Genomic DNA, 72,089 nt, shown 5'->3' with positions numbered 1-72,089 from the left:
AGAACTAGTCTCCCTCCTAATAAAGATCGTCAACCTATTCCTATGGATGTGACTTTACCTTCTCTTAAGGAGAGCAACAATATTCCTCCTAAGGTTAGACCTATACCTCAAACTCATGATGGACTTGGTCTCCTTCCTACACCTAATATTCCTCCTTTCTATTGCACAGTTTCACCTCCTTCCTCTTCTCGAGAGAAGAGGCCTTCTTCTCCTATTTTTCAACCAAAAAGACCTCAACCTAAACATTTAACTATCAAGGAGAAAATCATTCCTTCTTGTTCAAATGTTCTTCCTCCTTCTCAATATTCCACTAAGACTTGACAAAATCGTTGTGCGAGAGAACACTGATGAAGACACCTTGTTCGAGCTTGTGAAGCTATCCCTCAAAATACACAATCTCCTCAGACTCTGACATTTGACATGATTCCTTTTTCTCCGAAGCAAGATGTTGAGGCTACATCCCAAATCATAAGTTGCACAAAATTGTTGGCCATTTGGTGGAATTGATTATGTGTTGCATTGATGTTTTGTCATTGATATCAACACTAGTTGTTTAAATGCTTTATCGACACCCTTCTGGTCTCGATAGGTTATGTAGTTTCTGGTTAACTTGGATGCGGCATGATCCGATAGGCTCTAGTATAGTTTGGTGATGGAATTGGCTTGTTCATGATACTTATACTCATATTTGGTCAGTTGGTTTTGGTCTGGTGATTGGATGCTATCTTGCTTGCTTAGAAGATTGGTTTCTAGTTTCGGCGAGGGTTTTACTAGTAGAGATTTTGATGCAGATCTTTGATGAAGTGCATAAGTGGTGTTGGTAAATCTTTTGATGGATTTTTAGGACGTTGTTGGTGATCATGTTCAAGACTTGGAGAATGGAGATCATTGCTGAAGCGTGTGGACCTACACTTGGTCCCGGTTGATCTAGGTTATGGACCAACTTTAATGTAACATGTGGATAGGACCTATTGATGTATTTTTGGGATGTCTTACATGTTGGTATTACTTGTTTGGTCTAAGGGAAACATGGTTTGTAATTACGTAATTGGTTTATTGTCTGGTGGCTGACCTAATTGTTTATGGTCGAGGATTTGTATATATAGATGTAAGATCTCATTGTAGATCATCATGGTTAATGTAAGAGGTCATGGTCAAGGAATGTAATGTGCAAATAAATGTAATATCATTCAGACAGAGGATTTGGTCGATCATTGGAGATCGAATTGGGTTTATGTAAGAGGATTGAGTCCTCTGGTATTGAGCTTAACCGAAATTGTACTCTGGCATAGGAGATGCTATCTTTTGTAGCTCAACACTTCTCCGGATTGTTGTCTGGAATTTTATGTATTTAGTGAGGCTCCTTTTGTGATGAGAAGTGCACTCTAGGTTGTTTTCCTTCCTACAAGTGTAGGACCCTTCATTGTAATTCACATACTTACTACAAAAGTATTATCTAACTTTGGGTAGGCTTCCCACTGTGGTTTTTCCCTTTATCATGTTTTCCATGTACAAATCTTGGTGTTATGTGGATGGCTTTTACTCAGTTATTATTGTTTATGCTTAATTGATTAACTGTTATTCTGATATTATTATTTTGAGTTCTGGTATCAAAGTTTTAATTGTTGAATGTTGCTGGAATCTAAGACAACAAATTCACCCCCCCCCCCTCAGTTGTCTTTTGGCTATCTCAACTGTTTAACAAAAACATGTAATGGTTTTACTCCTATTCATATTCTTTCTCCTCTTTCTCTAAACTTTGATGAAGAAATTGGTGAAATTATTATTCATAATGGCAATACACTCCTAATGCTTCTAATAGTGAATATGAATATGTTGATGTGGACAGGCATTTATCAGATGAGTTTTCACAAATCCTAATCCTAGCTCCTAGAATCGAACAAACTAACTTACAACATGAGCATAGTCCTTGTTTGGATCTTGTGATATCTCCATCTATTGTGCTCAATGTCACTCCTCTGGCATGTTGCTCACCTTCCCAAAATAGTGATCGACAAGATCAAGAGGTGGATTTCGTGCTAGATTAGCAATATTAGCACTGTAGATCTTCTCTCTCTCTCCTTTCTTGCTCTTTTGTGACCTTTCTTCTATGTGTATCCCTGTTCTTCTACTGTTCCCTTAATGTCTACTTGGGGATGATGCAAAGCATTGAGATCTTTTCTTGGTCTCTTTCATGTTGACTCAAAAGACACCCTCTCTTCCCTTTCTTCTAAGGTGGTTTCCTTCTTTGGGGATTGATGATTATTATATGTACATACGTACATGATATAAATGAGTTATCATACAACATACTGACCCCAAGGAAAGCAACACTACCTCATGTTTTGTGTTCATTATCCTTGGGTTTATTCCTTGGTTCGGGGTAAATCCTTGTGATAATGTGCTCTCTCCTTCTCTCTATCTTGGGTGCATCCTACCTTAAGCAATATCTCCCAATAAGGCATGTGTGATCACTTTAATGTGGGGGAATACACTCCACTCATATTTTCCTTCTTTGATACTTAGAATTACTTAGCGAACTTTGTTTTTCTTTGTAATCTTTGGTATCCTATCTTTCATGACTCATAGTGAAGGGAACTTTGGTACTTGTAATCATAGTTCTCCCCTTCTCGATCTTCCCTTTTACTTTTTCAATCGAAGTCATAAGATCCTAAGTCCATTGGGGGCTTGGTGCATCTTGCCACCTTGACGTGGTAAATGTATTTCAATCTTATTTCCTTGTACTTTACCAATAGTATTGGTGTACACTCATACTCCTGCTAAAGTGGGGGCTAAATGTAGTGTCATAAAATTGAGACCCTAGCAATTTTAAATTTCATTAGGGTCCTCACACATGCAAGATCAAATCCTCTAGCCTGATTGGAGACCAGAGATTTTTTCTGCCCTTAGAAACAACTTCTTCCTTGGCCTCTACATCACCCCGCCTACACTTTGCCCTAGAGAAAGGGGTAGCATAGGGGCATGGCACCATGTACCCCCTTGGACAAGGGCATGGCACCCTTTTCCTCCCAGGACAAGGGCATGGTTCCCCTATCCCTGGCCTATTTTGGGATAGGACCCTTCCTAGGGTTGCATTGTTGGTTGTGCATTAGGCAAGAAACCTCCCCCGATATTGGCTTGTGATGATAATCAAATCCACTAACATGTATTTAAGGGGGCATTCATCCTCTCATTTTCATAATTTCATAAAGTGGAATTTTGATAAGGTCACGTTGCATAAGAGATGAAGCATTCAAGAGCATTCTCAAGTCTCCCTTCAAGGCTAGGTGTTCCATTCAAGTCAAGGATTCAACCATTGAAGAGGAGATGGATTCCAACATTCAAGTCCATACAATAATTTCTATCTACATTTCTATCACAACCTCCCTTGAGGTGATTTACAATTCAATATTTTGATGAATACTAAGAGGGGGGGTGAATTAGTATACCAAAAAATACTATACTGAAACACTTTAATAGTCTAGCAGTAAACCGGTAAAATAGTTTAGCAAACAAACCAGTTAACACACATGCAAACCAAATAGAAAATAATGCATTCACCCATAGAAGAACAATCACCATAACATAAGATATTTTGATGTGGAAATGCAAATGGGAAAAACCATGGTGAGATGAAACTCACAAGTAACTATATGCAGAATAGTAACTAGACCAGTTAAGGTCAGAACGGTTAAGGTCATACGATGTTCTTAACCAGAATAGATCCTGTTAGGAATCTCAATCTCTATTAGGAGATAAGTCCAATTAAAGACTACCTTGTGAGAGGATTTCAGATCCACAGATGTGAACCACCTTGTTAGAGGATTTACAAAGGCTTTTCTGGGCCTACCCGGTTAAGGGTTTCTAACTTGTCAAAGATGTGAGTAATCAAAAAGTGAATGATCTAGCAAATGGCATAGTCTACTTGATTAGATCCATTGTAGCTCATAACTAATGCATTTTAGCATTACTCGAGTCTTTAGTAACTCCTTACTCTATTACAACTCATAGACTTGATCTTCTTAGTTAAGATCTCACATTCTAGAGGTTTTCTTTCAACCACTACAAAACGTAACAACTATACTCACATCCTCTCTCTCTCTCAAAACCCTATACATAATGTCCTTAAAAGGAATCTGATTTCATGTCGGTCCAATAGGATTTCATTACAAGTTCCTAGGTTCATTGTATCTAGACACATTTGATATCATGACACAAAAACACCATCAAAGTGTCGGTGGATGGTAACTCATCACAAAAATATACTGGTTGGTAACTCATCATAGAGTATTACCAGTTTGTCCAACTTTCCGGTTACCGATTGGTGACTCAGAGTAATACAGGTTTAACGGATTACTGGTTTACAAAATTGAAGACTGGGAAAAAGATAACTGCCACTTCTAGCTCCTTTGCTCCACTCTTCTTGAAATCCTTAAACCACTTGATCTCTCTATGCTGCTTGGGTCTTTATACCGCTTGAGATTGGTAAACACTTTCTGCATAACAATAGTAGTCTAAAGACTACAACATGATACCGGTTTGGAACAATTACTGGTTGAGCATAATTCATACATTCTCAAAGTGATCTCATAGCAAGTGTGTGTCCATCAATGACAATCACAACATAATCATCAAAATGCCAGCAATCTCCCCCTTTGGCATTGATGGCAACACTTAGGAAAAATTTTGACATCTAAGTGTTTTACACCAAAATTATGCCATAATTAAAATTACTTCCCCTAAGCATATACACTATCCCTTTTGTAGAAAATACAATGTATACTACTTCCTTACTGAGATAAACATGCAAGTATACATAGCATGCATCAAAATTTAAGTACAGATACTACTCCCCCTTTGCCAACAATGACAAAGTATAGCTGAGTAACCCCTGTTCTATTAACATTAACAAAATAAGAGTTTATGACAATAGAGAGTGAAATTTGTCAAAAATGGATTTAAAGTCCTACATAAATGTCTTCATGGATAAAGACCATGATTCAAGAAATGAGGTAGCAATCTCATTCTCCATTTGCATCTGATAAACCTACTCCTCCATGGCATCCATCGTACTCATCTCTTGAGTAACCATTAGGGCATCTATATTGAGGTAGCATTTCTGGAGAATTTGCAGTCTTGGTTGTAGGACCAGTTGAAGTTCCTGCAAATTACGCGTCCAGTTTCTTATCTCTGCCTCTAGTCTTGCAGACTGAAATTGAAACCAGTGAGCAGTTTGTCCATATGTGGAGAAGGAATCATATGGCATCTTGAAGGTGCTAATAAATGATAGCATATCAGATTGTAGTTTGTCCTTCTGAGTGAGCACTTCATCATGGAATAAATGAGGTTGACAAATCTTGCTAAGTAGTAGATTGCCCCCATCCATTGGATCTCTGATGTCCTTTTGTGCCTTATAAAGTTATGACCAAAGCTCATTCAACTTCTTCACCAAGGCAATGTTCAGAGCCTTTTCATGCTCCTTTTTGGCATTTGTTTCTGCAACTTCTTCCAGGCTTTGGACCTGATCTTCCACAACTGTACATAAAATCTCTAATTGGGAAAGTGAGGAATCAGTACTGGGGAGGCTTGTATCGGGTATCAAATTGGTGAGTGTTTCCACTGCAGTTTGGATAACATCTTCCTCTTTTTTCCTGCTTAGAGCATCCAATCTCTCTTGAGCAAGCTTAATGCTCTGTAGTAGCTCCGATTCGTTTGCAGACTGGAGGTCAATAGGACTGGTAATGTCAGCTGGTTTGGCTTGACTATCGGTTTCCTTTGGAGTCTCCATCTGAGTGCTCTGTGCTGCTTCTTCTTTCTCTTTGGCTTTCTTCTTGTCTTCTTTTTCCTTCTTTTTCTCCTCTTCTTTCTACTTCTCTTCATCTTCATCCTTTTTCTTCTCCTCTTCCTTTCTCTTCTCCTCATCCTTTTTCTTCTCCTCTTCCTTTCTCTTCTCCTCTTCCTTTCTCTTCTCCTCTTCATTTTCCATTTCCTTCTTCTTCTTCTCATCCTCTTGTTTCTTATTCTCCTCTTCTTTTCCCTTTTCTTCCTCTTTCTTTTTCTTCTCATCCTCTTTCTTCTTTTCCTATTCTACCTATTTTGTCTTTTCTATCTCCTGTTTCTTCTTCTCTCCCTCTGCCTATTTTCTCTTGTCTTCCTCCTATTTCTTCTTCTCTTCCTTTGTTTCTATTGGTGCATCTAGAGTAACATTGTCACCATTTAAGGCATCAACATCAATTAGTTCCATTTGAGTGATAACCAGTTCTCCTTCACTGTTGTATACTTCATCCAGTTTAGTGATTTCCAGTTATTGCTCTGCTTTCCTGTTGGCTTCAGCCACTTCATGTAGTCTTAAAGCTGATTGAGCAAGGGAGTGGGTATCTTTGAGCACTTCCAGAACTTTTACTTCCAATAATAGGAGTCTTCTTCTTCTCATGAAGAAGAGGCCCTTGTATCTCTCCACCACTTCATATAGTTCTATTTTAGGCACATCAGGAAAGTATTGTGCAAATACTTCCTCTCTTATTTCTTGTTCCTTTTCTATGGCAATGTGTCACTTGTTGTCTAAAGAATTATACAAAGAATCAGGCATCTCAGATTTAATTTCTGATGGCCACTAGTCATTCATACATAAATAATTGATAACTTCTTGTTCAACTTCTTTCTTTTCATCATCATTAAAATCATCAAAGCACTCTTTCAAATCACCAAGTACTTTTCTTCTAATATTCTTAATTGTTCTTTGACAATGTGTCAAAGGTTTGTAAGAGGAAATATCAATATTTATTAGTACAGATGTTGCCAGTTCACTCTTTGTCTTTTTCCTCGTTTGCCTACTCTTCTTAGGTTGTTCTTCAAAGACAATGTCCTCTGTGTCTGGTGTATTGATTTTTGTCTTCAACTTCCTCTCAAAGAATTTGGCGAGTGCCACTTCTGCTTTCTTCTTTGCTGGTGACTGCTTGGTCACTTTGGGACTTGCTGTGGTAGCCGGTGCCAATGCTGAAGGTACTACCTTTCCCTTCTTTACTGAGGGTTCTTGAACCATTGTAACCCTTTCCAAATAGGTATCGGTTCTCTTTTCCTTTGGATCAAGGGGTGAGGCAATTAGGGTAGAGGCATACCCATCTAACATGTCATACATTACCTCATATCCCATTGGTTCCACTTCTTCCTGTCTAGGCTCAACCGCCTCCATTAGGCACTCATCAACTTTGATGGTGAAGCAGATGTCCGCCTCATACTTTTTGACAATATCACCAGATATTCTTGCTCTTTGGTTTATTTTGCATCTGAACTCATCAAAATATTTGTTCAACACTTCCGGATAACCAGTTCCTACCGCTTGTAGGCTTTCCTTGATTTTCTTTGTCACCAGTTGGTTAGCAGACCACTGAATATCACCTACTCCTAGAAAATAGCCTTGGAAGTAGAAGAACAACCCAACCAATAGTTGTCCAAACTTAAATTTCAGGGCATTGTCCTATTTGATCGACTTGAGGTTCAACAGAAGTTGTCTTTGCATACCAGTTCACAGATCAAATGATGCATCTTCCTTGATCATCCTGTAGGTAGCATTTACCGCTGCAACAGAGACAGAGTTGATTCTGCTGGCATGGAACGTCCGGTATCCTATCACCATACACGCATATTTGACCAGATCGTCCTTGATGGAATTGATAGTCATTCCCTATGAATCGCTCATAGAACTAGTGAGCTTAGTCATTTCTATCTTGCTAATCTTTCTTAGGGCTAGCACTTCACCGATGTTGCAAAAATCGGTGATGGCATGAATCGCTTCTGGTGTGATATCATGCATCTACTCTAAGTACATCTTATCATTGTGTACTCTGCTCAGAATAATTCAAATGTGATCATCTGAAAATTCTTCAAGAAAATAGGCTACATTGTGAACTTTCTTCTTTTCCATAATATTGAATTCTAGTTTAATCTTCTTATCCTTTCCACAAAATAGACTCAATTGGGAATGGATCATTAGAGATCCTAGGTCTTCAATCTTGCAGTTAATGAAATCTGAAATGCCTTCTTCCACTATGACACCAACGGGTATTTGAGATAGGGCATTTTATTTTTCTTTCCGTTGAATGAAGTCTACAGAATCAACGGGTGCAGTAGAGCTAGCATGTGATGCTGAAGCCATGATAAATAGAGAATTTTGAAAAATACCTTCATAGATCAAAATTTAGGGCTTCACAATTTGAACTTCACTACACACTCCTTTGGCTACTGAAATACCGCTTTGTGTTCTACACTTCAACAAATGTTTGCTTCAGATTCTTCTTCAGGATTTTGATAAATTCCTTGAATCGCAACGTAAATCACTTTTCTTCGCTCTGCACTTGAAAACTTCTTTGCTTGAAAAAATGATAGTGAGAAATGATTTGAAAATTCCTTTTAAATAGATTCTTCACCTACCATAATAAATGCTCCACTATTAGGGCGTAAACCCTAATTTTTCCTTATATCATTTTTAGTCTTCTGCCAATCTAACAGGTATCTCATACTGGTTAAGGTCTTTTACTAGTGTCAACCGGGGGTTTGAGATATTTGACTGTTTGCTCCCCCTAAGCTTTTCTGATGCTTAGTTTGCTGGTTCAACAACTTCCACACTGTGTGCAGAAACTGGTTCTTCTTGAATCACTTGTTCTGGCTTCTTCTTCCATGTTTTCTTCATATCTGCTTGAACAATTTCAACATCAAATTTTCCTTCTAGAGTGATTGGTATATCATCTGATATACTCTTTCTTGCTCTCCAGAATCTTGTTGTATGACCCAGTTTGTTGTAGTAATAGCAAACCATTCCAGGTGCTCTCCAAGGTTCATTATTCATGTTTCCATTCTTCCTTCTGCATGTTGCAGCAATGTGACCATGACCTTGAAAAATCACATAGATTGCTCTCCATCTGATTGCTACTTGATAGCCATCGCTACTTGATTGATGAATATAGGTATTAAACCAATTTGGGTTCTGGTTCCCAAATGGTTCAAGAAAAACTCCTTGATTCCTTTGAGGATACCTTCCGGTATTGTGCATGACAGACCTGCATTCAAATGCTCTATACCCAAACTTGTTGCATGCATAACAATTACCATTGAATCTATTGGATCTAGGCTTATCATTTAGAAAATAAGGAAAATTATTGTAAGCCTTACTTCTACATACATTAGCAGTGTGTCCTTCCTTGAGATAGTTAAAGGAAACAGGTTTGAACTTTTTCTTACCTTTATCCTTTGATGTCGGTTGTTTCTTTGATTCTCCACTTTTTGTTCTAGAGGTCTCACCTTCCTCATATTCAGAGAAACCAAGTCCATTGGTATTCTTTACCGGTTTAGTTGATTCAAGCTTTTGCTCTAGCTTGACAAAGCTCTTATTGAATTTGGCAAGTATTTCCTTTGACTCAGTGAGTTCTTTGGAAATGGCAGCATTGGATTCCTTCAAGGTTGCATTCTTAGAGATAGCCATGGTTAGTTCACCTTGAACTTCTTCTTTTTCCATTTTTCTTCCATGAAGACGAGCGGTAAGTGGACTAATCTCTTTCTTCAGCTTGGAGATCTCATGATCTTTGTCTTTTACCAGATCTTCAGCTTTCCTTTGGTTCTCAAGCTCTTGACACATTCTGATAGTTAGGCCTTCAAGTTCCCTTCTTAGGTTGGTATTGGACTCATTTAGTTTTTCAACTTCTTGAATTAGGGCTTCCATGTCCGCTTCATCAGAAGAACTATTTTCAGTTAGCTTCATCAGTTTTTCAGTATGCTCTCTTCTTTTTGCCTGAGAGGCAATATATTTGACCATTAGTTCATCATAGGCTTGCTCAGACTGAGTGAGCCGATGAGTAAGTTCCCTTACAGTGTATTCCCCCATATCTCTTTCCAAGTGGTTAGACTTATAGAAAGGTTGGATCTGATACCAATTGATGAATATTAAGAGGGAGGGGGTGAATTAGTATACCAAATAATACTATACATAAACACTTTATAGTCTAGCAGTAAACTAGTAAAACAGTTTAGAAAACAAACTGGTTAACACACATGCAAACAAAATAGCAAATAATACATTCACCCACAGAAGCACAATCACCATAATGCAAGAGATTTTGACATGGAAACCCAAATGGGAAAAACCACGGTGAGATGAAACTCACAAGTAACTATCTGCAGAATAGTAATCAGACCAGTTAAGGTCATACAATGTCTTTACCAGAATAGATCCTGTTAGGAATCTCAATCTCTATTAGGAGATAAGTCTGATTAAAGACTACCATGTGAGATGATTTCAGATCTACGGATGTGAACCACCTTTTTAGAGGATTTACAAAGGCTTTTCTGGGCCTACCCGATTAAGGGTTTCTAACTTGTCAAAGATGTGAGTAATCAAAAAGTGAATGATCTAGCAAATGGTACAATCTACTTGATTAGATCCATTTTAGCTCATAGCTAATGCATTCTAGCATTACTTTAGTCTTTAGTAACTCCTTACTCTATTACAACTCACATACTTGATCTTCTCAGTTAAGATCGCACATTCAAGAGGTTTTCTTTCAACCACTACAAAACCTAACAACTATACTCGCATCCTCTCTCTCTCTCAAAACCCTAGACATGATGTCCTTACAAGGAATCTGATTTCATGTCGGTCCAATAGGATTTCATTACAAGTTCCTAGGTTCATTGTATCTAGACACATTTGATAATACAACACAAAAACACTATCAAAGTGTTGGTAGATGGTAACTCATCATAAAAATATACCCATTGGTAACTCATCACAGAGTATTACCAGTTTGTCCAACTCTTCGATTACCGGTTGGTGACTCAGAGTAATACCAGTTTAACAGATTACCAGTTTACAAAAATTGAAGACTAGGAAAAAGATAATTGCCGCTTCTGGCTCCTTTGCTCCACTCCGCTTGAGATCCTTAAACTGCTTGATCTCTCTATGCCACTTGGGTCTTTATATTGCTTGATATCGGTAAACACTTTCTGCATAACAACAGTAGTCTAAAGACTACAACATGATACCAGTTTGGAACAATTACCAGTTGAGCATAATTCATACATTCTCAAAGTGATCTCATAGCAAGTGTGTGTCCATCAATGACAATCACAACATAATCATCAAAATGCCAACATCTTTAATTTACATCTATTTGCAAGTACTTTCTTTCATTACTTGGTTAATTCCAAAACTAGGTTTTGACCTAAAGGCAAACCCCCAATCCCAACCCATTTTTCTCTCTTTTCTATGTGTAGGTTGTAGGTGCGCAACTGTACTTTCAAATTTGGGCTCCATTTGTAGAGGCAAAAAAATCCTTTTCATTTCACGAATTTTTAGGAGGACCGTGTATGTTCCTGACACAATCTAGGCAACTTTTCCTCAAATTCGTAGGGTGACTTCATCTCGACATATTACTACCAGATCCAAGTGCACAACTTCATCCCATATTTTGATCTTAAGTTATAATCAGTTCTTTGTAACTTTCGCACTACATAATTCAATCATTTCCTTTACATTTCAAATAAGGAAGAGGGGATCAACTAATCATTCCCATTTCATTCAAAATTCAATCTTCATCCTTGAAGGTTGGATCTAGTGAATTCACCTCTCCTCTTCCAAATTTAACATGGTGAAAAGTGTTTGAAGGGTAATCAATAGTGAAACTCTCATCTCTCTCCAAGGGAAAGGGTAGTTTTCCCCTTGATCTATTATTCACCATTTTTCCCACATTACAAATACATGCCCTAGTTTTCCCTGATAGGGAATGTAATTTTTCCCCTTGAGAGATTGGTTGAAAAATTAAAAAAAAGGTTTGGACAATATTTTGATAGGAAGGGATGTATAGGCTAGGAAGGAATGGCAGGGAAAAAGTTAAATTGGCAAAAGATGGAACCAAGATTAGGCCACAGGGGTTACACAGGTTTGTGACAAGCTAACACAACCAATTATGGTTATAACGCCTATATATAGGAGATTGGGGATCATTTTTCTCATTTGCATCTATCATCTTGTGAGATTTAACCTAAAGAAGAGCATATCAATAATAAAGATTGTTGCAATTCCAGTTTGAGATAACCAATTTGAGTAGGTGTGGGGGTACAATAGACTAGAGGACTATGAGAAACCAATATCTTGTTGTCCTAATTTTTTATTTATTGCATCATTAATAGGGATAGAAGTTAGGTTTACGAAAACACGTTAAGATTGATTCTACATTTTTGTTGGCTAATGCTACATTTTTGGTGCAATAATGTGTTTGTGTTAGTTGATTGATTCTTTTTTGCTTGTTTTTGTATTTTTGCATGCTAAAACCCTTTTTTTGTTATGATGATGCATTTTTTCAATTAAACTATGTATATTCAATTTAATATTGCATTTTCTCTCTACATTGCATCTATGAAAACTAATGAAGCATTTGTATGAATAAACTATGTTTTATCTAGGTATAGCTAAATTTTTTATTTAAAAAGAACATTTGATAGGGATGAATGAATGATTGATGAAGTTGAGTGGTTAACCAAGTTTGATAAACTAATTGGAGTTTTTCTAACATAGTGATTGATGTGACTTTAGGCTAGTTTACCATTGGTGATATCATGGGAGTGATTTCCTCCCACTCAACATATGTAACTAGATTTGATTGAGGGAGATAATGGCATATGGCATGCAATTTCTATGCTTGATATTAGAGCTAATCTAGGTTCTTGTGTACATTGGCTGAGAGGTATAACTCATTCCATCCCTTGACTAGGGAGATGTTGATGAATTTAGAGGATGTGGGGTAGATTTTACAAATTCTGATAATAGTGGAGTTGGTAACCTGTAATAGAGATGGTGATGTCGATATTCTACATTAGGAATTTGAATATAATGACTTGGACTATAGAGGAGGTATAGTTGAGGGAGATGGTATAATCTTACAATATGATTCCATCAATTTTGGTAGGATTATCGAGGGATATATTTGTACAGACAAACAATCACATGATTTTTGGTTGGATGGAGCTGAGCACTAGAGGAGATGATCATTGACAAGACCTAATTTCTCTAGGGTCCTTGTATGCTAGGAGATGCAACTAGGACCATGTATTTTATCTTTAGTGATGGGTAGGTGACATTATACTAGAGGCACCTATATGAGGTGGTGGTTCCACTCAGTCAAAGGGTGAGGAGCTATAATTAAATTTCCTATGGGATTTTGCAAAGATAAAGGACAAATATGGGAGGAGTCATGGGACCTCCATTACTAGTAGTCCTAGTAGGATGAGTAGGATGAGCACCAACCCTACCACCAAGGACAAGAAGAGTGGGACAATCAAGAGATCAACAATCTCGAAGACCTATCAGTTTGGGGGGTGGGAGAACATCATAGCTCTTTGAGGATACCTATGGATGACTTTTGTTGATATAGACAACTAAGGTGATTTTTGGGCTCCTAGTAGCCATTATGATAATATGACTTCATTGTATTATGACACATTATTTTTTGATTATATATGAGATGACCCGATTCTTGGCAATGACTATATGCATGTGTTTACCTTCCTATGTGATGCTTTATGGATGTTTCTATGCTTGTGATCCTATGTGATGTTGTATGAGATGCATTCATGAGTATAATCTTATGATGAGATGTATGGATGCATTTTATGATCTATATGATTTTTCTATATGATGCTTATGATATATGATTCCTAGATGTATGCATGTTCTATCGTGACGTACTTATGATCTATGATGACCTATATAGATGCATATATGCATGGATTTATGATGCTTTTATTATGATATATGTATGAGATTATTATGAGCTAAAATGTTGTGGATGTATTATGTGATACAATATGATATGTTTATATGATATGCTTATCTAACATTTGGTTTTTGTAGGATGGATTGTTAGATACAAAAGATGTACTAATAGTTCTAGTTATGTCATCATAATTAGTCAATTAGTGCATGACTAATAGGATGAAGGAGGGGAGGGGAGATTATTTATTGTCCATAGAATAAATGGCATAGATATATAGATTATGGGGATGACTATCTCTTGTGCAAATATAAGTTTTATATCATCACTAAGCTTTTTATAGCAAGTGGATGTGATCATCTATATATGAGTTAGACTTATATGGTTCACATACCATTTGTGAGGAACAAAAGATACTTATAGACAAGGAATGTAACCTTTCACACTAGACTCATAGGTTGTCGATGATCACAGACAATCATGTTTTAGGACAAGCCATATTGTTAATAAAGAACAATACACAAGAAGAAATTGATTGAGTATGCCCCATCTCAACCACTCTAGTCATTAGACATCCTTGAGTAGAATAAGAAGCATGCCAAGAAAGATCAAATCAAAAGAAAAACAAAGACCTAAACAAAACAACCTGAAGAGGGAAAAATAGATTTGAAAGGTAAACTGATCAAAACATAATGAAATAAACATGCAGAATGCTAAAATATCAAAAAAAAACCATTTCACCTTGCTATTTTACCTTCTCCTTCGGATTGAGCTTGATGAAGTGAAGGCGCCCCTTGATAATGCTCCACTTGATGTGCTCCTTTGATTGTTGGATGTGGATGGCTCTCCAATATTGTGCACAAATGATAAGGATGAATGATAAGGATGAGATGATCAAGTTGCCAAGATGATTTCCTGGGCTCAAAAGGGCAGCATAAGCTTACTGAATTTCAAGATGTTTTTGAATGAAGGGATGGAACCCTATTTTATAGGAAGAGGAGAGGAAAATGGATGGCTAAGATGAATTCGAGATGAAGGGATAAGATTTATTTGTGAGGTCACACAAGATCCAAGAGAGGGTGTGGAGACCAAGAAATATGCCTTAAAGGCATTTCGTATCTCCACACTCTACAAGATGCATTGGAGGAATTAAAAATTCTCCAAAAATGGATATTATGGGGATTAGAAGAATAAAAAGGAATTAAAAATTCCTTGGGAGAGGGAAATGCCTAGAGGAATGTGAGATTTCGAAAATCTTACATTCATCTAGAAAAAGAGCATTTAAAGCTAGTGGCTGGATGAAAGGACAAAGAGTTGACTTTGTGGCTAATCATGATGATTAGCCATTAACGACTCATTAGGAGGGGAATTAGAGGAAATGTTAGGTGGGATTTATATTTGTAGGAGAATTTGACTAAAAGAATAATGTTAAGTGAGTTTAGGGAGTTTCTAGAAGAATTTATTAGGTTAATGATGAATTAAGAAGATGATTTGTAGGAATCATGTAGGTTAACTAATTAATTGAAATTAATTAGCTAAGAGGAAGATTTGTGAGGATTTGATTTTTTAGAAGAATAAAGAAAGGGATTGATTTATTAAATAAATCAATCATATGCTATAGTGACAATATTAATTATATTTAATTAATATTGAGAAGAATTTTAATTAACATAATTAATTAATTAATTATGTGAGGAATTAAAAAATAATTAAAATAATTATTTTTAAGTGTCTACATTTTGCCCCTCTTTGAAGCAAGGTGTGATGACACATTGATTCAAAGAATAATCTTGTTTTGATGTTGATATTGGTTTGATAGGATGCCCTAGCTCTTGATTTATAGATTATGATATAGTGATGCCCCCTCGGGAGATCAATTGAGGTATTTGATCTTTGGAGTTTTGTGAAATTGATATCCTGATAGATTTGATTTGATTCAATTGATAAGATATAGATTCAGTCTGGTTTCAAGAAGAATTCATCCTGTATAAGACAAAGATGATCAAAGTGTCTGGTTTCAGGAAGGATTCATCCTGTATAAGACATGATTGATCACAATGTCTGGTTTCAGAAAGGATTCATCCTATATAAGACATGATAAGAGCGTCTGGTTTCAGGAAGGATTCATCCTGTATAAGACATGATCAATCATAACGTCTGGTTTTAGGAAGGATTCATCCTATATAAGACATGATCGATCACAACGAATGTCTGGTTTCAGGAAGGATTCATCCTGTATAAGACATGATCAGAGCGTCTGGTTTCAGGAAGGATTCATCCTGTATAAGACATGATCAGCTCGTCTAGTTTCAGGAAGGATTCATCCTGTATAAGACATGATCAGATCACAACGTCTAGTTTCAGGAAGGATTCATCCTGTATAAGACATGATCATATCACAATGTCTAGTTTTAGGAAGGATACATCCTGTAGAAGACATGATCGATCACAACGTCTAGTTTTAGGAAGGATTCATCCTGTATAAGACATGATCAGATCACAACATCTGGTTTCAGGAAGGATTCATCCTATATAAGACATGATTAGAATCAGAATTGATTATGTGAGGAAAAAAAAAAAAAAAAATAGAGGAAGAAAAATTAGGGTGGAAGGGATAAATGAGGAAGATATATGAAGTAGTTCTGAGGTATTTGGAAAGAAGAATAAGAGATGCGAGACCGCAGAGGAAAATGGGGGCAATTGAGAACTCCCTGGGATTATTGAGTTTAGGATTTGATGGAATGATGGTGAGATTTTGTGTACAACAAATGTGGAGAGTCAACCTAGTTTGATGTTGCCCTGAGTGACTTGCACCACTGCTTATAGAAATCAGGATGCCATGAGAAACCCAGGGCATGGACTGACTCTGTAGACAAATGGGAATTTCTTGCACACAACAATGCAAGTGTTAAGAAACACTAATACAAAGTTGTGGGTTTGTGCAAGGAAACCCTCAAACACACCGATACCTCTTGTATACGAGAAGGTAAGTGTTGATAAACACTAGTACCAGGTTGCTGGTTTATACAAGAAGGATCCAAAACATGCCATACTATGAAATATGCCCCAGCATGCACCTATCATAACATACCTGGATATGGAAGAACCTAGGTAGTCATAAATGGTGGCTTTTGTAGGGAAAAAGATGCAAGCCTATATGAAAAAAAAAATCAAACAAAATCTAACAAGTCTCTTCCTTGCGACCAAATGATACCTCTTGCCAAGAGTATAACTAGGATGGACTTGGGATTGTTTCTCAAGACTTCTTGAAGCTTATACAGAGGCATGAAAGCTCAGTTTCATTGGGACATTTCTTGTTCATGACTTAGGCGAAGACTCATCATTATACGTATGTTTTATTGGGAGGCGGAAAAGAAGGAATGTTGTGCATGGGTGGGCTAGATGGTAGATGATTTGTAGTATCGACGTGATAGACAGTGGATCCAGTTATTTACCTTGGCACCCGCACAAAGGTTTTCACCAAGATACTTGCCCATAGAGCCACGAATTGTTTTTCTTTCTTTTTTTTGATTTTTTTAAAAAAAAATTTTGTATCATAAGGTGCCTGTTTGCTAGGTTTGCACCGAAGTGACAATTTTTTCAGGATCTTTTGTTTTTTCATTTTTTAATTTTTTTTGACAATTTAAGACTTTCTGAGGACTAAGCATAAAACCTTTTGAGGTGCATGATATTCATCGGATCATCCAAAGGATCGCCTTCAGGAGTAGCCAACTGATAAGCTCCTGATCCATATTTCGTTGTGATTACATATGGTCCAAGCTAGTTAGGCTTGAACTTGCCTTTCTTTTCTCGTTCTTGTAGATTTTTCTGATTCTCCATGAGGACAAGATCACCAACTTGGAATTCTCAAGTTCTGACTTTTTTATGATAACTCATGCGCAGACGGTTTTGATATACCCGGAGATGATTCAAGGCCTTGAGGTGCCTTTCATCTAACAATTCTAGCTCTTGTAAGCGGGCAATTCTGTATTCTTCCTCTGGTAGGATGTTTTGCAGCGATACCCTTAGAGAAGGGATCTCGATCTCAAGGGGAAGGATAGCTTCAGAACCAAATACTAGGGAATAAGGAGTGGCACCTATGGGGGTGCGGATGGAGGTGCGGTAGGCCCACAATGCAGGATGGATTTGGAGGTGCCAATCACTGCCCGCTTCATTGACTGTCTTTTTGAGGATTTTTATTAGGGTTTTATTAGAAGCCTTAGCTTGGCCATTTCCTTGGGGATAATATGGAGTGGAGAAGCGGTGTTGGATGTTGAATTTTTGGTAGAGTTCTTTGACATCCTGGTTTTTAAATTGTTTACCATTATCTGTGATGATAACTTTTGGGATGCCATATCGGCAGATTAGGTAGTTCAAGATGAATTTGGATATTTGCTTGTCGGTGGTGAAAGTAAGAGGGATAGCCTCTACCCACTTGGTGAAGTATTCGGTGGCGCTGATAATGAATTTATGTCCGTTGGAAGATGAAGGGTGGATTTTCCCAATGAGATCGAACCCCCACTGTGAGAAGGGCCATGGTGTAATGAATGGCTGCAATTCTTGTGACGGTGCATGAATCTTGTCACCATGTTGCTGGCAAGGGATGCATTTCTTCACATAGTTGTATGCATCTTCTTCCATTTTAGGCCAATAGTATCCTTTTCTCAAAAGTTTTTTAGCCAATGTGAGTCCACTTGAGTGTGCCCCACAGATGCCCTCATGTACTTCGCGTAATGCCCATTCAGCTTCTTGTTTATCTAAACACCTTAGGAGGGAACCATCAAAATGCCTTCTGAACAAGGTGTCTGCAAGGATGGTGTAACGGGCACATCGGCGGATGAAAGTTTGTTGTTGGGTTTTGGTGAGATGTGGGGGAATGGTGTTGTCTTTGAGGAAAGTGAAGGTTTCTTGGTACCAAGGGGACTCTGGACCAATGAGAACACACACCATTTCAGATTCTGGTAGGTTGTATGCCGGTATAAACAATTGCTCGACCAAGAACTCACACTTCTGACTATGTGTTGGCATTTGAAGGAGGGAGCCAATGGTGGCCATTGCATCTGCAGCCCTATTGTTTGTTCGTGGGATTTGATCAAACTTGATTGCCATGAAATGTTGCTTAAGATCTTCAACCATGGTATGGTAGGGAAGGAGTTTATCATCTTTTGTCTGGTATTCATCATTGACTTGTTTTATGATGAGCTGGGAATTGCCATAGACTTGTAATTCCTTTATTTTCCAATGGATAGCCAAGCGTAAACCTGTGATGAGGGCCTCGTATTCTGCTATGTTATTAGTACATGCAAAGGCTATCTTGTATGATTTGGGGATGCCATCTCCTTGAGGTGTGACCAATAATATTCCTACCCCCGATCCATTTTGAGTGTAGGAGCCATCAAAATACAATTTCCATTTGGAGGATGTGGTAACAGTCATAATGAACTCATCTGGTAATTCTATGAGAAGAGGATGATCGCCTGGAAGTGGAGCTTCAGCCAGTTGATCTGCAATGACTTGTCCCTTGATTATCTTTCTATCCACATATTCAATGTCAAACTCTCTTAAGAGCATGACCCATTTAGCCGTTCTGCCAATGAGAGCAGCTTTTGACAGGAGATATTTAAGTGGATCAATTTTAGCAATTAATTTTGTCTTGTTGTTTAGCATATAGTGTCGTAGTTTCTATGTGCTGAATACTAATGCCAAACATGCTCTTTCAATGGGGGTGTAGTTGAGTTCATATCCTACTAGCGTCCGACTAATGTAGTAAATGACGTGTTCCTTCCCTTGATCATCTGTTTGCGCCAGCAATGCCCCCAATGCCACTATAGTAGCACATATGTACAAAATGAGGGGTTTTCCAGGGGTAGGTGGCATCAAAATTGGAGGTGATGCTAGATATTCTTTTAATTTTTCAAAGGCCTTTTGACAGAGGCAATCCCATTTGAATTTTGTGTCTTTACATAACAAATGTGCAAATGGATGGCACTTGTTGGCTAGCTCTGAAATGAAACGCCTGACAGACTGGAGTTTTCCCTGGAGACTGCGTAGTTGTTTGAGAGTTTTTGGCGGAGGCATTTCCATAATAGCTTTTACTTTTGCGGGATCAACCTCAATGCCTCTGTGGGAAACAATGAATCCTAGTAGTTTTCCCGATGTGACACCAAACACACACTTTTTAGGATTTAGGCACAGCTTGTATTTTTCCAATCTTTCGAAGATCTATTTTAGAATAGGGATGTGCTCTTGTCTTGTCTTGGATTTGCCTAGCAGATCATCCACATAGTCCTCCATAATTTTGTGCAATAGGTCATGAAAAATTGTTGTCATTGCCCATTGATATGTAGCTCCACCATTTTTAAGGCCAAAAGGCATGACCTGGTAACAGAAAGTACCCCATGGTGTTGTGAATGCGGTTTTATGCTGATCCTCATCTGCTATCCTGATTTGGTTGTATCCAAAAAACCCATCCATTAGTGATAGCATTTTATGTCCTGTTGTAAGATCCACAATCATATCTATGTTTGGGAGCGGGAAATCATCTTTAGGACAAGCTATATTTAGATCTCAGAAATCTGTGCAAATGCGGATGCCCCTAGCAGGTTTGCCGACAGGCACAATGTTGGAGACCCATTCAACATAGTCTATGGGTTTGATAAATTCTACGTCTAACAACTTTTGAAGTTCTGCCTTGACCCAGAGAGCAATATGCGGGTGCATTTTGCGGAGTTTTTGTTTTACAGGTTTTGCATCTGGGCGGACGGCGAGATTGTGAACCACCAAGGCAGGATCCAACCCTAGCATATCAGAATAGGACCATGCAAAATTGATTTTAACCTCTATAAGGAAGTTGATGAAGTCTTTTTTCGTGATTTCGATGAGGGATTTGGCAATGAGCACATTTTTTGGAATGACTTCAGTGCCCATGTTGATGCTGTCTATTTCTTCTATCAACAAATTTGATTTGTCCTATGGAAGGTAACCAATGGTAGGGAGGTCAAATCCCTCATCATCAAGTGCCTTTTCTAGGTTTTCACTTTCAGATATGCCCTTTGTTTTTATTTCTTGTTCATCCAAAGGCGCCTCAGGGAGGTTTTCACCTAGGAAATCATATCTTTTTCTTTTATTATCTTTTTTGTGGATAAGGGCATTGACTTGACTACCAAAGTATCCCTTTTCATGTAGTTGAATACCCTCAATTCTATTATCGTCTTCCATATTTTGTGTTGTTAGGAGAGCAATGAGAGAATTATCGTTGACGCAGATATCTAAATTGGGTTTGTCTCATTGGCCCCAGTCAATGAGTTCAGGATGGACAAGATGTAGCTCATGTGAAGTGGGAGGGGTTACAGGGGTGATGGTATTGATGTAAGCATCGAAGAAGGTATCTTTCTTGTATTCATAAGGCATTTCATGGAATTCCTCTTCGTCAGCGCTTTCAATATCCAAAGGATTAGAAGGGGCACCAGTGATAGTAATCTTAGGCACCGGGGTGTACCCCAAGCCTCTGTTGTATCTGTAGGAGATAGGATTTATGGGTGCTTTTCTTCCTTTCTCCTCTGGTCCCAGACTGTGTCCTTTGTAACCCATTTTTTCAACTATGGCAAATGCTTTTGGATACATTTCTTTGGATATTCTTGTTGGATCATCGTCCTCTTCCCGATACAGCCATGAAGAGATATCTGCTTCGAGGTTCTCGTTATCAAGTGGGCCCCATTGTTGGAAGGTGGTGCTTTGGCATTGCATGACTGGTTTTGGGTCCTTTTTTAGCTATTTTGGTTTGCCAAATGACTTAGGAGAGAGAGGGAGGTTTCCTATTAATAAGACATCCTCCAATTTGTATTCTCCACAGCCATTATCCAAGATCTTGATTTGATTATTTGGTTGGGATGATGTGGAGGCAACATTTGATGTGTCAGATGGAAGCATTGGCGAAGGTCTATTTAGTGGGAAATGATACGGATGCTTCCCCTCTAATAGTTTACAATATTGAACAGGTTGGGGAACACCTTTGATAGTGATCACTCTTCCATTATAGGGGAATTTGATGCATTGGTGATAGGTGGATGGTACGGCCTGCAAGGAATGAATCCATGGCCTCCCGAGGAGAATGTTTTAGGGGAGATCAAGATCTAGTACTTGGCAAGGGGTTTCAATTGTAATGGGGCCCACTTGAAGAGGTAAGGTGATCATGCCCTTTGAAATTCTTTTTGCATCATCATATGCCTTTATTGTGATCCTTCCTGATGTGTCTATCAAATCCTCAGAAAGTCCCAATTGTTTTATCAATTTGTATGTACACAGATTAAGCTCGGATCCACCGTCTATCAAGATACGTTTGACCTTGTGCTTGTGGATGAGAGCTTCGATGTGCAAAGGTTTGTTATGGTCCTCATCTACGAGAGCATCTTTGGAGTTAAATACAATGGGTTGCTGGGCAACAAGGTTTCCAATGAGGGTTTGAAATTGGGTGGCACTGATGTTATCAGGAATGCGTGATTGGAGAAGGGCTTGTTCCAAAATTTCTTTATGGATTGGAGAAGTCTTGAGAAGTTCCAAAATGGAGATCTGCATGGGTGTCTTCCCAAGTTGATCAAGGAGGTCATATCGGCGGGTGGAAGACATGGGTGGAGGGTTTGGTGGGGGAGGAACTCCTTGGATGGTGACTCTTCCTCGGCATGTAGTTGCATTACAGTCATTCTGGAAATGGGAGGTGGAAGGTGTGGCACCTTGAATGACTATTCTAGCCGGGTTTGGTCTGCTTTGGGAAGAAGGAGGATTAACTCCTTGGATGGTTATGACATTGACATGATTGTCTACAGGTTCAATGTGACTTACTAAAAAATCAAAACCAGTTATGTGATTAGCATAGTCATAATCCATTACGTTAGATGATGAGCCTTTTCCTTTATCATGCTTTGGGAAGGGTTCTTGGTACATTTTGAGTTTGTCATTGTTATTACCAGGTTTTGTATTTGCTACCTCAATCTCACCTCTATCAATGAGATCTTGTATGTAGATCTTTAGTTTCATACACTTTCGTGTATCATGTCCCTTGATACGATGGTATTCACAATACTCATTTTCATTATACCATCTTGGTTTAGGTTGATTGGGATCAAACAGGAGGGTGATTGGAAAAACCACTATACTTGCTTGGACAAGTTTTTGAAACACCACTTCAATAGACTCAGCAAGAGGAGTGAAATCTCTTGGAGTCCTGTTATTCGATCAGGGTGGTCATCCTTGGATTGAGACATTATTGTGAGGTTTTTGAGATTGATTTGAATTATTTTGATTGTTGAATTGATGAATATTGGTGGTGGATTTTGGGGGAGTGGCCACGGTTTGGACTTGCTTCACATCAGTTACACCATCATTGACCATGTTTTTATTTTTAGCCCAGAATTTTGGCTTGTCGTTATGATAAGAGGAAGAACTTTGTGATGACTTCTGGTAATGTTTCAAGGTTCCTTCCTCCAACAAGACATGTTTGAGGGTGAGGCCCTTATCGGTCAATTTTTGGAAGGATTTGATACATTGAGATATTAAAGGTCTTGAAAGTTCAGGCACCAAGTTCTTTTGAAATAGTTCAATTTGATGTTGTTCTGGCATGTCCCACTGGAATTTTTTGATAAGATGTCACCATCTTTGTAGGAAATTGGTGAAGGTTTCTCCAGGCCTTTGTTTTGTATTACATAGGTCCATCATAGAAACATCATTACCCATGTTGTATGCATAGTGGGCCACAAATTTTTCTGCCAAGTTTGGAAAAGAGACAATGGAACCTTGTGGTAAAGATGAGAACCATGCCAGGGCGTCTCCCATGAGACTCTTGGGAAAGAGTCTACGAAGATAAAGGTCACTATAGGAGACTTCTTGGCATAAGATGTGGAATTCATGGACATGGTCGTGGGGGTCTCCTTTGCCTTCATACTTGGTGAATTTAGGGATCTCAAATCCTGGGGGATACGATGCAACTGATATAGATGGGTCATAAGGACAAGGGAAAAACTCTTCGAATGAGTAAGCTTTCCTTTTATTAGTCTTTTCTTTCATGTTTTTGATGATATTCTTCATGTCTTGAATTTCCTTGATGAGGTCTTGTTGTGGACATTGATATTGATGAATTGTATCTACCCCAAGAATTGGATGAACTAAAGAAGGTGTACCACCACCAATATATTGATATGATGAGGAAGTGGGAATGTGGGATGTGATGACCAATGTTGCTGGGGTTCATGTGATAGTTGGTTGCGATCCGCCAACTGTTGTGATGGGATTGAATGCGGTCTGGATAAAATTTGCAACATTGTTGGGAGAAAGAGAAGTTTGTGGAATAGAAATATGTGGTTGAATAGAAGGAGGTGGTATAGAAGTTTGTTGGAGAATGGATGAGATTGGATTTGATAGTGATATGGATGGTAAGGAGGAAGAAGGTGGGATGGAGATTGTGGTGGGAGGTGTCGCGGGTGGCATTGATTGGGCTTGGATGATTGATGAGGCTGCAATTGATTGAGTTTGAATAGTAGGTGCAGCACTTTGTGTGGGAGTGAGGTCTCCTTGTGGTTGTTGGACGAGAGCGGATCTATTAAATTCAGGTGGAAGTTGAGCTCCATGTTGAAGAAGAGTTTTTAGAAGTGCAGTAGGATTGTGTTTAATAAACTTTTCTATCATCTCTTGGTTATAAGAATCCGCTAGGAAAGTTTGCACTTCCGGACAAAGTTCATCTTGGTTAACCATGTCAAGATTTTGGCTTTGATCTTGATCGCTTGGTTGCCCACTTTGTGTATGATCTTGCGTGGGATCTTCCTATAGGACACGAGTGTCTGGCATGCCATATTGTTGATCAGCCATCTTTTTCTTTTAGGATCGAGTTGCGACCATACACGATATTTGTGATGAAAAGACTTAGGAAAAATGTGATGAAATGACTTAGAAAATTTGTGATGGAAGGATTTTAGAAACTTGTGATGAAAGGACTTAAGAAATTTGAGAATGAAAGGACTTAAGAAATTTGTGATGAAAGGACTTAAGAAATTTGAGGATGAAAGGATTTAAGAAATTTGTGATGAAAGGACTTAAGAAATTTGAGGATGAAAAGAATTAAGAAATTTGTGATGAAAGGACTTAAGAAATTTGTGATGAAAGGACTTAAGAAATTTGTGGATGAAAGAACTTAAGAAATTTGTGATGAAAGGACTTAAGAAATTTGAGGATGAAAAGAATTAAGAAATTTGTGATGAAAGGACTTAAGAAATTTGAGGATGAAAGAACTTAAGAAATTTGTGATGAAAGGACTTAAGAAATTTGAGGATGAAAAGAATTAAGAAATTTGTGATGAAAGGACTTAAGAAATTTGTGATGAAAGGACTTAAGAAATTTGTGGATGAAAGAACTTAAGAAATTTGTGATGAAAGGACTTAAGAAATTTGAGGATGAAAGGACTTAAGAAATTTGAGGATGATTGATGAAGAAGGTATGGTAGTGATGGTTTAGAAGAAAACTTGATGACTAGGTTGTCTTTGGCATGAACATGAAGGATCTATTTAAATGGCAAGTTGTATGAAGGGATATGACCACCCTAATTTGGATGATAGTAGGTGTTTCAAGGAACAAACTTGAATGTTGACGTAGAGGATAAACTCTTAGCTTCTCTCTTAGGCTTATGAAAAATGGGACGGATGGAGTTTTGACACAATTTTGAACTTGGTGTGGGTAATAACTTGGACAATATGTTTGTGTCTTGACAAATATTTTTGCAAAGTTTTTTGGGGATAGTGATGTGTTTTTAGTCTACTCTTGGCAAGTATGTATCAAACAAAGAAAACACAATGATTAAATGCATATTATCTCAAGGACACTCATGCTCATATACAACATTCTTAAGGCTAGCAAGGACAATAGTCATTGAATCCCAATTGGTTTCCCATCTACGCTTACCCAGAGCGGACACTTAGATGCTTGACCCCACTAGCTCCCCTCCACGACACTCACTTCTCGGGGCAGCCAAGCATCAATTCCCATGAAAACTCCTCATAGCGAACTTTGTGTCTCTACTAAGGGCCGTAAGAATATGGGCCGCTTCAGAGGTCCGACCTCCTACACCAATGACTAGAGGGTTTTTGGCCACTATGAATAAGGTGTTTAATAAGTCTTCCCATTAGGAGCTACCCTTCGAAGTTGCGCAAGCACAATTGAGGCCTATAGCCCAACGAAGCACCAAGAACTTAGTAGTCACGCAAGCATGATTGAGATCTCTAGGATCCTACTAAGCACCCAATGTGAGAGTGAACTCTCATATAGCCCCAACCATTAACCCTTTCGTAGTCAATGGCCTATTTATTATAGTGAGTTGGGAACCCCAGGTCCGGGTGTACTCACTTGGGTCGTTCCCCTCTTACCTTCTCAAAGAGCAAGTTGGGAGGGCAGGCCTGCTAGAGATAAACACACAATCAAACAAGAAAAGGTTGGAGGGTTTAGATTTCTGATCGTCTAGTAAGACGAGAGCATACTTTCCTACCTTTACGCTTTTCTTAAAGACACATAAGACAATGTTCATTCCATTTTAATTAATATCTAGGTGCCTAATTTAAATAAATGCACAATATTTGGTTGAATCAGCTAGGCAACCTGCAAAACCACTTGATTAGTATTTTGAAAAATGGAGTCTTCAAAAAGCGTCCTGCAAAACAACTTGATTAGTAGTTTGGAAAAATAGTCTTCAACAAGCATCCTGCAAAAAATCAACAAAATGACAAAAATATTAATTTTTTTTATTTTCTGGGAATAAATAGAAAAACATGAATAAAAACTTTTTTATTAATGACAAATGTGGATTTGAAGAAAGCTTTGATGGGTAAATGGGGTTTGACTAGGTTTTTACCACTTTCTAAGGGAGATGCAAGAAAAAAAATGGGGATTTTGGAGGAGAGATGAAGGAATGGGAAAATTTGTCCAAGAGGGACAAAGAAGCAAAAGTTGAAGATGGATAATATGGGAAAAATTTGGAGGTGATTGGATGAAAAGGGAAGAAGTTATGGCAGACCCTAAAAATAGAGAAATATGGGATTTTGGGCTTCAAAAAGTGGATTTTTGAGATAAGGCCTCCAAGGAAGAAAATGTGGAAAATGGCAATGTAGAGAATATGGTGCAGTTTGAAGGGTAATGGAGTCAAGATAAAGAAGATATGGCGAAAAAAATAGAAATTTTTTTTTTTTTTTTTTTGTAACCCTAGATTTAACGGAACAGAAACCCTAAATTTAATAGAACAGAAACCCTAAATTTAACAAAACAGAAACCCTAGATTTAACAGAGCAGACAGAAACCCTCGATTTAATAGAGCAAATTGTCGCACTTAACAGAATAAAATAAAAATGTCAAAGGTCTGGATTTCTGATTGTCTAGATAGACAAGAGCATACTCTCCTACTTTCACACTTTCCTGTAGGCGGATAGATTATATTTAAATAGAGCAGATAAAAGGAAATAAATAAATTAAATGCAGACTACAGTTAGTGCCTAAAATTTTCAGACAGATTAACAAAGCAGACAGTAGCACTACACAGATAGAAAAGTGTCAAATGTTTGGATTTCTGATTGTCTAGATAGACAAGAGCATACTCTCCTATTTTCACACTTTCCTGCGGTCAGAGCATACAGTCGTGCTAAACATAATAGAAAAGTGAAAAGTCTGGATTTCTGATTGTCTATATAGACAAGAGCATACTCTCCTACTTTCGCACAAATTATACTAAAACAAAATAGACATCAAATCAAATAACAAATCAGATAACAGAGCTGTCGTGTTGCAATAGAAACAGAAAAAAAAGAAAGAAACAAAATAGAATAAGGAGGAACTATCACATAGAAATGAAGAGCCACGATTCTGGAACCTACGAAAAAGATATATATATATATATATATATATATATATATATATATATATATATATATATATATATATATATATATATATATATATATATATATATATATATATATATATATATATATATATATATATATATTCTTCAGTCGCGCTATTCTAGAACCTGCATCTCACAACTCACAAAAACCTTAAAAAAAACAATAACATTAGTTCTCAGGGATGTGAGTCCCAACGGGCGTGCCAAAATGAAGAGGGAAAATAGATTTGAAAGGTAAACTGATCAAAACATAACGAAATAAACATATAGAATGCTAAAATATCATAAAAAGACCATTTCACCTTGCTATTTTACCTTCTCCTTCGAATTGAGCTTGATGAAGTGAAGGCACCCCTTGATAATGCTCCACTTGATGTGCTCCTTTGATTGTTGGATGTGGATGGCTCTCCAATATTGTGCACAAATGATAAGGATGAATGATAAGGATGAGATGATCAAGTTGCCAAGATGATTTCCTAGGCTCGAAAGGGCAGCATAAGCTTACTGAATTTCAAGATGTTTCTAAATGAAGGGATGGAACCCTATTTTATAGGAAGAGGAGAGGAAAATGGATGGCTAGGATGAATTCGAGATGAATGGCTAAGATTTACTTCTGAGGTCACACAAGGTCCAAGAGAGGGTGTGGAGACCAAGAGATATGCCTTAAAGGCATTTCGTATCTCCACACTCTACAAGATGCATTGGAGGAATTAAAAATTCTCCAAAAATGGATATTATGGGGATTAGAAGAATAAAAAGGAATTAAAAATTCCTTGGGGGAGGGAAATGCCTAGAGGAATGTGAGATTTTGAAAATCTTACATTCATCTAGAAAAAGAGCATTTAAAGCTAGTGGCTGGATGAAAGGACAAAGAGTTGACTTTGTGGCTAATCATGATGATTAGCCATTAACGACTCATTAGGAGGGGAATTAGAGGAAATGTTAGGTGGGATTTATATTTGTAGGAGAATTTGACTAAAAGAATAATGTTAAGTGAGTTTAGGGAGTTTCTAGAAGAATTTATTAGGTTAATGATGAATTAAGAAGATGATTTGTAGGAATCATGTAGGTTAACTAATTAATTGAAATTAATTAGCTAAGAGGAAGATTTGTGAGGATTTGATTTTTTAGAAGAATAAAGAAAGGGATTGATTTATTAAATAAATCAATCATATGCTATAGTGACAATATTAATTATATTTAATTAATATTGAGAAGAATTTTAATTAACATAATTAATTAATTAATTATGTGAGGAATTAAAGAATAATTAAAATAAATATATTTAAGTGTCTACACAACCAATGGAATCTTCTTGCCACATATTTTTCTTGCTATAGATTGATTGCATTTTGATGAAGCAATAGATGATATTTTATTTATTCTTAGGAAATAGGATCACAGAGGTTAAGTGTTGGTATTGATCAAAAGGATGATTTAGTTTATGTCTAACACTATATGAGTTTATTTGATTGTGTCTCAATCCATAAAATTTTCATTCTTTATTATGAAGAAGGATGGAAAGTTTATTGTGGGTAGGCAATGCAAGTGATATTTTATTGTGGTTTGTGGGTATGTGAGAAGGTAAATAGTGAAATTTCTTGTAACATGTGGCACAAAGTTTTGAAGTCCAACATTAGGTCAAGGAGATGCCCCCAGTTATATATAGGACCTACTTATTATGGATAAAACAAGGGTGACAATATTTATTATGAAAGGGTAGGAGGAAATCAAATGGTAAACCAATAACAAGCCATGATGGGAAATGAGATTTTATTATAAAATGAAGTATTCAAAGCTTTGTGGTGAAATGATTAGGTGGAATCCTAAAGGAGTGAGGAGTGAATCCCCTACACATGGTGCCTGTCTATTTTTCACCATGGTACTTTCCCAAGGCACCATTGAAGTGGTTTTTTCCATAGGATGAATTATTTTTCTTTACTTATTTATGTTTTATTTTTAATTTTTTTGATGTTAAAGGGATTCTATGAAGGGATAAGTATAAAAATTTAGAACATTCACACTATTACTAGGATCTTCAAGTGGTTCACCTTTGGGAGTAACCAACTAATAATCTCCAAAGCCATAAAATACAATGATAGCATAAGGGCCTAGCCAGTTAGTTTCAAATTTACTCTTCTTTTCTTGGTCCTACTGAATTTTAGAATTTTTATTGAGGACCAAGTTGCCCATATCAAATGTATGAGGCTTAACCTTGTTATTGTAACTATGATACATGCACTATTGGTATGCTTCGAGATGATTGAATCATGTTTTTGACACTCATCCAGTAACTCAAGATCCTAAAGCTGGGGGTCTCGATGTTAATCATCATCAATAAGATTGCATAGCAAGACCCAAAAGGATGTTAACTGAACCTTAATGGGTAAGATGGATTTGGATCCATAGACAAGTGAATATAGTGTGGTGCTTGTAGCAATGTAGAAACTTGTGCAATATTCCCACAAGGAAGGATTAAATTGGATGTGCCAATTGACAATCACAATCAGCTTCATTTAAAATATTCTTAAGTATTTTTAAAATGGTTTTATTAGACACCTCAGCTTGACCATTTCCTTTAGGATAATATGGGTTGGAGAAGTAGTGTTTAATGCAGAACTTATCAAACAGTTGACAAACATTTTGATTTTTTAAGGGGTGCCCATTATTTGTAAGAATGAAGATAGAGACAATGTATCAAAATATGATATAATTAAGGATAAATGTGGTGATCTACTTGTCGATGACTTGTGTAAGGGGAAATTTTAATACTTAATGGAACTAATAATGAACTTGTGGCCATTGGAAGATGGAGGGTGAATCCTACCAAAAATATTGAGTCCTCACTAACTAAAGGCTCAAGGTGTTGTGATCAATTTTAATTCCTATGATGGTGCATTTATTGAGTCTCCATGTATTTGACATTTCTTATATTTCTTGATGAGTTGATACGAATATTTCTCGCTATTGGAATAATAATCCTCATTAGTTTCTTAGCTAGGGTTGGACCACTAGAGTGAGCCCCACATATTGTTGAAAAATATAGAATACTTAGAGTGGGGATGAATTTGTATTCCCTTTTACAATTAAAAAATGAACTTCTGAAACTTTTCTTTTTATCAATTAACCTCAAATAAAAATAAATGGATGCAACATAATTGAAATGCAAGAGATACACAACCATAAGAGAGACACTATAATTTTTATATGTGGAAAATCCAAATGGGAAAAATCATGGAGAGGGTTAACTCTCAAGATAATATAACTAGTTATATGAGATTACAAGGCTCACTACCAGAGGGATCACTACTCAGAGGGCTCATTGCCCGAATTATAACGACTTACTGTCAGAAGGCTCACTTCCAGAAGGATCACTACCAATAGATAGAGACAAAAATGAACTAAGAAAATTGCATCTACATATGCATAAGTTCAGTTCCTGATAAGCTCAAATATCTAAACAACTGCTTGCAATAGATCATGTCAAGAATCTCTACAACTCTATTACAATTTGCCTGTGCAATCCACTATAACACCAATTATACCTTTCTTCTTCAACACACGAATATTATAAACAAACACAACAAATAGACACTCTCAAATACTTTTTCATACTATACCAATCAAATCATAACACTCGCACACACACACACACACACACACACACACACAGATATATATATATATATATATATATATATATATATATATATATATATATATATATATATATATATATATATATATATATATATATATATATATATATGTATGTATCGGTAGGTAGTACATCAAGTTGGCTTCAAGAACATTTTCCCCAAGAATACTTCTCCATCAATTTTCTACATGATTTCTTTCAAGAATATTCCAATGGTCAGATCACATGACATTACATTCATGAGAGAAAAAATAAAAACAAGAAAAACATTCAAGGTCGGCTAGACCTAGAATGATCATGTCCTCAAACTTCCACAAGCACGTTTCCAAAGCACAAAAACATGATCCATCTTGACATAAAGAAAATAAGGTCATGAACAACGTATTGCCAAAGATCATCATCAAAGACCAAAACATGGAGGAATGCGGAGCACTACAAACACTGTCAAACATCATGAATGATAAATACACTTCTAGAGCACTTGACTTCTATAAAACCAAAAACAATTGCCACAACCGAATCCAAAACATGGTCAACATGAAAACATATACACATACTGGCAACATACATTTTCATAGCAACATCCTCCTATAAAACACATTTGCAACAACTGAACATACCCACAACAACTGTAACACAAGCTTCCTCACATAACAACAAGGTTCATCTTCATACATACATAGCTATCTTCGTTATTTTACAATACCTTCATACATACATACTACTTCTCTACAACACCTTCATACATACACTGATTTTCTGTATCTAGACCAATCTAGATCACTAGGTTTGACATCAATGAAAACCAAATATATATTTCTAAAAATCCCCCCCTTTGTCATTGATGGAAAAATACATATAACTACTTTTATCCCCTTTAGAAACATATTCTCTATTCTCTTCTTTATCTATACATCTGTTACATATCTCCCCCCCTTAGAAAATTTCTATATTTCTCCCCCTTTGACATCAAGGACAAAGGGAAACAACAAAAAAGTTACCAAAAACTATATTTCCCCCAAAATAAAATGTCTCAATTGCACTTCATATGAAAAAATATCTTATACCTCTCTATAAGTTGTAGAAGAAAGGTCTTCTAGGAGTTCACAATGATTCTAAGGTTTACACACAAACTATTGTTCTCCACCAACAAGTCAATAGCATCAGATAAGGAATCTAGTATGAAAGGATTCTGCACACACTTTTCAGCTTCAGCAAGGAGTCTAGAGAAATGTTCTAATTTAGCTTCAACTATCTCCTTTACTTTCCAGAAAGTATTCACTACATCTTGTCTCTACCCTTGAAAAAATATAATCTCAGTCTACAAATAATTTATCATTTTTCTTTGTGCACTATCTTTATCACTGAAAATATCAAATGTTTTACTAAGAGAGTTCATCTAAGACTCAATGGAGTGTATTTTATCTCTAAACTTTTCAATAGTAACAGGCCACTGCAGATAGTACATATACACTCTGGCCACATCTTCATCACATTATCTCATTTCTTTGATGCTTTTTGATAATCTCTTCTGAGAACTGATGCACTTTTTCTCCATAGCTTCCTGTACTTCATCTTCTCCAACAATTTCTTCAAGTAACTACTTCAAACAATCTTCAACCTTCTCAAACAAGATATTTGGTAAAATAGCTACTAGATTATTCAAAGTAATGTTATTCTAGAGCAGATGATCAACTAAGACTTATTCAAAGTAATTTTTATATAACATATGTGTGAAGGGATGAAACTTGTCAGCTAGTTGTGTGATAGATTTGCAGATGGACTGCATCTTTCCTTGTAATGATCTGAGTTGACTAATATTCGTAGGTAGAGTCATTTCCAAGATATATTTAAACTTCAATTCCTTGTGACACTATGTATCCTAAGAGCTTCCCTGAGGTTACTCAAAAGAAACATTTCTTGGGATTCAATCGCACTTTGTACTTCTCAAGTTGGGTGAGGCCAAAATGTGTATCTTAAATTTTGAATCTATTTGTATTAAACCCAAATTAATCCAACCACTAACCTAGACCTACAAACTAATTCAATAAAAAATTAATAGATATCTACCATGCATGCAAATTAAATTAAATAAGAAAATTTATTCCTTCACATGAAAGAGAGTCATGTCTCCATTGTTTTCCTCTCCTCCATGATGTTGTATTTGATGGTATTTTCTCTAAGATTTGTATGCACTTGCACAAGATCTCAAAGAGGAATGGATATGGTTGTGATTATGTAATCATATGTTTGTAATGATGTATGCTCAAGATAGATTTTGGAAAAGTATAAGTATGCTCAAGCTATGTGTGATGTAGAATGAGAGGATGGAGCCTCTTTATAGACATCATTTGAAAAATGGAGGGTTTAAATTAAGAGGTTAAATTGTGAATGACTAGGATCACACAGGTGAATGAGAATCGATAAGGATTTCATGGTAGGTAGAGATTAAAAAAGAAGATTAAGAGGTGAAACATAGAAGATAAGAATGAATAAGACTAAGGGATTAAAATTGAAATGGAAGGATGAGATTAAGAGATGTGTTGATTTTAGAGAAAGCACAAAGTGAATGAAGAGATAGTTGACACTTGGCACATGCCTACAAATTAGATTGTGATCCATGTGAACAAGTTGGATGGATAGGACTAAAAGAGGAAATAGGTAAATGAATTATCAAATAAATAAAACTATTTATTTAATTAATAGAGGAAAGGGTTAGATAAATTAATTAAATAAAATATAGTTTATTATTTTTAAGAGAAGAGGCAAGATTAAATAAATAATAAATATTTATTTAAATTAAAAAGAAGAGGCTTAGTAAATTAATTAGAAAAATTAAATATTTATGTAATCAATAGTGGAAGAGGCTAATTAATTAATTAAATAAATAATTTTTTATTTAATTAAAATAAGAATTAGAATTAAAATAATTAAATAAATAATAATTTTATTTAATTCAAATGTCAATTTTAGGTGTCTACACCTCCTTTAAGACACAAAATTCTTGTATCCTATTGTCTCAATAAATCCTATGTATAAACAACATCATTGAGTGTGAAATCCTTATTTCTAGTTTGTGTTTTGATTCATCCCTTAAAATTCACTTTAGTATCTTTTGTGATTCACAATTAATTATGTTGGGATTAAGCTAGAATCACAATGCACATCAACCTTCTACAAGTGAAACCAAATTAGTTCAAATAGTAATATCAATCATATACAATGAGAGTGAAATACTTAATGTACATAAAGAGCCTCCATATATAGGCAAGGTAGATGAGGTAGACAATTTGGATAGAATAAATGACTGACCCTCCAAATATGGGACATTTGTGAGCTCATGTGTCAAGTGTGTTGGCAAGTGGTAAGTGTGTGTGTACTAGTTATTTAACTAAGGAGCGACACATGGCTCAACCACATGAGGTAAGGAAAAACTTTAAAAGTTTATAAGTGGAGACTTAAGTAATATAAATAGGATCATCTCTAGGTATGCTAATATCTAACTAGTTTGTTAAAGTCGCAATTTACACCAATAGAAGAATCACTAGGTACCTAAAAATCCTTTTATTATAATTTATATTAATGACTCATAATTAACCCCAAGCATGCACTTTATTAGTAAAAAAATATAATAATTAAAATAAATGTTATTTGGTGGATTTTATATTAGAGTTGGTGTGCAAAGGGCTTGAGGGTGAGATGTAAAAGTTATTTGAGTCAAAATCTCTATATGATGACATATTTTCTATAACTTTAATCTAGGTTATTCTTATGCAAGGTATAATATAGTGGGTGGTAATCAAAACTAAGTTAAATGTAGGTGTTAATAGTGCCCTTAGTTAATAAGGTAGAACTAATAAGGCAATATAAAACATATAACAAAGAATGACACCTAACATACTTTATGAAAATAGAGAGGAATTTTAATTGTACTATTGAATGTAGAGTGGGTATTAAAAACATAAATCTGAGGGGTAAAATGAAATAATGGATGTTTATTAGTACCCTATACATGCACACATTATGTCACTGGTTTATTAAATGAGTTCCATAGGCAATTGTGATCTTCTTTATCTTGTCAAGTGATGAAGGGGTAAACCATATAAAGAATAGCAACACATATTTCTCATAGAAAATATTAATATTATTATATCGAATCAAACATATGTTACATTAAAAATATAAGTGTCACAACCCTCCTTTACCACTTTTGATTTGATACAATTACTATTATATCTTTTTGTGGTTGAGCTATTGAATATGGTTGAATAATTATTAAAAAAGGTTAAATAATGGACCCACATACACACTTAGAGAATATAATTTAAATAGGCATTATTTAATTTCCCATTTTCAAATAGGCACATGTCGTAGGAGAAATTAGAAGCTTCTAGAGGAATATTCATTCTTTAATTTCCTTGCATGTAACTCCCCCCACTAAGACATTAATCAATTTTGCATGGATCCAATATTGGAAAAGAATCATTTCTTTCAATTAATTCTCTTGATAGTGGAATTGAGGGATCTTTTCTATATAATGTATGCAAGCCTTCAAAAAAGCAGTTCATGGTTTTTATTGTGAAGAAATTGTTCTTAAGTTTTTCATTTGATAGATGTAGAATTTTTTTTGTAGTTTCAATCTTTTGGTAGGATTGTTAAGTTGGTTCTTGAGGATTTTCATCAAGTTTCAAGGAAGATTTAGAAAGGATAGCTAGAAGGTTGGAGAGAATTCAACATCAAGCTTCAATGATCTAGGTTCTCCTCTCTCTACATTTTCTTATATGAGTAAAAATTTGTATTTTTCAAAAAAAAAATATATAGTTTTTATCCATCTATTGATTCTTCATTTATAAAAGAAATTTACTCAGCTTAAATTGTCAAGAGGAATAATCAGTTTTTTTTTTTAGTTAAAAAAAAAAGAAAAAGAAAGAAAACAAAAAATCAGATCCTTGCTTTTTCTTTCTTGTAAATCTAGATAAAAATCTTGTCAAAGAAAATTTCTCCCTTGAATATTGATTTTATGGCTTGTTGTTCTCAGAGCAAAATTTATTATTGTTCAAATCTTCTTGCTGAAAATCTTTCTGTGTGATTTCTCTAAGTTTTTTCCGCCCTTGTGAAGATTATCTGAGAAGAGCACATTTGTGAACATAATTTCCTTTCCATGTCAATGAATTTTTTTTTTAGTGAATACATTTTCATATCTCTTTCAAATATAATTGTTCTATTTATTTATTTATTTATTTCTGGGAACAAACTCATCAGATTATTTCTCTATTCTATTTATTTTATTTTCTTCTTCTTGGAACAAACTCATTAGTTTATTTCTCTGTAAAAAAATATATATTACCATATTACTTCTCTGTGAATAATACTTTTCTCATTGTTCAACTGGGGAATAATTTTACCATATTTTTTCCCTGCGAACAATACCCTTCCTTTGAGAGTATGAATTGTTCATAAAAAATAAATAAAAAAATGTATCTATGATAAACACTTGTTCTTCTTTGTGAATTGGATAAATCTTTATGTAATTTTACTTTCACTATCTATTCTGGTTTTCTAAATCTTAGCTCTCCTGTGACAAAATAATTGTTACTAATTATTTGTTCATTACTTGTGATTATTTGTTCATTAAAATCTCTCTATAAAAATTAATTGACATCAATGTTTATTTATTTATTCAAGTCTCTTGACTATTTGTTATCTATGATTATTTTTATTCATTTAAATCTACCTGTGAAAATTGCATTGACATCTTTGATTATTTATTTATCTACAATCTGGGAAAAATTAAATTTGTTATCCATATTGTTTATTTATTAAAGTCTATCAATGAATATTAATAAAAATCAGATTATATATATGTGTGTGTGTGTGTGTGTGTGTGTGTGTGTGTATAGATAGATAGATAGATAGATAGATAGATAGATAGATTTTAGGAATATGTTAATAATATCATGCATATTGAAATACATTATAAATTTTAATTGGGAGTTATTCATTGATATAAATGTTTCTTTTTTTTTCTCTACAAAAAAAAAAGAAAGAAAGAAAGGGCATGTTGTTTCCATTTTAAAAGAATCCTTTTATATTGGAAAGCCTTTTTATATGGGAAGTTAGGGGGGGCCATCGGCCCACTCCCTACTCCCCACTCATTTTCTAATTACATTGCCATATGATTTAATAAAGTAATTGTTTATTTTGGTGTTTGCTATGAAATTTGTTTTGCCTAACTGATTAGAAAGTTAAAGTAAACAATATAAGTTATGGTTATAAGTGGTACCATAAGTTTTTACAAAGAATAATAATAATAAATTTAATTAGTAATACATAAACTAAGTGGGTTATTTTTACATGTTAATTATGGTATTTATTTTTATGTACTAGTAAATTATCAATCTTAATTGGAATTAACATTAATAAATTAGTTTTACATGTTATTTATTTTTAGTTGGAATTATTAGTAATAAATTACCTTTACAAGCTAATTATATGGTAATTGTTTTAATGCATTAGTAAATTATCAAAGTTAATTGGAATTAATTGATTCTAATTTTAACATTTAAAAAAAAAAACAACTTTGATTTGTATAGGTAGTTGAACTTGAATATAAATTGTATTGATTATTATAATATTCGATATGCTAACATGAAGTGTAATTCTTGATGGAGGCAATTTTTTGTTGGTTGCTAGACAATGTACACCTTTTATACATTTAATCGCTTCATACAATTACACATTATAGCCATTATTACTTCACTAGTTGTGTTATTTCAATTTACGAGAACTTCTTGATAACTCTCTCATTTGAATATTAACCACCTAGTAGTATTAAGTTGTTACGTTTTAAGTAATCTCTTTCCTTTATATGTAGAATTAAATTCATGAGTTATTTTCTTTTAATTATTTAATTCTTACAAAATAGTCTCAACTTTAGATTACTCTAGAGTGATGTTTATTTTAATCTTCGAGAGTATAATAGTTGGACCTCTTTTAAAAAAAAAATAAAAAAAAATCTAAACAAGAGGAGTTAGAAACAAAAAAACTTAGCAGCGTTCAGTATATATGGTGTCTCTGGGTCACGCTTATGGGTAATGTCACCGTATTGAACTACTACACTTAACGCCTAATAAAGCTGCATCAACGATGTCTGTGGCATCGTCCCTATAAATCATCGAGGAGTAATAAGGGATACTTGGAAGTTAAAATCCAAGGGATGGGTAATCCCCCTTGGATCGATAATCTAATAAGATAATCCTTAAATGATTTTACATCCGCTGAGTTAAACCATAGTAAACCCCGTTAGGGTTGATTGAGTGAAATGCTTTTATAAATTTTATTTAATCTCAAAGAGTTGTTGGCGATTGAAAATTGGGTCAAGGGTGACGCTTATGATAGGATTAGGATCTAGTTGTTTTAGGCCACAAGCAATAGGCCATCTTGAGCCTTTTCTTAAGTGCTACCATCATGGGTAGCAACCGCAGAGAAACTGTTTGGGACATTGACCCTAGAAAGGGTTGCGTACCTGCCAAATAGTTTACATCAAATCATAGATTAGAAAATAGAACTACATACTTTACGCCTTGATCCTATGTAGAAACGAGTATGTAGGCTATCTAGGGACGAAGTTGTCCCTAGTACTTAGGCGTTTGTGGATGAGTTCTAGGATTTGGTAAGAAGAAGGATTGCGAAGAATCCTAATTTGAAAGATAAGTGTAATAAAAGAAAAAGTAATTCAATGCATACTCGGAAGGAATCTCGTATGGATTCGCTTGACTTCTCGAGGCTTTAAGCCAAATTTTGAGGCGGAATTCAAGCTTGCATTATGTTATTTTGATTTCTCCTAAGGACGACGACCTCGGTGCACTCCTATTAGAGGAGTGTAGTACTTAGTGAGTGACTCAGGACACGAATGGTCCCAATGAGTCTAAGTCTCTTGCCAGAGCACCTCCTATCCCAAGTTGGATAGATGCCTACCCCGTATGGGTAGTTGCCTATCCCGTATTGGATAGATGAAACTTTTTATCCCATATGGACAAATGCCTAACCCGTATGGTTAGATGCTCATCCCAGATGGATGAATGCCTAATCCAAATGGATAAATGCCCAGAGTATGCGATTGAATCAAACACAAATGATTAAATTAAATATAAGAAAAAAAAAAAGAGGTCAAAATTTTGTTGGATTAAGTATAGTGGGTTATTACATGTGGTATTAGAGCAAAGGTTCAAATCTAGGCCTTGTGCTCACTTCAACTTACACAGATAAGGGAGTGTCTTGCAATGGTAGAGATTAAATTATAAAATCTTAAATCAAGAACTAACTATATAATTTAATTTTTAGGTAAAACCCTAGATGCCTCCTTTATTGTGACTTACATCCTTCCTTTTCTTATCCAATATTAAAAAATTGTCAAAAAATGGTCATAAATAGCCTTTTTGTTCCTTCATTTTTTAAAAAATTTATAACCCTTGTCCAAAATAGCCCAACTTTTGGTAAGTCATAAATTTTGATGTACGTACCCAATTAAGCTCATTTTTTTTAAAACTAAAAATATCACAGTCCTCTGTGTGCATTATATTTGACTTCTCAAGTTTCCTCAATTTTTGTTGCCCCAAAACACCATTTGAAGCTTCAAAACCCAATTTTAATTTATTTTTTAAGAAATGTTAAAACTTAAATCTTAAATATATTCTCACATAGACTATGTCATGACTTGAAACTTATCCAAAATGTAGATACAAAGTTCCATTTCAAAGCTTTTGGGAAAAATTGAAGTCACTTGTTATTATATGCAAACTTTCTAAATTCAGTGCTTTTAAAAAATTTGAAAGTTCTAAACCACTTTTTACGACTTTGTAATGGAAAAAAGCATCATGAGTATTCACCAAATCTAACAAAAATTGAAATAAAAAATATTTTTTGGTGAGGCAAGATTGCCCTTACACTCTAGTTGCTTTTCTAGCAACAAAGTGATTTGAAACCATATAAAAAAATATTCTTTTTCTATGATCTACCATTGGAATTTGTAATTTTCACTCCATTGGTTTGGTTGTTCTTGTCATTTTCCATTTCTGGTTATCCTTCCTCACTTTTCTAAGTAGTTATGTGACTATTAGGTATGGGAGTGAGCTTGGATGTTGACATAGCCAAAGGATAATCACTAGTTTTATATTCAAATGATTATAACCTATAGCAAGTATTTGACATGCTAATATAAATGACACTAGGTTTAACACCTTTGGTCAATATAGATGTTTAGACTAGAGCTTGAAGAGATGGTTCTTTAAACACAACAAGGTCCTAGGTGTAGAGAGAAAAACCAATAAAGAGCTACACACTTATTATAGACCATGCTTCACAATGACATTCATGTAGTTTACTTTTCCAAAAAGGATAAGGAGGAACTCTTTTTGTGAGGTTTTGGAAAGAATATAGTTAGATCCATAAGAGACTTTGGTAGTGTTCACTCACCCATGAAACATACTTTAGAGGGAATATGCCAAACAAAATACTCGATCAAAAAATATTTCAAACTATTTACATATTTTTTCAAAATAAAAAGTAAACAAAATCACATAAAATAGAATTTTTTTAAATACGTCATAAAAAATCTTCAATATAAATTTTCACATTCTTTAAAAAGATCTCATTCTTATTTACATCTAATAATTAAAACTATTTTTAACAAACAACCAAAAATAAACAAATAAATAAAATCCACAATCCATAAAATAAAAAATAAAAATTAATAACTAACTTCAATTTTAAACCCAAGCAATATATCATGAAATAATAACTAACAAAATCAAATATATTCAAGTTGAGGTAAACTTAAAACTTTAATAAAGTCGTCGTGAAAATAGAACTTGGACGTCTAATAATAGAAAACTTATATTCTTCAAAAAGAGGTCACAAGTTCAAATCTCACATACTTTGAATGTTAGAAATTTCATATATCATAAATCATCTATCTGTAAACCCAAAAACAGATTATCTGATATCTTATATTATAATTTTAGTCAATTAATTACAGACTTTGGATTGTTGACTTCTAAGAATTTCAATCCACATGAATTATATATAAATATGAAAAACTATAAATTGCTGGAGACACCACCCCCGTGGATTCCTTTTCGCCCTTTGCAAAATAAAATGTAGGAATTATTGAGACACTCCTGGCTGGTCAACGATAGCACGTTAATATTTGCAGAACGTCCATTTAATGTTGAGACAATGAATAATGCACATTACAATCAATTACATTTCAGCTTTCTCAATAATAATTCCAAATGTTTCATGTTTGGAAGCATGCAATCTGGACTGCACGTGGTTGCAGCTTTAAAGAATTATTAACATGGTGAGCTTCATTCCCAATAAAGTAGAAGATTTCCAATACAAAAACTTATCTGTGCACACATATGGGGAAGGCCATTTTCATTAGAAGCAGCACCTGCGCTGTTAAAAGTGCATTTTAACATTGAAACATATTTCTCTTTAGGTTAAGATATGCAATCCATGGAAAGGTGTTCTATTTTATTTATAGAAAAGAGTCTCAGAAGTATGGCTCCTCTGCAAACTTTAGGGTATTATAATGGACATTGTTAAAAGAGTTTTCTCTTTTTTCAAGGAGACCTCTCACATAAGAGGAATACAACTGCAATATAGACTCTATTGCAATTTCCATTATAGAATTTTTGTGCAACGTGGTTTTCATTATGAGAATGAAAGTTAGAAATAGAGAATATGTTGATAAGCATAGGGAGAGAAGCCCCCATCTGGCTATACTATAATAGAGTGTTAAGAGAATAGACCTTTATATATAATAAGGTAGAGTGTTTGGAGGATAGAGCTTTATATAAAATAAGGGTAATGGTAGTGGTAGGGGTAGTGGTAGGGGTAGATGGGTATTGTAGATTTTTTTTGTATTTAGAAGTTGGTAATCACCATAGTGGAGGTGTTATAGTATTTGAATAATTGTAACAAATTGGATCTTTTTAAAGTTTTGTTTCTTGATGTGTTATAGTTTGAATGTACATTTGGATGTTAGTTAGCTACTGAATAATAGTGTTTGTATTCAATTGATAATTCCTATTTCATATTTTCAAATAGAGAAGACCTCATTATGAAGTAGTTGGCTTCATATAGCATGTAACCCAACTCAAAGTGCCGTGAAAAATAAAAATCAAAGTCACCACCAAAATCAAAGTAATTTTTGGAAAGTTTAAATGAACAATCTCAAATATCATTTTTATGCTAGAGTTGTGTGGTTAAAGAAGACAATGAGAAAGTAGTAATACAAATATTTGTAAGTGCCTTCAAAAATAAAAGCAAATATTAGTTAAAGACTCTGAAGATATTAAAAGTGTCATCCACAATAGAAAATTCCCAAATGATAACTTTTGAGATGAAGAATTCATTCTAGGTAGGTGGGGTTTAGCTATACTAATTCTAAAGTTACTTGAAATTTAAATAAATAAAAGGAAAAAATTATATAGTTTATGATTTACACTAAGTTTTATTTTTCTATCAAGGATTCACAATGAGAATAACACCACTATTTGAAAGAGCTCATCATGAAATACTTTGAAAGAAGTGTTGAAAAAGAAATAAATTTGTGATATTAAATATGTGAGGAAAGATTTGTGATGTTATTTATGCACATGAAATATTTGTGATATTAAATTTATATAGGAAAATTTACATCTTGGTTTTTTATTTAAGCTTTCAATAAATAGTGTAACTTTAACAATTGTTAGAATAGAGGCTCTTATATATTTTCACAATCTTTTACATGATGAACTTCAAATCTACAAGTATAATTTTATTTGAAAAAAAACTAAACATAATATCCATGAATTTAATTGATTTTATCAGTGTCATTTACATGAGGATTACATTATGTTGTGTGTTGTTTTAAAATTCAATACAAGATAAACAAATTAAGCTCTAAATCCAAATGTTGTCTAAGGAGGGATGAAGGTCCGAGTTGATGTGCAAGAATTAAAGCATATTGTCATATCTTCTTTTGGTAGGTGGTTAGTGGCATGCTCTCTTTTAATAGATAGATAATTGATTGTTAGTGAAATACAATGCAATGCAATTTTTTATTTCATAAGTTCAACCTTAGTTAACGATACTTATTTTGTTGTTTTATGATTTGATAGTTTCCAAATCTAGTTTTGAGCATAGAACATTTTTACAACAAAAAAATAGGACAATACCATTTTGGTCTAGTACACAACTCCAACCAAAAAATGAAAAACATTCATAGAAAATCTTCTACCAACTAAGGTTGTTAGATGATAATATATCTTTTTGTGAAAATTTCTTTGTGTGTTTATTTTAATGTTTATTAGAAACTAAATATTTAAAGCCTTACCTATAATAAATACAAATAAAGCTCAATGCATATGTGGTTTACTAGTGAGAATGTGATTAATTCATTCTATTGAAATGACCTAACATTATAAAAGATGAAGCTCAAGTGAATTTGGAGGAATATAGACCCTATAGTCATTAATAATAAGTCTAATGAAAGTAATGGTTTGTGCACTTGATGTTGGTAGTTTCCAAAAGATATTACGGTTTCTATCATCTCAACAAAAAAGAATAATAATTATAAACATAGTAGTTTAAATAACTTGCACATCAATTTTCTTTGAAAAAATGTTAAATACAAATAAAGATTATTAATTGTAATGAAATAAACTCACAAATACTTATCTCTACTTACAATTACTTATAATCTCTAAAAAATATAACTATTATGATTAGCATTATTAAATTTTTAATTATGATTTTAGAAAGGTTCAAATATTTTTTCCATAAATTTGTTGAAATTGAAAATTTGTAAATTACTTGGTGACCAAAATATCAATGAACTAAGCAAATGGTAATAAATAAAAGAAAATTATTATAAATTATGTTCTTAAAATAAGATAAGCTTCTTTAAGTAGGTATCTATTTGGTTGGGTTGTATTTGTACTGTGTAACTTGTACTTCCATTGCTTAGTGGAGATATTTATTTATGTATGTGACTACATCTCATTTATCTCATATTGGTTGTTAAATCACATATCTTGGTATTGTATTCTATATATACCTAGCTATTATTCTCATTTTATACACACATTTTTCACACATTGATTATGCTTAACATAATTTGCAAGTTGTTGGACCATGGACCCCTTGTCTCATCACAAATTTGTGTATGCTATCACTATTCCTAAAATTCCATTTGTGCTTTTTAGTAACATTTTGAGAGTGATACTAGTGATTGGGACAACCTTTACATTGAGATCTCTTCGCCTATTTGACTTGAAACCTTTTGTTTTCTTTAGTACTAACATCATTTTTTTTATATAAGTATATTTTACTTTGAATGTTGTGTATGTATTGATGGGATCTTAACCTTGGGGGTTTGTACACATGTTAACCTAATGTCATCCTATCCATTGTATGTCTGGCTCTTAATTGTTCTATCTCTCTCTATATTTACTTTATTGCAACTATGTTCATAGTCCCACTAAATTGGGGGATAAATGTAGTGTAGTAAATTGTATAGATTTATAATTCCATACTCTATTTGGGTCCCTATTTTAGTGTGCATTTTCCTAGACCATTTTAAGCCTATTTGGGCCCTATTGTATGTTATTTTTATTATTATTAATCCCTAAATTTAATTCTTAATTAAGTGAGGACTTGATTTAGCATCACAAATCCCAACACTCATAGCTCCCTTTTAGAGGCTCTATTTTTGTGGGATCAAGGCACCCTAAAATTCCTTAGGATTGTAGCCATTGGTAGTGTTAGCCTTCATGATTTGAATTCTAGTCTTTCTTTTTGTACTTCACTATTTAATGTTGGCCTAAACTAAAAAATACCTTGCAGACCCTATAGAAGGAACATCTTTAATCATTCATAAGGTTAAGCCATTATTAGTGACAATTTCAATTATTTCAAGAGCATTCAAGCATTCTATATATGAGCACATTAAGAAGCAAGATACAACAACCCACATTCAAGTGTGATTCAATTATAATTTCATGATTAATTATGCCATGTTTATCTTGTTATTGCATTACCACTAAGAGGACTTGTCTAAACAGAATTGTATTAACACCATTATCATTCCTAAGGTATAGCCTTATCAATTTAGCATTTCAATTATAATTTTACTTCTATCCTCCATTGAGGTAAACTCTCTTTTTCATCATCATATTTGTTGTGGAGGTGGGAATATCAACATGGGGTTTGACTTAGGTAGGCCCCTATATAACACAACCATTTTTTCCTATGTTTGTGTATGTAGGTTTAGAACCAACAATAGAGGGGACTACAAGTGTGAAAAGTAGACTGATACAAAGCTAATGTAGGAGCATCCTCGGTTCATAGCAATCTTGCATCAACCAAAAACATTTTCTTTTCTATTTGCAGTTTCAATTTTTTTTTCTGTGTGTCCTTGTTCTGGCACATCGGTTTCATGTGGAGTTGGATTCTTCTTAAAGACTTGATCACCCTTCTTTCTTTCTAACCGCATCTCATTTGGATCACTCTTCGACAAGATATTGCTACTGGTTTTCGTTGACAATTTCTTGTTACCGAATTGTTCTGTTGTTTTTGGTTGCCTGAGACCTATTCTGGTGATCTACCAGAATCCATTCCAATTCTTGCGGAGCCTTGGACGTTGATCTCGATGTTTCTTGACATGTGGCCGACCTTCTATGTTTCATCCTTTGGGATTTTCCAGAGGCTGACCTCATTCATTTCTGCATGTTAGGGTTTTGATCCTTTTGGGCCAACCTAATCCTTTGGATCAATATATATTTGTAATCATGTCCTGCAATGTAGGAAATCAATTCAAAAAAAAGAAGTATCAGATGGATAATGCTTAGAAGATAGGTCTTTCGATTCAAGATCCCTATGAGACCTATTCTACAGGCCTATGTGTCAGTATGCTCTAACTCGGTTGTTGCCAGTTGGATGTATTTGACTTTCATGAAATAAAACAATTTGTTCTACATTTGCCTCCATCATATCTGCATTTTTCCGTTGTGTTAACTCTTGCTGACCGGTTTGGATTGATCTCTTTGAGGTCCCTCCTCATCGGTGACTTCTTCAAAAGCACTCCAAATTTTGTACAAGGAAGAACACCTAGAATATGGTAGCCTCCAATTGTTTCTTATGCTCTTTGGTTTAATTTTTAGGAGATAGGCCTATAGGACCTCTTGACTATATTTCTGAACCTTTTTGTTAGTTTGGACACCCCTAGGACTAGGGTGCCCTCTAACCGTGTCTAGCACTTTCAACTCCAAATTGTAGCTATATGGTTTCCTCTCTATGTGTCATTTCTAGATCTAGCTTACTATGTTGGTTTTAGTTATGTATTATACTATTATTGTTAAAAGTCATCATTTTTCTATCATTTAACCTAGTTCATTCACAAACACTTCACAATGTTAATTCCATTGCAATAAAGGAATCATAAAATTTCAAGTGTTTAGCTCTTTTATTAGGACCATAGCTGAACTTATTTCTGATTCCAATGATATGTCGTGGAGATACAAGATCTTAGTTTTCATTATTGGCCTAGCATCTCATTTTCTACACATAAAAAAATAAAATCATAAACTATTCCTTATAATTATAAACTACTTTAATAATATTATTAGGAAGAAAAAACATTTACCATAACTCTTAAAATGCCCCTCTAGTTAGTTAGACATTTGTTAGCGGCATCTCTTGTCTTCTTAAAGAGTTGGATCATGTCTCTTTCAATCACATTATTCTTATTGAGTGTATATGTAGGATTACCTGAAGTAAATAAGGGGTCACACATATTGGGATTTTGAGAGGTTCATGAGCTAGATGTGGTTGAGAGGGACATGATAAGAGGGTGGTGGTTAGCAAAGCAAAATAAGGAAATAATGGAGTTCAAAGAATCCATGACATTAAGTTCTTGTATCTTTAGATTTTTACAGTCAAGTACTAGATAATTTAAGGATGGGTTGATTCTATATTATAATTTATATTAATTCCTTTTGGAGTCATTATTTTTATATCTAGTCTTTTCTTTATAGTCATATGCTTACTATTTAGATCATGATGGGTTTTAGCTAGGTTAGTAGGACTAATTGTGGATTCTTTCTTTGTGCTCACTATGTTTTTAGCAAGAATAATGTAGTGTTTAGTAGAGTGGCAATATCATATGATCATAGTTCATAGAGAATGTATAGAGGAACCCATCACAAAGCATTGGGTCTCTTCACTCATGAAAAGAAGAAATAAAACTTTGAATTTATTTTAAATGCATCCTACCATTTATTTGAATAATTTCCAAATGAGTAATTAAATATGTCAACTGTCCCATACAACTATTCTTAAATATGAAATAAATTGACTATGAGAGGTAAATCTTGGCTAGTAAAAATAAGATAACTACTTAACTTTTTTTAGTATATACGAGGTATAAAGTTGTTATGATTGTTTGGTTGTTTAAGAATGTAATGTTTATAGAGTTTTACCATACACAATCTCATGAATTTGTCTTTAAAAATATCATGAGATCAATTTTCTATTTTTTGTCTTTAGCACTCTAACATTGTCCTCTTTGTTGTTGCTTCATTTCCCATCGTTAATAATGCTCTATAGCCTTCTTTAAGTAATCCTATGCTTAATTTCCAAATGAGTCCTCTTTGATAAGCTATTTCAATAAACCCAACAATATAGAACCGAAAATTCATAAGTATGAATATGATATAAGACATTTCATTAGATAGAAGAACCTATATGATATATTATCTTTTCAAATTTCGTTTAAAAAAATATGAAAATATCAATTAATTTTATAAATGTTCAATTAAAAGACATAACTAAGTCACTAGCTTGTAAGAGAATGGTCTCATAATAGAATTATGGGACACTTCTAGAACACAAGTATATGGTTAAACATGACATTTCTTTTTTAAAGTAGATATTTAGATGAAGAAATTACCCAGGTAGGTAAACTATACTAATTATAGTGAATTTAGGATGGTGAGTTTTAGTTGACAACTTTATAAAATCCGTGAGAAGGGAAACTATGCCCCCAAAATTTGAGACAAGACTACGATTGGTAGGTAGATTTTATCATTTTTAGGAATTAAAATTTCAGGATAGTCTTCATACAATAAAAGGAATAGTCACCATTAATTGCTTATAGTTGTATTCTGGTAGACATTTTTATTGTTTATTACTTACAGATCATTGCAGTATCTAGGCTTACCGTGGATTATACGCAGGCCTTGTATAATTTGGAACTAGTGACAACGACAAGCTGTCACTTTAGTTTCTTTCCAACTAGCACAAGGAATCCACAGGTTGTCATGTCCCCAACTAAGGCAATGTATGATTTTTAATAACAATACATATAGATCTGATTTCTTTAATACATGTACAAGAATCTCTTCTGATTATAATGGCCTCAAAATGCTTATAAGTTGCTGTATCATAACAAGCAAGGACAAAATTACAGGGTTTCAGAAAAACTAATCTTTTCTTTTGGAGTGTAGAGAAGGGAATTGACAAAAGATGGATGTTATTAGTGAGTCAGAAAAGATGAGAATGCAGGATATGTGTGTAGTGCAAGGCAATGGAAATCATAAAAGCAAAGTGAGAGGTAAGCCTCTGCCAAAAAGAGGCCAAGTGAAGGCAGCCATTCTGGTCTCTCTTATCAGAAAAATCACCAGGGTGCTCTCTGTTGGAAAGGAAGTGTTTGTCCACTCAGTATGTTCTATATTTTATGTTAATCAAAATAAAATCTACCAAAAGTCAAGTCAGGCTGTATATAAATGCACAGCAGAATTGCTTATATTGTTGCAGTTGAAGTTGGCAGATCTGGGGTTGAATTTTTTCGCTGAGACAATGTTATCATAACTTTGGAATTGGATCCAGAGGAGGAAAAATATATCTAGTAATAACTCCTGAAACAAAGTTTAGGATCATGTTTCTTTCTGGGTTCTATGGTTTTAGCTTTCTTCAAGGTTGTACATTAGTTTTAAGGTTAATGAATGAGAAATCTATGATCTAGAATAATATGACTGGTGTACACATTGTGTTGGTAATTGTATGACCTCCTTAAAATGTTTATATTTGAATATAAAAGTGCATTATTAATCATAAAAACTTTCTGTAAGCTTTAGAATGCTCTTATAGGCCTTCCCTGGGATTAAGTTTTTGTAAATGGTTGAGGTGTTGATTGTTTCTGCAGACTTCTAAACGAATTTTTCTTAATGAGAGGTTTGTAGCCCTCTACTTGAAGATCAAATGACTGAACAGTACATATGGTAATTTATGTTTTACTAATGGTATTTATGGTTGTACCTTTTATGCTGGTTCTATTCGTTTAAATCACAGCCCATAGAAGTAGCAGAGCTTTCTAAAGAAGTTAAGCTACTGTAGTCTTCGTAAGTTGTAGTTTGCACACACTGCAATAACATGGTCACAAGTGCATCCAATGTATTTTTCCGTATGGCAGAGAACAAGAAATGTTAGCAGTTATTTGGACTGCTTAAATCATACAGTAAGCTTTGATTCTTAAATTTAAGTGTGTTAAACATTCAGAATTGACATTTTTGAATTTAATATGTAGTCATGCCCACTCATATCAAACCCCATTGAAATAGCAAAGCATTCTAAAAATTTTTAACTTTCAAGTTTTCATAGTATGGTGTAAATGTCTTGTGGCAGATTTCTCTTACACTGTACCCCATATTTTCACAAGACATTGTTGAAACGGAAGGAACTCAGATTAGTAATTTCATACTTACTCAAGGCTTATTTTACAGAAAATATTTGGTCTTTTGAATATTAATTTTTATTACGGGCTAATGTCTTGTATGCAAGTATTAAATTCAAGATACTTACTTTCGACCAACTGGTTGATAAGTTGGCTGAACAAAGAAAAAGCCTTTGGGAGAAAGATTAGTGCCATTGGTGATAATATATTTCTTCGCCAATGCAAAGGCAAATCTTTTAATAAGTACTTGTTTTTAATAGGTCATTGAAGTGATAAGAGTTAGAGACCGATGTAGGAATAGAGAGGTAAATTTTAATATGACAATCAAAATGTTAAATGGCATTTGTATTGTAAATAGTGTGATCAAACGTGTTGTCTTGAAGAATATAAATATAAAGTACTATGAAAAAAAAAAAAAATTGTCTAAAAAATAACACACAATGGTTTGTATGATAAAATGTTATGAGTTCTCCAATTTGCATGTAGTTCAATTAGGGTTTATGGTAGTCATTATTGAAATGGTAGTCATTATTGAAATGGTAATATAAGAGTTTAAAAAATATGTATACAATAAGAATAATAAAATTAATTATCTAGTATATTAAAACAATTAATGATATAGTGACATTCCATCAAAGTCTTATATAAGATACTTATAAATTGATGATTGGATTTAACTTGTTTATGCATCTATCAAACTAAATATAAAATGAATATTATTTTGATCTATATATTTATAATAATCACAATCCTCTTATTTACTTAATTTCTCAATATGACTAGAATTCAAGGTTTTGTTATTTTTAGATTAGGTGGCCATGTTAGGGTTTAAGACATAATTTTTTTTCCAATTAAAAATAATATTGAAAGTATGTATTGATCTCACTTAAAAAATAGAGGTAAATACAATTTTTAAAATGCTAGAAATATATCTCTTAATGACAATACAAGGGTGGGTCACACTGTCAATAGATAAGAAATATAAATAAAGATGGAACCCAAAAAATAAATATATATCAAAGAAGCATAAAAATGAAAAAGGTATTTTAGATTTTAAAATAAGATATAACCTCCTAAAATTATAGGTCTATTAGATTCTAATATAATGAAAAACTTATAAAGAAAACTAAGTTGTTTAGGATTGAATGAGTTCACTAAATATTTGAATTTTAATTAAATCAATTCAATCAATTAATAAAAAGTATCTAAGATTAAATAATGATAGATAAGATTGACAAATTTGGTAATTATATTCTATTTTTTAAATTTAAATGAATAGAATCTAAGGCTCATTATCTCAAAGACTAGTTAATAAGTGCCTTTAATAAAGATTATAAAATCTTCTCAATTCTTTTTCTAAAACAAATGTGATCTCTTTGTTAGATGTTTTCCTCACCATGTACCCTAGACCTACACTCTATCAAGGGTCAAGCCCAATGGTCTAGCTCAAGTACATAATGATGTAATTTTAGACTTCATCATATGAAACTCATTTGAATTCACTAAATCTAGATACTGAATTATTGATTGATCCTTTGATATTCTAGGATGAGATAGGATGTGAGAGATGCATGATATTTGAATGATATAATAACTATAACAAATGTTGATTAATATCTCTAAATTTTCACACCAAGATTCAATTTTACAAAGATATTTGTTTAGTTAGATTAGAAATATGAAAATAATAGGTTCAATTAATCAAAATTTGATTTTGAATATAAGAAAGGAAAAGATGAACTCTATAACCACAAAAATGATCTTACTTAATCAAATGGTCATACCTATGTGGGTTAGAACTAGGTGGAGGTGTATATATGATTACAATAATAAATGCATAGATTTGGTGAATATATATATACAAATAAGGAAAATGTTAAATGTGTCAAAATAAATGCATATAACACTTGGTAAAAGTTAGCAAAATAAGTCCAACTTTACCAAAGATTGCATTAATTATTAATATATACATGTATCAAAATATGTTTTAGAAAAAAATAAAATAGCACCAATATACAAATTTTACCATTACACTACCATTGTTATGTTTAATATAATTTATTACAAGAAATATATAATAAATTTATATTAGATTAAACACCAAAATTTCAACTACCTAAATGTAACTGTCACAATTCAAATTGTTCTGGTTACAAATAATTCTCCAAATTATTTTTAAAATCGTACACTACAATTGAATTACTAGTTGAAAAACATGTTGAATTTCTTTTAAAAATGTAAATATAAAAAAATATTAAAAAACAAAATAAAATTTAATGATAGTGTACACATAGGGAGGGCACTCTATAGTTGAACATGCTTAAGTAGTTGTAATAATATTTTTTATTTAATATTCAATATGTTCAATGGAACAACATTAGAAGTTTTGACTTTAATGAATAACTATTATAATCTAATTTATAAAAAATAATTTAGATTTATTTTAAGGTCTTTTAAAATATCTTAATAAATACATGCTGATGTGAAATCATATTTAATAATACATACTTAAAACTATAATTATATCAAGAAATCTCACTAAATAAATTTTATAAAAACTTATAAATATTAAAAATAATTTTAAAAGATTGTAAAATTGAAATTTCCAACTCGAATAGATCTATCCCCTACTGAATCTGTTGGTGATGACGACGAGAACCCAAAATTGCACTTTAAAAGATATGAGATCTCACCCATTAGACTTTGTCAAAAATATGAAAGAAGACCAAAATTTTTCTCTTGCAATAATGCAATTTAGATGCAGCCAAAAGATGACATAAAAGACAAATTTTGCTTTACTGGCTTTGCCATTCAACTATCTATACTAATTTATTTAGCAAAATGCTACCTACAAAATAGTGATGCTTGGGATACATTCATAAACATATTAAATAAAATCCTGCTTCCTTTGCTTCAACCTATAACCCATCTGACATGCACAATGGTCGACAAAGGTTTTAAGATATGCCCCCTACATTGTACTGGGCAAAAGGAAAAGAATCTACAGGCTGTCATGTCTGCAATATGAGCATTTTATAGTTATTAATGGCTTTAGTTGTTGATTTTTATGTAGAAGTCAATACAGCTTGTGCTTTCTTCATAGTGCTTATAAAAATGTAAATCTACAAACATGAAACTAATCCAGTCCCATTATTTTATCTTTTTGCAAGTGGAGAGAGAAAAGTAGAAAGGATGGGTATTGTTGCTGGCTGTAGAGGGCATGAAATGTCTGTAATACATGGTGGTATCAAAACTAAAAGCAAAGGAGAAGGCAAGCCTCTACCCAATAGAGGTCAAGTGAAGACAGGCATTGCCATTGCAGTTATTCAAAGGATTTCTAAACTCTTGCCTTCATGGAGAATCTTATCAAGCTCCAGATCTAGAGTTCATAGTTTATATCAGTCTTTGGATACTTAGTTTGCTTTTCACTTTCCCATCTAGTTGTGTTTGGAATAATGTATAATATGGCACTGCATTCATACCTCCAAGAGATATTGATAAGATGATCTGGTTTTATTTGGAATAATGTATGTGATGTATTTCTAAAAGATGTGGATGAGAAGATCTGGTTTTATTTGGAACAATGTATAATGCAATGCTTCCTTATTTCTATCAGATATGTATGAGATAAATTAATGAAAACCTCAACGACCAATTGCTATTAGAACTAAATCAGTTTTGATTACTCAAAGGTTTTTGCAAATTATTTTATGATATGACTTTTGAGCATAGCAATGTATCAGGCAAGGGAGTAAGTGTTACTCTTATCACTTCACAGACCCAAACTGAGGATGTTCTCATATTTTCCAAGACCACCCTGCATCACCTGAAATTGATAAATGTAAGTTAGCTGTCAGAGGTAGATCGGATGGTTAAACCATTTTAAAACATAAATGATGGTTGCACGTTCAATTTTTGTAGATGGCTAAACGATGGTAGGAGGTTCAATTTTTCTAAATTGTTAAACCATTTTTAAACATAAATGATGGTCAAGGGTTCAATTTTTCTAGATTTACTTTCATATGAGTGGAAGACAATTCATATTAATGACATTAAAATTTCACTATCTTAATCCCATCAAATATTGGCTCCTTTCTTTTATTTTATGCATTTTTTATTTAATAAATGCAAGCATGATAAAACTAGTATATTCATATTTAAAAAATATATGTAAAATATGCCGAGAGATATCTTGTAATAGATGTGAATCTAGCTGGAGACAAGTGGCTAAGGTTGTATTTATTTGCAATAATAAAATAACACCTCCAGAAAAGCTGAAATGTGGCATATTTCATGCATTTACCTGTCATTTGCATGTCAATTTTTTTCAAAAATAGATTTTTGTTTTTGGACATTTTTTTTCAAAAATAGATTTTTGTTTATGAACATTTTGATGTCATTGTAGATGCCTCTGGACATAATAAAAGACATCCCACTACTTTTTATGTTTAAACCTGAAGTCATTTCAAAGACTGGAAAATAAACTTTCAATGCACAAACAAATGACTCAATGACTGACCAGTATTTACTATTGCTATAAAAAAGTTTATGATCAAACTCTCCAATTGAGTAGCTGACCGACTACATGTTTAATCCCTTTATTAATGAAAATTCTGAATTAATTGACTGAGTCTGATATGTGCTTCTAGTTCAGCAGACAATATCAAATTCAATTTATGTTCGGCCTTCGATGACCGGGACTAACATATGGTTCAGGTTCAAAGATAAAATCTTTGCACATGCAATATGGAATCCATAAGTTTAGGGCTATGATCTGACATGGGTGGTAAAATAACACTTCCCTATATTTGTTGTGGCTGTGGAATCCATATTCTTGCACTTTTCTTAATGTTTGGACAATAAACTAGACAAATGTGAGATAGGGAAAATTAATGTACTAATGATTAATTTAGAAATGTTTAAGGTAGTGATTAAATAAAAATATTGTGCTAGATTTAGAATCAATAAGAGTTAAAGATGAGAAAATGAAGTGGCAATCAGATATATTTTTAATAAGACTGTCAATGTTTTTTTTTGATTGTTTGGCACATTATAAATGAAGTGATATAATTTAGATAGAAAGGAAAAACTGTTATGTTTTAAGGTATCTCGAGTAAATATACATATGTAATTGCATCTTGAATGCATAATTATATCTAAATAGTGTAGATTTATTGTATGTTCATGTTAACATATGAGACTTCTTCATATGAATCATTTATGTAAAAGATTGAAGACATTGTGTGTTCTGTGGCAATGATGATATATGTAGAAACACTAGTGATGGTGAGCTTGCTAATTCTCTTTTTAAATGTTTGGTTGATAAAACTACTTGTGTAATGTTAATTCTTGATTATAATAATAACCTGGGATATTCAGGTATAATTGTAGCTAATTAGTTTCTTAATTTAATGTAAACTATGTGTAGGTTGGTGGATAATAATCATAATCTATAAAAAATACAAATAACAATGCATACCAAATACAACATTAAAATATATTTGTGGTTAGCACAAAGGGTTACAATTGATCCAACTCTATCCTACTACCTTCCTCAATAGTACACAACATATTTAAAGGACCTAATGGTTGCCAACAAGAAAACAACTATCAAACAACCGACACATTAATTACCCGAGAGGGACAACAAACTTAATTTGGACAATGAATACATTTTCGAATAGCCAATATTATCAAACATAACAATAGGCATTTTGTGATTACTAGAGATGGATTAGACTTAATGCATGCCATTGGAAGAATATGCATGATATCACATTTATATTGTTACAAGTGGAGGTTCGATCTACAGGTTTTGGTGGATCTGAGCTAAATTATTTTAAGATTTACAAATTTTATTGTTAAACTCAAGTGATTTTGAATTCTACTCTATGGCCATACTTATCTCACCTTTGATGGAGACAACAAGTGTGCACCATTAGGTTGTGGAATCATATTTATGCACCTACAAGTTGAGGTTTTTATTTCATCCATTTAATTTATTACATATAGCAATAAAAATTTGGCACCGTTTCCTTAAAACAAATTTTAAAGTCATCCTTGAGTGATTCATGCTTTTAGACCCCAATAAAGGTGAGAAGAGGTCACATGATGGTCAAGACCAAGTGATCTTTAAGGATTGCAGAATAAATAGAACAAAGAAGAAGATTATGAGAAACATTTGAGGAACATCTAGTTGGACGATTAAACCATCCGTCTGTACAATCAACATCAGATGAGGAGAGAAATCTAGAAGTCATAGACGTATTCTATCATCTATCCATCTTAGTGGAACTGAGTATTGGAGGATTTGAACCACATACCCTAGATGGAGGGAGCATAGGAAGGAGTCAGATCTTGGAAGTACCTAGAGTTTTAGGGATGCTTGATGCAGATATGTGGAGGATAATCATGAGACTAAGAGTGCAAGGGAAGCACTAGAATATAGCAGTCATAACAATCCACCTAGGTCTAAAATGCAAGGGGGTAGGTAGGCAAGAAAGATGGTGTCTCCTTCGATGAGTCCGAATGTGGATCGATAGAAAATACTAAAGTTCACAAAGAATGTGTTAGAGGATCCTACATGAAATTGTAAGACATACAAAACCATTTGGTTGAAAAATAGTCCGTTAGATAAAGACTACTAGTTGAGGGTATTTCTATGTAACGTTATGAGGAATAGCCTTCGATTAATTCTCAAAACTAGAAGAGAAACACATGGAATCATGGTTTGATAGCCTAAAGAAGGCATTTGAGGAGAATTTAAACTCTCAAGGGAGGATAGTGAAGTTATTGTTAAAATCTACAATACCAATCAATGGAAGATGAGAATATGCATGTGTACAATCATAAGCTCAAGGAGATGTTGAGTAAGATGGAGAACCAACTAGTTGATAGGTTGAAGACGAGGTTGTTCAATGAGGGATTGAACCCTTTACTAATAAATAAAATGAAAGTGGTACCTGAGTCATTGTATGTCAATGCGTATAATTGGGTGGTGGACATTGAGAGTGAATCCAAAACATCCTCTTGAGGAAAACAAAATACTGACGAATGAGAGTGCTTAGGGGAGCAACAATGTAGATTCCAAAATAGTTCAAGCCCTATGATAGGATATGATGAAAATGATGAAATAATTAAAGGTAGAGAAAAGAACTAATAAAGAAACTAATGAACTATGTTGTGTTGAGTGCAAAATTGAAGGGGACACAAAAGCTAATTGTGCTAAAAAGATGTTTTGTGAGATTTTCCAGGTGATGGGTCATTCAGTAAAGGAGTGTCCATATAATTTGAAGACTAGAAGTATATAAGTTATGCTCACATAGGGAGAGTATACTCCATCAAAACCACATAATGTATCACCAGGTAGTTATGGAAATCAATGAGGGAAAAAACAAATACAATATGACTCTAGAGGACATCCTATAATATAGTGCCGACAATGTAGCGAATGTAGACATTTTGTGAGAGGTGCTTAGAATAAGAAAGACAATGTACAATTATTGTGCAAATGGTGTGGGCCAGGTGACCATGAAGACATCAACCACTCAAATCAAAAGGGTATTAATATGTTCGATGTGGAGGAATAAGATGAAGTAGTTTTGGAAATCATGAGAGCAATGTACGCAAACCCTTATATAGAGAAGGAATGACTCCAAGAAGCCAAAGCAGAAGTAGGACAAGTGCTAGTCAAGGAACAAATAACCTCCAATCGAGCTACAAGTACACCATTGTGATCAAAGTTAGAAAAGAACGTAGTTTGGTAGGTGCTACAGATAACCATACCAATCAAAGTGACCGACCTTATTCAAACTATGCTGCAACTGTGAGTGACAATTACCAATAGGGTTAGTAATGACACAATCAACCGGAAACAATGTAAGCCATAGGAGGAACCAATGGTGAAACCATCATGGGAAGGTAACTAGGCCATCGATCCTATGTTGCTGACAGTGAGCATGGGGAGGGAGCCAACCATTATGGAGATGGAAACTATGGGGAGGAAATGGATGAAAACCATCATTGATGGAGGTTCAAGAGTCAATATGTTGTCAGAAGAAACTTGGAATAGCCTGGGAGAGCCGACACTCTAGCCGCCAACCTTCAACTTGGTATATGCCAACCAACATGGCATTAAGCCATTGGGAACATTGATGGCACAAAAAATGATATTTGGCACATAGTATTCTTCTTAGACTTTGTTGTCATCCCATTAGAGAAGAAGGCATATGATCCAATTCTTGGGAGGGGCTAGTTGATCATTGTCAAGATGAATAATTAATTAGAAGTGAAGCACACTCTTGATTGAGAGTAAAGGAAGGAAGTACATCAACGACCTAAGAAATCATGTAGTGATCGAGGAGTTGGCATCCTTTAAATCAGGGTCTGAAGACGAAGAGCTGGGTATGGAAGAAGGAAGGAAAGACATTGAACCAAACAATGAAAGGGTGCTCAAATTGGAAGATTATTTTGAAGAAGAGATGAGTTCTCTGAATGGACCATTTCACTATCAAACAGAGGACTATGAGGTATTCCCACCAATATGTAATTTTATTGAAGCTACAACTCTCAGTTAATAGAAATTGATGAAAGAATGCAAAGTTATGAATGATACATCTAATAGTATAGATATAGACAAAAGAGGGAAAAATAAAAGGGAATCAAAGAATATTAAAAATTTGAAGGTAAACAAGCATTTTGGAGCAATAAAGTGAAAAAATAAAAAATAAAAAAGAGTGAATATTTTTCGTAAAGTATTTGATTAGAAAGATAACCCTAAAAAGAGGCTTTTATAATTTAGTCCAAAGTCACTTCTGTTTACCTAAAGCACAAGTGCGGAGAAGAATCATATTGATGAAGGCAAGGAATAGAGAAAAAAGATTGTACACAAGTCACAACAAGAAATGTCGTATGGGCAAGAGGATGGGCCATACAGTTTGAAACCGTATGCTATAAGCATTAAACCGAATAGGTTGTACAAAAGAGAATCAAGGCAGGCATATGAGAGAAATTGTGTGGGGAAAACAATCAAGCCATATGCTATGACAAATCAATACGAGGTTGGGGAGAAATCGTATGGCAAGTCAACTAGACTGTATGCCAAGGTACCAAGCAAGAAGTCGTACATTAGTGAGGAGAAGATGTACATAGCTGACAGAAAGACCATATGCATGCACCCCACATCATCAAGCTGTACATGAAATAAAGGAGGCCATACATCAATAGTCCATGACCAAAAGAAAATTGGTTCAAACTGCATGTGAAGAGTATCCATATAAGCCACACACAAGGGAACTATACGAGGGGAGAACATTGTGCAAAAGAAAGAGACAACATGTATGGAATATATCGTATGACAATGAGATATTCTGCAGGTTGTACAAGGAGATCATTAAGTTGTTATACATTGTAAGAGATGAAGTGGAGCTATACGTGGAAGAAGATGAAGTGTCAGGTGATCCATACGCGAGGAAGTTGTATGAAAGAAAGAGAAGGTCATATGTGAGGAGTACATCATATGGGCAAGTGGGGAGGAGTTCATCTGAAGAACAAATAACCAATCTGTACATTAATTCCGTGTTGCATGTGAGGAAAAGTTGCAAGTCCTACATGGAGGTGCCACCTAGGCCATACAGGATAGATCCTACAAAATAGCATGTTGTAACAACTTTTGCGTCATACACTGCATGATCATCTCAATATAATCCTTTTATACATCTTAAGCATATTATGGAATGACATGTCATCTTATAATACCAGTAGAGAGTACAAATTGAACATAATTTTTATATGTTTTTGGCTTCATTAGCATTGCTTTTGACATCTTAAAAATTTAAAAAATGATGTGCTACCCAAAACCCCACATCAACCTTATAAGGGATGCTGCCCCTAGACCCTCGCAAGGGGCTATTCCCTTTGACCCCCATTTGATATTTCAAGTACACTACAAGTTGGGTTTGACCAATACAAGTCATTGTCTACACTCTTGTCATTAGTCTTTCCATATTTCACTTGATGTTTATTTGTCGTTTGGAAGATGACGTTTTCTATTAGGGGGATGTTGTAGTCGGTATTGTTATGTTTGGTAGAATTTATTATCTAACAATCTATTCATTGTGTTCCTATTGGCGATCGTTGGGTCCATTAAATATGTTGTGTACTGTTAAGGAAGTTAGTACCTAATAGAGTCGGATTGATTGTAATCCTTGGCTGACCATCTCTGGTCTTCTTCTCTATAATAATTTCATGTGTGGATAAAGATATAATTTACTCAGGTATTTGGTATGCATTGTTATTTGTATTATTATTTTGATCCATTTAATTTATCAAATGTAGCAGTAAACAACATCCTCATATTAAAAAGCTATTAAATTACAACTATAAGACAACCACGAGTTAAGAACCAACAACTAATGAATAAGCCTATAACCATGCTAAAAAATATGCATGCAAATTTGAAGCTATATCCATATAGTCAACCCTTTAGAATTATGATTTGAAAAATAATATTCCACAAATCCAAATAAAACACAAATTTTACAGGAAAAAACTCACAAAATGTTATAATCATACATGCAAATATGAAATTGTTTTCATCTAGACAACCTTCATAAATTATGATTTGAAATATAATCTTCCATAACTATATGCAAAATCATAGATTTTAATTGGAAAACCCACAAAGTTGATCATGATAGAAATGTGCATGCAAATTTGGATCTATTAACACATTCAAAGCACTATCAAATCTGAGGACCAAGTGATACACATTTTAAATTGCAAGGTATTGCAAATTGGCAACATGGAGCTATAAAACACAAACAATCTAGAAGATGCAAGTACATACACCTAGAAGAACCAAAAGATTTGCTAAAATCTCCAAGCCATCATATGACCAACTGTAGGTAAAAATCACCACACAATCAACTCTCTCAAGTATACTTAACCAAAAATCTAGATGGACCAACTCCACAAATTCCAAACTTATCCCATATTTTCAAACATGAATTCTAAATTATAAGATGACGAAATCCAATAAAATAAACTTGAACTCCAAAGAAATTAGCAACATCATTAATTTTCCAATAACAAACTCCAAAAATTCGAAGCTTACCCCATATTTTCAAATATGAATTTTAAATTATTAAATGACCAAATCCAATAAAATAAACATGAACTCCAAAAATTAGTAATTCCAAACTTATCCCATATTTTCAAACATGAATTCTAAATTATAAGATGACCAAGTCCAATAAAATAAGCATGAACTCCAAAGAAATTAGCAACATCATTAATATTCTAATAACGAACTCTAGAAATTCAAAGCTTACCCCATATTTTCAAATATGAATTTTAAATTATTAAATGACCAAATCCAATAAAATAAACATGAACTTCAAAAAATAAAAAGAAATTAAAAATTTCACAACAAAGTTTCTAGATTTTTTTGGGGAATTTTGGTTTTGTGGACATAGAGATAAAACAAGACAAGAGAAGAAAGAGTAGTAATCAGAGAGAAGAAGGGAAGACTGCAAGGGAAGGGGAGAAAAAGTGACAACCTAGTAGATAGAAAAGATAATAAGAGAGATTAGAAGAGCACATAAGTTCAAGAGGTAGAAAAGACAATAGGAATTTACCTTGCATTTACAAACAAATATGTAGGTTATACCAATGATTGTAAATATAGTATTTTGAAAAAAAGTATTAAATATTTTCTTTTCTAAATCTGAATTCTCTTTTTGACTATGTGTTTTCTATGTGAGATTAGTTGGGTTGTGCTACTTATCAAATAATTTGTCTTGTGTGTGGGTGAGAATCTATGTATTTAATTAGTGTTTTTTTTCAAGAATTAAAAAATCTTTCCACATCAATTTGGTCTATGTGGCATATTTCTCTATACTATTGCTTTGTTAGTGCCTCTGTAGATTTTTATGAGTTCTTGCAACTAATATTTTGGCACAACAACAAGTCTGCAACCTCTATTGGCCCTATTTGTGTGATTTTTGGCATCTACATTTGCGTGGGTACCACTAGCTTGGTATCAAATCACAACTACAACTCAGGGAAGGGAGATTTGAGTGGTATTGAAGTGTAGAGAAACCCTTGTGAGTAGTAATTGTGGGTGTGTGCCTCTAGTAAGAAGAAAAGAGGATTTATGGTGGCAAGATGCCACCAAGGAAGAGAATAGAAAAGGTAGCAGCAGTAGAGAGGATAGATGAAGTATTGGAGGCACTTAAAGGTCTGCAAGAAAGTATGGATGCACTAGAAGGTGGAATGACTAGGGGCATATCAAATGAAGATATTGATAGTGAAGATGACGGAGTAGAAATTGCACGACAAGAAGGTGAGAATGTAGATGGAGAAATGGATGCTGGAGAAAGAAGGCTAATAAGAGCTATCTCTAATATTAGAAAGGGAACAAAAATGGATTTGTCAAGCTCTCATGAATTTTAGAACTGTGTGGTGGAAAAGTGGGTCAATAAAACTTAAAATGTGAAAATTTGGTTAAATTACTAGTCCACACACACACACAGGACTTCTTGATGCAAGCTATGGAGTAACGATGTGTTACTCAGCTTCCCAAGGAGGGTCCCATGGTTCGTTATCTCACAATGTCCCTCAAACCAACGTTTTTGCTCTCAGATTACTAAGCAAAATGGTTTAGGGATGGCAAATATGAGAACGAGAGATGCTTTTGATTGATTTTAGTATGAGATGTGTTGTAAGCTAGGTATGATGGTAAAATGCAATAAACGAGATGATAAGATGACGAGATTAGTATGAATATTATCCTAGCATACTATATTTAGTCTATGATTGAACTAACATGATAAAGAAAATAATCTAAGCATGCATATTAGTCTAATTTATGATCTAAAAGAGGCTAAATGATGAGCATATATGAAATGAAAGCTTGAAAGAATTTGAGCATAAGTGTGATGCTTCAAATTTGAAAGATGATTGTTAAAAATGGAGGAATGAGAGCTCTATTTATAGCCTAAACAGGGCAATGGATGGTCAAGATTGAATGGTTTAATCAAGGGCCAAGTTTGAAAGTTGGGGATCCATGTGCACAATTGGCACCAATAAAATAGTGACAAGTGTCAACATAGGATTGGGTTGAGAGAAGAGGTTGGAGGCATTAAAGGCCTGAGAAGACCTCATAGTTATCTAAAGGCTAAGGGTCAAGTCTAAATTAGGTTTACCCACTGGATTAAGAGTTAATCCAAGAATAAACCTTTGTGCAAATGATTAAGAGATAATCATCGTCAAAGCATTAATGGCCTGATGAGACCTTTGGGTTGGGTAGAGGTTGAGTCAAAACAAATGTTTTAACCATGTGGGAGGGTTTGAATTAACCATTAGTGGTTATTGGAGACTTTGGGGATTAAGTGGTTGAAGGTTGGAAGCCTTCAATGGTTTTCAAAGACTTTAAGGTTTTTGGTGGTTGAAGGTTGAAAACCTTTAATGGTTATCAAGGACTTTGGGTTATTTGAGAAGTGACTTCCCTTTGCTTAGGGATGTGACAAAGTTTAGAGCAGGGTTAGGTTAATTTAGAAGTGATTAGAAAATTCTAGAAGAGATTAGGAAAGAGTTTGGGATTTTGCAAGTGGATGGGGGAATAATAGTTTTTAATTGAATTAATTGATTCATTCAATTTGGTTGTAATTAAATAAATTTGATTTATTCAATTTAGGATAACTATTTAATTAAATTTGAATTTAATTAAAAGTGGATAGGGGGGATTTAATTGAATAAAATGATTTATTCATTAAATGGTATAATGAATTTTATTTAAAAAAATTGAGTAATTTACTTAATAAAATAGAAGAATGTGGATAATTTAATTAAATTGGATTTAATTAAATAGGGAAATGAACATAAAATATTCATTTAGGAATATGGTCATTTTTATACGTCTACATTTTGCCCCTCTTTGAAGTGACGTGTGTGCACATGTTATTTCAAAGAAAATGATGCCTTATCATGATTTATGATCAAATGCAGTTTTGTGTCGCTCTTTTGATTTGCCAGTCGTGTCCCAGATTTGATGTGATGCCCCAGATTCGATATTTGATGGTGATGCCCCCTCGGGAGATGAATCAATTTTTTTTTGTTAAATTTTTTTTTATTTTGATGAAGTTTGTATGATGTGTATGATTTTGTGCATGTAAAAAGTGTGCAGATTGATTTATCTCTCGATAAGTTACAACTGTTTTGGTATAGGGGAGACCGCGACCATATTATAGGTCCAGTTGGCTAACCCTAATTTCATTTTCCTCTTATAAAAGGGGAAAAGGGCTCAAATTGGGTTCATTTGTGTTTTGTTGACTTGTGAAGAAAGAGAATTTGCTCTGGAGAGAAAATGCATATTCCTTATCACAGACACCGTTTCGAGCGCGTCCGGAGATATCGGAGACCTGCAGTGCGTGGACCACCAGTAAGTCAATGTTTTTGACCCCTTTTGGATTTTTCATTTTGTCATTTTTAGTCATTTTTTGAATTTCAAAGTTTGGATGTTTCGTTTTAGCACGTCTAGGGTCAATAGTAGCGCATACGAAGTGTAGAGTAGCGCATCAGGTTTAAAATTAGGGGTCAAGTCTGAAAATGTAGGTTAGCGCGTAGGACTGTTAGGTTAGTGCGTGCACATAGAACAGCACATGCATTGCATTTGGTAGCGCGTCACGTCAACAGGGTAGCACGTAGGTATGACCTAGCGCATAGGAGCCGCTGGGGTTCGCATAGGGAAAGGGGTTTAGTGCGTAGGACTAACCTAGCGCATAGGGCTAACAGGGTAGCGCTTAGGAAGGGTAGATTAGCGCGTAGGCATAGTCTAGCACAGGGGATGGGTTAGGTAGCGCATTTGGTGAAAAGTTTAGCGCGTAGACTAGAACTAGCACATAGGTTAGATAGAATAGCGCGTAGGAGAGGCAGCCTAGCGTGTGGGGGATATTTAGCGCATTGAAGGTCTGTTTTAGCGCATCCGAAAATTTTTGCAGTTTTGGTCAAGTTGAAAATTTGTTTTTGTTTGCCTGCCGTGTTTTGATGAATTTATCCAAGATGAGTATTTGTATAACTTGTTTTGATGTGCAATTTTCCAAGGTATGTATAGATATCAAGCTGTTGTATTGATCAGAATATGATGTATTTGTGTGGTCTGTTTCAAGTTCAATGTGTATGAAAGTCTGAGTTGTTTTACAAGCCGACATGGGTTGGAAACTTGAGTTGTTTTTCAAGCTGATATGGGTGGGAAACTTGAGTTTTTTTACAAGTTTATGTGATTTTGGTACTTGAGTTGTTTTACAAGTTTTGATATGGTTTTTGAAAACTTGAGTTGTTTTACAAGTTGATATGAAATGATAGGATTTTGAACTTTGATTGTAGATGAGCAAATTGTTTCATGTTGTTGATGTAAGTTTGATTTTGATATCTTTGTGTTGATGTGGAAACTGATATTGGATATGTTTGGTTTGTTGACAGGAACGATTGGGTATTGTTTAGTCGAGGTAGAGATTCCCGAGACCGTGGACACTGATACCGAGATTGTCATAGGCAGACTTGGACATCATAGAGAGATGTGGATTGACCTCTCTTCTGGATATGCCTCGGTTCACTGTGAACTAGGGACTTTTGACAGCATTGGCAGAGAGGTGGCATAGAGACACGAACACCTTTCATTTCGCCACTAGAGAGATGACAGTGACACCAGAGGATTGCTACTGGATTTTGCACATTCCTATGGTAGGGGCACTGCTACCCTACGAGCAGTCAGAGGAGGGTGGCACAGAGGCACTGCGCCGCATATTTCATGATGAGACTATCTGTGGATATGAGATCCCTTGGTAGGAGTTTTTGAATCTAGATTATGCACCCCTACCATCTGTATTGGCAAGATTCATTGGGGGATTCCTTTGTCCTGATCGCAGGTCAAAGGGATTTTCAGTGGGATGGGGGCTGGTTTTGGAGCAGATGGTCACACAGGGCCGAAGATTTTCATGGGGGTCAGCGATGCTGGCCCATCTTTACAGGAGCCTGCATGAGGTAGTATACCTCGGTTACGGTAGCTTATCAGCTGGCGTGATATTATTACAGGTATGGTGCTGGGAGCACATTCCAGCAGCGAGGCCACTGGCAGATAGAGATAGGCCTATAGGTGCAGCATACGCCTACGGATATAGAGGTCTAGTTGTCCAGCGTAAGCTGGGCAAACTAGAGCATTGGAGGAGGGTTTTTGATGATATAGATACGGTCACCTGGAGACCGTATATAGGTTGTGAGGTATGGGCAGAGGATGGGATAGATATGCCTTTTGTTTTTATGACGAGGTATCTGATTGGGAGGACCCCGTTCGTCATTGAGCAGTTTTTGGTGACCCGAGTTTTGCGGCAGTTCGGGCGCCAGTAGGGGATTCCACAGGGAGCATGTTTGTATGCACGGCGGTAGCAGGATGTGGCTGATTGGGGGCCGACTATTGATAGTGTCATTGCTATAGAGGAGTTTATAGGGCTGGTAGGACAGATTTGGGATTATGCCCCAGAGATACAGGATGCAGGTATGACAGACGAGTTCGCCCGTTTGTTTGCTGCGCGGGCAGTGGTGAGGATCTCAGATCCAGAGGAGTTGAGGCCAGCATTTGACTTGGATGGAGAGGAGGGAGACAGGGGAGATGATGGAGATGATGGGAATGATGGAGGAGGTGGAGGAGCCAAAGGGAGGCGGGGTGGTAGAGGTGTGGAGAGAGCGGTATGGTAGGGGAGGATTGAGAGGGGGAGAGGAGGATTGGCTATCGGAGCTGGGAGAGAGGGGAGAGTGACGAAAGTACTAGCTGCAGTGGGGGGTGAGGAGGAGGTGGGAAGACCAGCACAAAGGAGGAGGGTAGATATACTCCCACCTCCCGTACCTAGGACAGACTTAGTGGGAGGGGTGGCTCCAACACAGGTACCGCTGCGGGTTCGAGTGCTAGGTCATGTAGAGGATGCACAGATCCAGACCTTGCAGATTACCGTTCAGTAGCTGTAGGCATAGATTTTTACATATCAGCGACAGATCTTGCAGTTGACTACTGAGAGAGATACTGAGATAGAGCAGCAGGGTCGAGCAGAGGAGGCGTTGGCGACTGTGCAGAGAGCAGCGGCGGGTGGTCCAATGAGAGACACCCTTAGAGAGCTGACACGGAGAGTGCAGGAGGTGGAGTATTATAGGCGGCATTATGAGGCTGCAGTACCCAGAGATCAGCGAGTAGAGAGCTTTGCACAGTCGAGATCGAGTCGATCTCGAACTACTGGGATACGATCTGAGAGCCAAGGTGTGACGGGGCCGACGAGACAAGACCCTCCTGGAGATCCAGGGGCGAGTGTATCTGGAGCGAGACAGGACCCTCCTAGAGATCCAGGGGCAGGTGCATCTGGAGCTAGACCATCTCCATCAGGGGATAGTCATACTTGAGAGACATGGTCTCTGTTGTATTTTTGAGCATTGTATTCTTTGTACTGGACATGGTTTTGACATGTTTTGTACATTTGGATCATTTTTGATATATATATATATATATATATATATATGGATCGCACCATTTTTTATCATGTGATGTGTATATGGATGTATGTTTTGTGAGCGACTTCCTTTTCATATGATGATGTAATGTTTACATAGATGATGTAATGTATGATGCAGGATGTATGCTTTTATATGCTTGTGAGATGTATCTTGAAAATGAGATGTATGTTTTGATATGCAACTAATTGTAATATGATATGATGTAAAATGATGTAATAATGATGCAAAAAATGATATGTAATGAATGATGTAAGAATGATATGCAACTAATTGTAAATGATATGCAACTAATTGTAAAATGATGTGCAGCTAATTGTAAAATGATATGCAACTAATTGTTTTTGGAGCATCTCTCATTCTGTATCTGCCATCTGATATAACCATTTATTTGCTTTCTTTGTAAATATCATCATGGAGCATTTATTGATTTTTGGATATGTTGAAAATTTATACAAGCATAATGGTATAATTGAACCATAATGACCTGAGTAAAATTTACATGATATTTGATTTTGCAAGATAGCACAAGCGTCAAGGTATAATTGAACCAGGATGACCTGAGTGCGTATTGCGTAAACAGACAAGAGTAGATCATTTATATGCGTGAAATGGAATCAGGCCTTTAGTGATATGTATCATGTCTCGAGGCAAATATTCACACAGTACAAGGGATCGCCTCCCAGATAGAAGACTAAGAAAATATTGGAAGTTCCTCATGATCTCTAGCTTTGAAGCTTTTTATGAGATAAGGAGAAGATCCCAATAATTAAAAAGTTCAAAGTGCAAAATAATCAAGACTTTTATGTGATAATGCAACATTTAGTACTTAAGAAAATCATCCATCCTTAAGATTCTTGTGTATTGTTTTTGGTTTGGTTGTTGTGATGAAGTGTAGTTGTGTTTGTTGGATGTCATGCGTCTGAGTTTTGCAATAGTTGGAATGTCTTGAATGTTTGCAAGTGTTTGAACAATTTAATGCCCCTAGCTAAGTGTACCTCTGGATATGATTATGTACAGTGATTTCCAAGCCATGGTGGAATGCGATAAGAGAATAGATATAGGTGGATAACCCAGGATATTGACTACGCTAAGTATGTCCTGAATGGATATATGCTAAGTGTCAGGCGATGGCCGATAGTGTTTTGATGGATAAAATGGCATGGATATAGATAAAGGAGCTGATCTTTCACAAGGGCGCCTGTTTACCAGGTTTTCACCATTTATTTGTATTGTACTTTATATTTTTGCTTTTTCTTGATTTTTTGATTTTTTTGTTTGTTTTAGGATTTTTTCGTGCACTAGGCTACCTTAAGTATAGTACTTCTTCAGATGAATGTTGTTAGTTGGATCATCGAGCACATCTCTTTCAGAATTTGTTAGCTGATAGGCACCTGATCCATAGATTGATATGATGACATAGGGACCCGACCAGTTAGGTTCAAATTTCCCTTTCTTTTCTCTATCTTGCTGATTTCTTGGATTTTCTTTGAGGACTAGATCACCAACCTTGAAGTTGTGAGGAATGACCTTGTGATTGTAGCTCCTACACATGCGTTGCTGATATGCTTTGAGATGAGTATAAGCATGTTGGCGTTTTTCATCTAATAGTTCTAGTTCTTGCAGTCGGTTAACTTGATACTCTTCATCGGGGATTAAACCTTTCAAAAAGACTCTAAGAGATGGAATTTCTACCTCCAAGGGTAAAATACCTCTGATCCATATACCAATGAATATGGTGTGGCTCCTGTAGGTGTGCGGATGCTGATCCTGTATGCCCAAAGTGCTAGATTGAGTTGTACGTGCCAATCTTTGCCTGCATCATTCACTGTTTTCTTGAGTATTTTTAGGATTGTCTTGTTAGATGCTTCTGCTTGACCATTTCCCTGTGGGTAGTATGGTGTAGAAAACCAATGTTGGATTTTGAATTTTTCACATAGTTCCTGTACATCTTGGTTTTTGAAAGGTCGTCCATTATCTGGGACGATTGAACTTGGAATACCATATCTACAGATCAGATAATTTAGGATAAAAGAGGCAACTTGTTTCCCGGTCACTGTGGTCATGGGAACTACTTCTATCCATTTGGTAAAGTATTCTGTTGCAGTTATAATGAACTTGTGTCCATTTGAAGATGAAGGATGTATTTTGCCAACCAAGTCTAGTCCCCACTGACAAAAGGGCCAGGATGTTGTAAATGGCTGCAGTTCCTGTGCTGGTGCATGTATCAGATTGCCATGGATCTAGCATTTAGGACATTTCTTGGCGAAATGATACGAGTCTTTCTCTATTTTAGGCCAGTAGTATCCCATTCGTAGAAGCTTTTTAGCAAGAGTAGTGCCACTGGAATGTGTGCCACAAATACCTTCATGAAGCTCGTGTAAAGCCGAATCAGAATCATTACGATCAAGACAATGAAGAAGAGTACCATCTAGACCTCGACGATATAAGGTATCAGCGGTAAGGGTGTAACGGGCAGCTTGTCAGATAAAGTTACATTTTTGGTTACGGGATTGATCAATGGGTAAGATATTATGCTTGAGGTAGTCATATATTGGTCCATATAACAGAGAATCTGAACCGGTCAAGGCATATATAACCTAGGATTCAGAGTGGTCATAGGCGGGGGAGAATAGTTGCTCTACCAGGAACTCATAACGACTCTGTTGTTCTAGAATTTGTAGTAATGAAGCGATTGTAGCCATTGCATCGGCTGCTTTGTTGTTCAACCTTGGTATTTGTTCAAAGGTGATGTGCATAAAATACTGTTTGAAGTCATCCACCATCCGTTTGTAGGGTAGTAGCTTGTCATCCTTTGTCTGATAGTTGTTGTTGATTTGATTGATGACCAGTTGCGAGTCTCCATAGACTTTTAATTCTGTGATTTTCCATTCGATGGCCATTTTGATGCCTATGACCAATGCTTCATATTCAGCCACATTATTTGTACATGGAAACATAAGCCTGTATGATCTTGGCATAGTGTGTCTTTCAGGAGTGATGAATAGAATGCCAGCCCCTGAACCATGTTGTGTATAGGATCCATCAAAGTATAGGGTCCATTGTTTGGAAGAAAGAGCAAAAACGTCCCTGTCTGGAAATTCGATCTCCATGGTTTGTTTTCCTAGTAGCGGTGCTTTAGCCAGCTGATCTGCAATTGCTTGTCCTTTGATGGCTCGTCGTTCTATATAGTGGATGTCAAATTCACTGAGAATCATGACCCATTTAGCCAATCGGCCTGTGAGAGTTGCCTTGCTGAGTAGATACTTGAGAGGATCAATTTTTGCTACTAGCTTTATAGTGTGTGCCAGCATATAATGTCGGAACTTCTGAGATGCAAAAACCACTATTAGGCAAGCCTTTTCAATGAATGTATAGTTGAGCTCATAGCCATTCAATGTTCTACTGATGTAATATATGGCGCGTTCCTTTCCTTGTTGATCTTCTTGTGCCAATAGTGCCCCCAGTGAAATATCTGTTGTTGAGATATATAGTATAAGAGGCTTTCCTGCAACTGGTGGTACTAGAACCGGTGGATTCATCGGGTACTGTTTAATTTGGTAAAAAGATTCTGCACACTTAGTCTCCCATCTGAATAGTACATTTTTGTGTAGCAAGTGGTTAAATAGTAGACTTTTATCTACTAGTTGAGTGATGAATCACCTGATTGATTGAAGTCGTCCTTGTAGAGATCTAAGTTGACTAATATTCTTTGGTGGTGGCATGTCCATGATGGCTTGTACCTTTGCTGGATCAACTTCAATGCCTTTAGCTGAGACTATGTAGCCTAGTAACTTGCCTGATGTAACCCCGAAGACACACTTCTTAGGGTTGAGTCGGACTTGGAATTTCTGCAATTGATTAAAGATCTTTGTTAGGATGCCGAGATGTTCAGCTCTGGTGAAGGATTTTGCTAGTAAATCATCCACATAGTCTTCCATAAATGTGTGCATCATATCATGGAATATGGTTGTCATTGCTCTTTGGTAAGTTCCTCCTGCATTTTTTAAGCCAAAAGGAATAACATTCCAACAGTACGTTCCCCAAGGACAGGTGAATGCTATTTTGTCTTGATCTTCAGGAGCTATTTTGATTTGATTATAGCCTGAGAAACCGTCCATTAATGAGAGCATTGCATGGCCTGCTATGAGATCTACAATTATATCTATACTTGGTAGAGGAAAATCATCCTTTGGACAAGCTTTATTGACATCCCTGAAGTCAGTGCATATTCTGATACTACCATCTGGTTTTGATACTGGAACAATGTTGGAAATCCATTCTGCATAGTCAATAGGTCGGATGAATCCGACGTCTAAGAGTTTCTTTAATTCAGTTTTGACCATGAGTGCTACCCGTGGATTCATCTTTCGTAGCTTTTGCTTGACTGGTTTGACTCCTATAGAGATGGAC

This window comes from Cryptomeria japonica, chromosome 1, assembly GCF_030272615.1.
Source record: "Cryptomeria japonica chromosome 1, Sugi_1.0, whole genome shotgun sequence".
Classification (NCBI taxonomy): domain Eukaryota; kingdom Viridiplantae; phylum Streptophyta; class Pinopsida; order Cupressales; family Cupressaceae; genus Cryptomeria; species Cryptomeria japonica.
The sequence above is the reverse complement of the archived record's forward strand: the minus strand, read 5'-3'. Positions refer to the sequence as shown.